Genomic DNA, 72089 nt, shown 5'->3' with positions numbered 1-72089 from the left:
TGATTGACACGATTGTGTTACATTAAACAAGCCTGGTACCCAGCAGGCCTAGCTCCCCTCTTCCTCCCCAGACTGCCACCACTCCTCGGCCTGTAGCCTCCTGAACCGCAGCCCATCTGCACAGGTCACACCTTCTCCTCCCACCACTTAAACTGTCTCTATTAAGCTCTGCATTCATCCGCTAAAGTGCAAACTCAATGCAATGTCTTGCAGACTCTGCAGCCCCCAGGAAGACGATAGGCAGGTTTCTCCCCAAAAGCTACTTAGAGCTGTTCACAAAAACCACGAGCGGCAGAATGCTAATAGGACGCTAGTCTGCCGTGTCTCGAAGATTAGATTAAATATCAGGGTCCTGATCCCGCTTCTGCAGCCTGCTCTCCTGCAGACAAAAGTTTTAACACGCAGACTTACACCCAAATCTCATGTCTGCGAATGTGATAAGTCTCTGATTGTCACATCCAAGTTGAATCCTCCCGAGCCCAAGTCCTCACTGCAGCAGAATCCACCAAAAAAAAGGCACAAAAAGTATATAAAAGTGTCACATAACCACTGTAGTGTAGAGGCTTCGATATTCACTCACCACTAAATCTACATAATAACATTAACTCCTGCCATTTAATGTAGGGTTTGACCGATATTTTCGACTGAAGTTGCTGATAGCTGATATTGCTTATCATGCCAATATTGAATATGTTTAAATTTGACCATTTTCATGCCAGAAAAATTTTGTAGAAGTATTCAGAGTTTCCTTTTATTCTTGGGTGAAAGGAGAAAGCTCCCGCAGACTGTCCACTTCGCTTGCAATAAAAAAAAAGGTTTTATTGGGAGTTTCTTCCTTTCAGCTGTCACCTTTCAGTCCGCACCTGTCTGTGGAACATTCAGGTGTGCAAAAGTTCTATTGTATCTGTTCTTGTCAGGGTGTTAAAGCCTCCGAAAGCAGCATTTAGACCATGATGTGACACTAAAACTCTCCACTGAAACCCAGACTAATGAATTCTTTTAAAATGGGCGGGCAGCTTGTTAAGTGCAAGGTGACCCACACACCTATTCAATGGCAAGGGGGAACTGTGGGATGTGTCCGACTTTTAGCTGTAGAATTAACTCACAAAAGGCATTATTGAAGAAATGAATGGAAAAAAAATAAAAATTTCATTGCAAGTTTTACAGACTTTTTATGTAGCTGTGGTAAGGAAGGAACCTCCATCATATTGACAATGAACGACATGACTGGCTGGTATCTGATATTTAATAAAAGCCCAATATATGCCCTGAACTGATATATATCGATCAAACCCTAATTCGATGTACACTTTAATCCAATGAACCCCAGTGAGAATCAAACCCCGAACCCCCGGCAGTGTTAACGCCATGCTGCTATATAAGAGCTACCAAATCTAAAGAGAATAGGAACAGGAACATACTGTATATCACCCTCTTTTTTATCCTGTGAGTTAATGTAAAGATATACTGTACATTGTAAAGAAGAACCATGGACACCAATTACAAACCTGCAAATATGGCAGAGCGAAGGCTATATCCTATATGTGTGATATGGAATAGAAATAATAAACCGACTGGGAAACGTCCCGCCGTCAGCTGTATACTAATGAGACGGATACTCGTTCAAACAATGTAAGGACAGGGAGGCGTATTATTCATGAACATCTGAATCATCATTTCTCATTAGTGTATTGCACATAACTCGCACACAATGTAGAACAGCAAATGTAACACCTGAGCACACGATGCCCTGTCATATACTTAGACAAAAAGAGAAACCGCAGAGTGGGGAAGCCTGAGAGCCTGAGGGTTTTTTCCATATTGGTTTTGAGGATGATGAGTCCTATACTTGGCTCCTCATATCCCTCCGAAAAATCATTTTCATTGTTACTTTGTTTTGTTTCCTATTAGAACTAGTACTGAATTTCTTAAAGGTCTAGTAAGAGCAATGAAATAAAGAGAGTCATTGTTTTGATTGAATCTCATGAGCTACAAAGGATCATTAAGAAGTTTGTGTGTCCTCTACATAATATCCGCACCATTTGAAACACGCACCGAATTATAGACACACGCAGGCCAGCTGGGTACAGCTAACTTGCTAGCAATGCTACCGGTCTCTCTTTACACTGTTAGCATTCATTCTTACCATTTTAGAGACTGTTGACAATGGAGATAGCCAAATATGTAAAAACCAACATGGCCAATATCACAAATAAGATGTTTAGATTTGGTTCACTGATAATCTAAATGCACTTTGTTTGGATGCCGATGTAAGCTACACGCAGGAAAAGTGTAAAATCGCACGTACAGTTTCTAACATTCAATGCTAAGTAGCTAGCTAACGCTGCCAAATATCACTGACGTAACATTAACTTTTTGCGTGGGGAACAGTATGTTGGGTGAAGAAAATTTTGTGGGTGTCCATGTTTCTCCCCTGGGATTTCCCAGTTGGACCCGAGCGCACAGAGGTTGTAATTACGACCTACCAGCTGGGAATATCCAACTTCCGACTATGAATGGAATGCAGCATGAGACCCTGGTGTTGTCACGATACATGAATTTGGACTTTGATACTAACACTAAGTTTAATATCTACACATTTGATACTATTACAAAACCATGGCAAACAACTGAAACCATTCGACAATGTGTTATCACATTTGACTTTAGCTTTTTAGTAAATACCGCACAGGGGTTTTGATTTATCAGTTGGGTGTCGGCTCTGTAAGCAAAACAGTTCCATATTTCACTCCTGGCACCAGTTTTGTCAACCAGTTTAGGTGGACTGGGATTCAGTTCAAGATGCGCTGGACACTTGCCATTTTTTCAGCTGTTTGACTCCATTGACTGCTGCAGTCCAAGTGCCAGTCCTGTGGCTCTATCTGTTTCACCTCTACTTCTTCTTCTAATTTTTACTTTTCCAATCCACTTGTCATCCGTATATATACTGTATGCCCTCTGGAAGTGATGATTAAATGGAACTTCAGCTTGCAGAACTCATTTGGCTAAAGTATTGAAATTTTCTGAAATTTAATATCGAATTCAATCTTTTGCAACGGCGTCGAAGTCGTATTGAAATTTCGGTTATCGTGACAACGCTGAGACCCACATTTCCAAGCGAATCTACAATAAATAAATCAACCTGCCTTCGCTCAGATAATTCTGTAAAATTATTCTGCTGCCCATATGCGACGCTCCGCTGCTCTGTCCACCAGCGGGCCAGTTAGGGTACCGAAGGCTGGCAGCGCTGCGTCGGGGTTGCGGTGTCTGTCAGGCGCCGTGATGAGTGTGCGCATCAAGGCCTTCCGCTGATTACTGCTGTCCTGGCTATGCACAACATATGAGAGAGCCACCTGCACGGCCGCCACGCTTGACTTGTCAGGAGAGATCTCGTTTTCCTAACTCCCTGACCTCGAAACCATCCATCCTCCGCAGACCGTGTCCTTGACTTTGACCGAGTGATTTACTAAGCGCTCCTCCTCGGTCCAGAGCTTTGGCCACTGTGATGGAATGGTTCTATTTGTGTTACCTAGGCTCTTTGAGTACATGTGCTCTTAAAAAAAAAGTACTTTTCAGGTCATTTGCAACATATTCATGTGCCTAGTTTTAAAACTGTTACTTTTCAACAGAACTTGAGTCTGAGTTTGAGTTTATTTGTATTCATGCTCACAGAAAACAACTGAATAGAAGCAGAATTTACATTAATAAAAATAGAAATATATCTATACATGATTGTACATCATAAAAATATAAAACTATACATATCTATATACACACATGCAGCCATACATTCATACTCATACATACGCATTTTCAAAAATACAACCATACACTTACATACAACCATACGGACATTTTAAAATGCCATAAAAAACAACAATATACAACACAAAACACAAAACAAACAAACAAAAACAGACCGCAAAGACTTCAGCTATCCATCTTTTGTTCCATTCAGTTCTGTATTGTACAGTCTGACTGCTGCAGGCAGGGTTGCTGCTTTCAGCCTGTTTGTTCTGTACTGGACATGTGTAAAATTGTTGCTGCTCCGTAGCAGTCTGTTTGTATTATCTGCTCTTGTCTGTGGGAGCAAGTCATGGAGCGGATGTTGTGTGTGTGTCATCTCTTTGACCAGCTGAATGGCTGCCTGTTCCCTCCTGCTCTGAAGAGATGGGAGTTGCGGTGGTGGGGTGCAGCCTCTGGAGATGATCCTGAGGGCCCTTTTATTGCACCCCACCAGAAGGACACTGCCATACTCCAGACACGGCCTGACCACAGCAGTGTAGATGGTAACCAGGTCCTCGCAGGGTAGGCCGTGTCTGGCTAGAACAGTCAGAAAGTGCAGCCGTTTAGAGGCTTTCCTCACTACCTGTTCAATGTGAGTGTCCCCGCTGAGGTCAGAGTCCAGGTGAAAGCCTAGGTACTTGGTGGTGGTCACGACCGGGACTTCCTGTCCCCCGAGAAACAGAGGAGCAGGTTGTGGTGGGTTTCATACATACAACATACTGTATGTTAATAACAGGATGATTCTCCACCTACAGAAACTCAAACTTCATCAACAGGAAATCCAAGGAAAAAGACGTCACAGTCCCGCCCACACTGTTTGATTGGCAGGTGATCTCTGGGAAGTGCAGTGCAGAAACACAACAGCAATGAGCGCTTAGCACCAATGTTGCCAAAATCAAAAAACAATCTCCATTTAAAAACAAAAAACGATTAAACCTCTATTTATCTAAACTTAACTTTCTATTCCTGAGGAATAATTGCCTGAGCATGGCTGTTAACATCACTTTTATGAATATTAATAACAGTTTTAAAAAGATGTTGAAGCAAAATGGCATTACCATCAGTTCATCAAATAGCATGAATTTGAGATGAAATTGCAAGATGGCATTTTTAAAATGTCTAATGCAAATTATGTAATCATTGTGAACGTATTTGTATGTATTACACTTTGACATTTTTAAATATATTCAACATATGTTATGTCAATATGTTGTTATGGACATATGCTTTGTTGGAAAGTAGCACAAATGCGAGAGCTGTATTCAAAATTACATCCTTTTTGAAGTTGCAGTATTATCCCTTCGGCTCAGTTGGAGGCCTAACCTTTTCCTTATCCCTCCCTACAGCTATTATATTGAACTATTCATCATGGCGATGATTAGCGCCTCCATCATATTGAGTACAAAAGCGCCTGCAGATGTTTTGTGTGGCAGAAGGTCTTTGTATTCAGTTCAAGTCGATAGAAATACAGAGATAGTTGAAGTCGATGCAAAAAGTGTGCTTCCTTAGAGACAATTCCAATTTATTTCGTAATCCGTTGTAGTGTGTGTACGTGTGTGTGTGTGTGTGTGTGTGTGTGTTTGTTTATTCATGTGTTGGTGGGTGTTTGCGCATGTGAGTGTGGGTGTGTGCGAGTGTGTATATGTGCGTTGTGCAGATGTCGACATGTGTGTGCATGCACATGCGTGGGTGTGTGACAGCGCAAGGAAAAAAGGGATCATCTTAGTTTATATTGGAAAGCATGCTGTTTTTATTCGGTTTATCTGCAGGTTTGTTGTTATCTGAATAATAACATTGTATAACAACACTGCGTGTGAAATGGTGTGCAAATACGCACCGTTGTGCACTGAATTTATGCAGGATGCTTTCTATTTTAGGCTGAGTGACTGTCCTTATCTGAGTAATTAATGTATGTCAAAAGGATTATCGCATGTGCAAATGTGCATAAATGTGTGAAATATAAATGCAGGTGTGTGTCTATAAAGTAATAGTGTTGAGTAACGAGGGAGGAGACTCCATATTACCCTGTAGTCTGGAATGAGCAGTCACGGTCGAGGTCTGGAGATCTGCTAATTTATGCCTATCCCATAAAGATAAAGCATATTCCCACTTATCACCACAATACCCCTGGTGGCCTGCAGTTATAGCTCATACCGTGTCTGAGCGCCCGCTGTCCACTGCTCTGCACTTGAGTTATTGCACTGCAGTCCCTGATCGCAGGACTACATTATGATTACAGCATTATCTACACCTGAGTGCCCTTTCCACCGGTGGAATTGACCTGGGTCACATGACTTCCCAGATAGAGACCATTACGTCGCCCTCTGGGGGCCTGTAAACGGCAGGCTCCATTACGGATCAAACCGTACAAGACAAATACAAGATGAAAGGCTTTAATAATGTACTATATGTTGTTTTGAATACATCGTTGATGACTAGATGCTTTGATATCCCACGAAAAGTGGAAACAAGGTCTTTGACGTACTCTTATTCTCTCTCTCTCTCTCTCTCTCTCTCTCTCTCTCTCTCTCTCTCTCTCTCTCTCTCTCATAAGCAAAATGTAAAAGTCAAGGATCAAACTTAGTTCTAATGCCTGCGGGTATGATGACAGCACTCGAGTTGGACCAAAGTCTTGTCAGATCAATACACCTCAAGATGGACCCTGGGGGAATTGTCAGCATAGGCATTGAAGACTCATTCCTCTGGGCCAAATCCAAGGGAGATTACTTAAAACAGCAGCATATTCCCCTGTGTGTGTGTGTGCCACATGAACTTATAAGATAAGATTAAACTTTAATGATCCCTTTGGGGAAATTGGGCATCAAATTCCAATTTTAAGATCATGCAGATGATGCATAAGATAAGGTTAAAGTGATCCTACTTAACAGATGGTTGTCTGTTTTGGAAAATGATTTTAAGATTTTACTGATTTCTGTTAAGGCCCCTGGCTACATCTCAGATCTTTTAACCCCTGTTGAACCAGAGTGCAGCCTGATGTCCTCAGGTAGGGCCCTCCTGAAGTGCTGCATAGATAGAATTTTCGAATTCTCATTTTCCTTTGTCTTTCTTTGTTTTTCTCTGTCTCATTCAGGTTCCTATGTATGACTCTACCATGGACCACATCATCTGTTGCCTGCTGGTCCTGGGAACCACAGTGATGTTCGCCCATGCATGCCCCAAGTACTGTGTATGCCAGAATCTGTCAGAGTCCCTGGGGACCTTGTGTCCCTCCAAAGGCCTTCTTTTCGTGCCTCTGGACATCGACCGCAGCACGGTGGAGCTCCGGCTGGGGGGCAACTACATCCTCCGCATCACCCAGCAGGACTTTGCCAACATGACCGACCTGGTGGACCTAACCCTCTCCAGGAACACCATCAGCTACATCCAGCCCTTCTCCTTCGGTGACCTGGAGACGCTGCGCTCGCTCCACCTGGACAACAACCGGCTGATAGAGCTGGGCCCGGACGACTTGCGAGGCCTGGTCAACCTGCAGCACCTCATCATCAACAACAACCAGCTGGGACGCATCCACGACAAAGCCTTCGAAGACCTGGCCCCCGCCTTGGAGGACCTGGACCTCTCCTACAACAATCTGATGTCTTTGCCCTGGGACTCAGTCCGCCAGATGATCAATCTGCACCAGCTCAGCCTGGACCATAATCTGCTGGACTTCATTCCAGAGGGCACCTTCGCTGACCTGGACAGGCTGGCGAGGCTGGACCTAACCTCCAATCGCCTGCAGAAGCTACCTCCGGACCCCATATTTGCCCGCGCCCAGGACTCAATGATCTTGACCACGCCCTACGCCCCCCAGCTGTCCCTAAGCCTAGGCGGGAACCCCCTGCACTGCAACTGTGAGATGCTGTGGCTGCGGAGGCTGGAGAGAGACGACGACCTGGAGACCTGCGCTTCCCCTCCCACCCTGAAGGGACGCTACTTTTGGTATGTTAAGGAGGAGGAGTTTGTGTGCCAGCCGCCTCTCATCACTCAGCACACCCACAGGATGCTGGTCTTGGAGGGGCAGACGGCCAGCCTGAGGTGCGAGGCCATCGGAGACCCTGTCCCCACCATCCACTGGATCTCCCCCGACGACCGGCTGCTAGGCAACTCCTCCCGTACCGCCGTGTACAGCAACGGAACCCTGAGCATCACGATCACCACCTCCAAGGACTACGGCACCTTCACCTGCATCGCTGCCAACGTGGCCGGGGAGTCCACCGCCTCCGTGGAAGTGTCCATCGTCCAGCTCCCCCACCTCAGCAATGGCACTGGGCAGCCAGCGCAGCCCAAGTCCCGCCTCTCTGACATCACAGGCACCTCCAGGGTCAGCAAGGGGGCTCCCAAGAGCCAACCAGAGAAGGCCGTGTCCGTCTCCGAGGTGACAGCCGTGTCGGCGCTGGTCAAGTGGACGGTGAGCAAGTCGGCGCCCAAGGTGAAGATGTACCAGCTCCAGTACAACTGCTCCGATGACGAGGTTCTGATCTACAGGTAAGCGCATGTGTCATTTTTTATGAATCCTGCAATTTCATTATGAATTGTGATACACGTGGGCGCAGTTTTCTCTATAGGACTTCTCCAAATGGCCAAAAAAATGAGTGTATGTGGGCTGGCGGATGATTGGGTTTATTTAACGCTTAGAATTTGTTCTGTTTAAGTAAATTGAAAGATATTCTCCAACGTGCAACTTGATTTGTCAGCCAGGGATTCTGCACAGCACAAAAATACATTGTGTAGGAAGCTGTCTGAAACAGCTTTCCCTCTCATTTAAAAAAAAACTGCTGCCTCTCGCAATTTGGAAAATGCAGCTGTCATTATTGCAATCTCAATATTTTTTCAGTATTTGCGTCGCACTAACTAGATCTTCATTGCTTGAAGATGAGGAGGGAGTGGTATAGAGTCATAGAATGATGGTATCTGAATGAGAGGCTCAGCACATAAATTGTTCCAAAACTAGAGATGACAGGATGGTGTGTCCTGGAGAAACAGCTGTCAGTGATCTTAAACAAAGACAGATGAATTTTATTTAAACATTGAATGATGCCTGTGTACAGCACACAATATTCACAGAATCCCGTAGCAAGGCTTCCCCGTGGAATTGGTGTTTTGCACACAGTTTTCCATAATATTTTACAGTGATGTTGGCGCGCCCCAGGGATCCATCCATCATCCAATGGCTCTATTGTCCGTCAAATTGTTTAACAGCAGCAAAAGCAACTCTCTCCCCTTCTCCACCGCCTTTTCATCATCTGACGTCTCCCTCACTAAGCACAATGTTTTGTTGGTCTCGATTATGTTCAGTAGCCCAGAACCGGGGGAATTTCTAAGCGCAGTGGGCGGGTGTTCTGTCAATCCAGCAGCATTTGATGGGGATGAAACTGCATTAGATGAGGCTCGTATTCTACCGGCACAGACTCTAAAACGAATGTGAAACCAGCCAGAAATGAAATCCAATTACTTAATGCCATTAAAATCAGTTACTCTTCTAAAAACCTGTGGAAAGCAAGATATTTACAGTTGTAGCCTTAGGGAAAGCAACCCTTTCGTCGCTATTTTCCCCTCATTATTAAAGGGTAACCGGTATTTTTCAACCTGGACCCTATTTTCCCAACTTTTTGTGTCTAAGTGACTAAAGGGGACAACAATTTTTGAAATTGGTCCAGTATTGAGCGAGAAACGAAAGGTTGAAAAATACCGAAGTTACCCTTTAAGTCTATTTCTTACTTGTTTCGTCCTGATAATAATGCAGTAAAAATGTTAGTGTACTTGTCAAGACACCTTGCTGTATTATAAACGTTTTATCTGATAGTCAAAATTTTGGCAGTAGAGATGTCTTGAGTGTGATTATATAACCCTCCAGAGCTAGTAATAGACACTATTATAAATCCACATGGCATATACAGTACATACTTTTACAAATGTTACAGAAGATAAATGCTGTACTCTATGTGTCCTGTTGATCATATTATTTTAATCCAATATATTTAATAACTTTATTTGTATAGCACTTTTCTAAAACAAAGATTACAAAGTACGCAATGAAGACGAACAAGAGAACAAAAAGAGGGCAGTGGCAAAAACAAAGACATAACCATAATGGTGGGGGTGGGATACAGACTCGGGAATATTGGGAGTAGAGTTGGCATGGCTGTAGTCAAGACCACCTTAGTCAAGTCCAAGTTCATTTCAAGACCAGGTTCAGTCGAGTTCAAGTCAAGACCAAGACCAGAGCAAATCGAGTCCAATTCAAACCAAAATAGGCAATAAACACTGTACATTCATCTGTCTTTTCAAATGTAAAACTAATGCTGGAGGAGTTTCTTAAGGATCAACTAAGATGTGGAATTTAATGAAGGTCTGTACTAAACCTCCAACTAATTAATGCAGGGGATTTCGACTAATCTGGTCATAGAAGTTTGAGAATCATTACATACTAAACACCGGTATAATCCTTTAAAATGTTTGTAGTGCTGGGGAGAAAATAAACAAGGTGGACCAGTTCGAGAAAAACATATCTTTGAACATTTTTAAGATAGGCAGGAAAAAGGCGAGTCAACATCCAATAGCGGCCAAATCAGAGTCAAAATAGAAATGAGACTGAAGCAAGTCCAAGATCGAGACCAGGACTCAGGTATTACAAGCCTGAGGTGGAGGGTTATACCTACAAACCAATATACTGTAGTGGAACAACAGCGGAAAGAAAACCATCATTACATAAGAAACATCTGTGGAAATAGGAACTTAAAAACTTAGCAATTCAAAAGAGTAGCTACCCTGACGGCGTAGACTGTCTCATTTAGTCTTAAAGCTAGATTTAGGAAGGACCTTGCCTGAGGATCTAAACACAGACATTTAAGGGTTAACCCATTTGATTTAGGCAGGAATACAGACAGTTGCAGTAGTCTAGGTGAGAGGAAATAAAAGTTTCTGGTAGCTGGCTTTATATTAGCTGATAAGAGTGCAAAGTTAAATAAAAGTCATGGCATTATGAGGGGCAAATACTGCTATTTCTGATTTGTATTCATTAAGATGTAAAAACAAATCTGAGGCATCTGGATCTTAGGGGTAGGTGTAGCTGCATGTCATCGGCATAAAAGCGGAATGAGATGTGTCTACAGATGAAAAAGGACGGGACTTAAAATTGAACCACACTGATCATGTCTACTTAGGATGTCTCCAATTTAAATGCGAGAAAGATATGAGCTGAACCAATTTAGCGCATAGTCCTTAATGCCAAGCCATGAATTCAGGCGATCAATTAAGATGCTATCAAAAGCCGCACTCAGATCTAGAGGGATTAAAACAGAACTTTCAGCCAAATCCACTGCCATAAGAATATAATTTGCTACCTTTAATGAGGGCAGTCTCCGCTCTGTGCATTTTTCTAAAAACAAGTTGAAATGTCTCAAAGGTGTAGTTTGATTCATGGAAACCGAGTTGGGTTCGTGGAAGTTGAGTGGAGACAACTTTCTCTCAAAAGTTTTGATAAGAATGGAAGTTTGGAAATAGGCCCGTAGCTGCTGGGATTTAAGGAATCGAGACAACTTAATAATTTTAGCTGTGTCCCACTGTTGTGTAGAAGAGGTAAGAACTGTCAGCTGTTTCCCGTTCAAACACTGGAGCTTGAAGACAAATCATATCATACCAGTTTCCATGATTTTCATATTTTCACCCGAACTAAAGGTTTTCGTGATGCTTTATGTAGGATCGGTGAATTTTATGGCCTAAGGGCCCAGAAAGCTGAGTCGAAATCCTATAACAGAATTTCAAGAAAGCACGGGTGTCAGTCTGAAAAGAAGGTGGGGTTTTTTTAATTCCTCAAAAGTTTACAATTCTGAGATGCTTGAATGTTTTTTATCCGACAGCAGCGATATGTCTTGTTGCGAGGCAGGCGGGGTAAAAATGTACAAACATCATGATCATGAATAGGTGACGCACATTGTCCATACCCATCATACTTGTATAAGAGACCATGAAGCAGGGTGAGGGGATTGTATGTAACTATAGTAATGGAAGTTATGTGTCAGGCGCAGACCTTCAGTAATATTTCAGTTAAATTGCAGTAAGGCTTCAGAGCAATACTTTAACCATGTAATGGCTCAAGTGTCGCATGCCATGTGATTTAAGGCCCATGCCTCTCTGTTACGGAGAAGCATTTCAGGAATGAAAGCAAGCTCCTGAGGCTACCATTATTGGCTATTAACCGAGCTGAAAAGGCTGCTGGATCCACGGCTTACATCTTGAAAAACATATTCTATTGATTGCAGCTCTGGGAAAAACAGCGCCATACCGGGTCATTTTGAAATGTCATGGCTATTTGGTAGATTTGTTCAGGTAGGTTACCAGGAGCAACGACCGAAGAGGTAAATGTTATCTTTGAACCTCAGAATCAGAATATCTTTTATCGACGAGTAGAACAAATCTATAGGAATCTGTCTTGGTGACATTTGCTGTGTTTACAAGCACAGAGAATTCCACTCTTTACCCAAGTTGCCTGTTTTTGGTTCAGTGCATGTAAACGTCATAACTCAGTTACAGTAATCTGATATTAAAACAGGTTTCTGTGGCATGTAAACATCTTACTGTTTTCACTTTTGGTTTTTGCCATCTGGTCACTTCAAATGCTGCAAACTTGTGTGATGGAAGGATTTAAACAATTGTTTAGTGAGGGGAGCCAATGAGGACAAAGACCAGCTGTGATTCGTTGACTCAAGTTTTGAAAATGCAATAATGTACATATAAATAGAGGAGATTTTTAATTCCTGTAAGAGGGCACCTTTAAAGAAATATGAGACTCGTTTTGTGGTTTGGATTTCAAGAAACTTCATTTCTCCTCTACAAAGCAAAAAGGCCATGACTTCAATTTCAGTTGAAAATGAGATTTTGTCATTTTTGTTCATCAGCGTCAGGTCAGAGGAGGATAAGAGGATCAAGAATAACCTCTTACTAAGTCAACAAATCACCACATTTTCAAAGTTTGTCTTACAAGTAATTTGGGGGCGCAGTTAAAACTTATTTTTTATCAGTATATGTCATATTTAACGCTGTGAGCAGTGATCATATCTGGCTTTGTACGGCAGATTTGAGATTCCACATTGCAGACATGATCGCTGCTTTGTTTTCTGCAGTGAACATTTTCATGCGTGTTCGCTATTATTGTAGAAACCTTGTATGCAATGACAACCACTGAAGTAATACAGTGCCAGTCATCTTGAGATGTCGTATGATTATGAATAGGGAAACGTCATGGAGCTGTTACAGCAGGTTACCAGGAGCAGCACAGTAAAACAGCATCTTTGAACCTATGCATTCATCTTAACAGGGTTAGAAATGATTCTATTAAACATGGGACTCATTTTGTTGTTACTACAGTTGAGGTTTCATCTTGTGCAAGCATTTCAGACAGTGAACACCCCGCATTTTAGCTGTTGGCTTGGAGACCAATCGTGTGACAGTTGTGCACTCTAACTCTGCGATGATACTCTTTAATGAGAGTGAACTGTCAAAGAGATAAAGGCTTCCTGCAGTGCTGGGCGCAGGTCTATATAAGCCATGTTATTACGGTTACATCAAGCGGACACTGTAACGCAAATCACGGGCCAAAGGTGGCGCCGCCATTTTCAGCGCTGAGCCAGTCCAACTTCAGCTTTCTCCTCCTAATGCATTCATCCATAACAGTTAGAGTAAGGAGATGTTTTATTGCAACCAGGATAGACTCAAGGGTAGAGACACAGACACAGAAAAACGTCACAGCCCATTTAATCCTCCCCTTGCTACAATACAGCTGCAGAGGCCAAGAACGCCTTAGTGAAGAGCAACCAATAAGAGGCCATTAGGGATTTTGCTTATATAAGCATAATCAAATTTCCCAGCAGCACCCTGATGTTTAGGCTGAATCAATGGGGCAGGAGACCATTTGGCATGACCTTGTCTGCATTTGTCCAGAGAAAAAGGCCTGAAGAAATCAATGGAGATAATGAATAATGTTTCGAAAACTCGAGTCTTTGCAGCTGGAAAAAAAAAAAATAGGAGCCATGAAATCGTTTAATGTTTGTCGACAGGAAAGATGCAGCCTGAAGTAGTGATTTATTTGTTTTGTCAGGTCTTTCTTTGAACTGAGAAAATATGTTGAATATTAAAACTGTAACTGACAAATCTCTTGCAAAGCTTAAAGAAGTCTAAGCCAATAGCCCATCTCCTTCTCTCTCTCTCTTCTCTCAGTCTTGCTCTCTCTCCCCCTCTTTCATTCTGATTAATGTTATGGCCTCATGCCATCACTGGGAACTAAGCAGGGCACTCTACAAATTGCCTTCTGCAGCCTGCAGGGGCGGGGAAAAACTTTTATCTCCTCATGATAAGCATAGGCATAGGTTTCCCTGGACTTCCACTTTATTCCTATGAGTTAAAATGAATTAGCCAGTCTATGCAGACAACCTGAAATCAATTAGACCCAGACACAGGAGGGAGCAGTGCCCAGCAAAACCATCACTAGGCTATAGAATTCGGCTCTCAATTCCAGGCAGCCAATTATAATTGTGTAATGGACTGCATCACTAGTTGTTTGAGAACTGGAACTTTTTTTTTCCTGCCAAAGAGCTTCTTCTGTTTGCATGCTGGTGACTCACTAGAATAGGGCAATGTTTTTCTAAATAAACTTGACTTGACTTGACATGCCATGTGTTTGTGACGTTACTGGTTCAAGTCCCGTCTATGACCTTTGCTGCATGTCAAGTTAAAATAAGATAAAATTAAACTTTACTGATCCCTGCGGGGAAATTAGGACGTTGCAGTGTTGCAACATTGGGACGTTCCCTCTCTCTCTCCTACTATCTGTCCTATCCTTCCTGTCACCCTTCACTGTATGCTGTGGAACAAAGCTTTTCTTTTTTTTAAGTATGTCCTTCTCCAATGTTGTGACAGAACTTGCCCAGTTACAACGAGCCAATCAGATCACACCAAGGATGTTTGAAGCAGTTCAGACTCAGGAATGTTTACTCCTTTAGTTCGGTTCGTTTGGGCAGGTGAGAACAATGCCATTCAAACTCAAGTGGCACCAAATAACTGTACCAAGACCAAGATTCAAAGCAAACTGTGGTGTGGTTCGTTGAGAACGTAATCTGAACCAACTACAGGAAACAATCCCAAAACGCAAGGTTTTATTATGGGTATAAGAGACGGATGTTGACATCTGATAGCCAGCAGTTACTCTTGCTTGGAAACCCTAGCATAACAAAATTAACCAAAGGCAAACCACAGTCTGGACTGATGCTCATATTCAGCTATTTGTTCATGTGTTCTTAATTGGTATGAACACCAGAGAAGGTCAATCACAGCAAAGAGCGCAGACAAATTCATCATGCATAGCTGAAGTTACAGGGACAGGAATCAGGTTTGTTTTGACTCCCACCATTGCCAAAATCTGTAACCTGGCAGGATGACAGGTTACCAAGACTCTGTCCAATAAACGAGCCACTTGTGAGTCCATACAAGCTTTGTTTACAAGCCCTGCTTTGCTTGGAACTGGGCAGTGTGAACCTCGATGAACCAAATACAAAAATGAAAAAAAGGAAAAGTTGGACCAAAGAAACTGAACTGTAGGTGTGATCGCACCCTCAGGGCTTTACTGAGCAGATCTGGGTCATTTTGCAGGGTAATATTTGGCCTTTGTTTTAATCTGCTTGGATCACTACATTGGGACACCTCAGAAAATGTCAAGTTGTCAGTCACAGAAAATATATTCACCCATCTGGCACATAAATAAGCTATAGACTACCTGCAAGTTTTACCCCAAGTCGGCCAAAAGGTTAGAGGATTAGGTTTATGACCGGAGGGTTACTGATTTTAATCCCTGCAGGGAAAATGTGGGTCGGGGAAATGAATGAGTAATTTCACTTAACTACCAGGTGTGAGTGTGTGTAACTGCAGCAGTACAACCACCAGACTTCCACTGTTGGCCGCTGAGCAGCTTGCCTGGGGCAGTTGGAGGTTTGCTCTCTTGCTCAGGGGAACCTCAACACCTTGATGGTAGAGGCAGAGGAGAGCATTTCTCGTTCAACAGACACACACACACACACACACAGCATCTCGGCTCTCCAGAGCTTAATACCCACCACCTGACACACTCCCTGGTGTTGTTGTTCGTACCGCAACGACGCCTGACACTTCCCAGAGGTCCAAAGGTATCTGGGATTTGCCCATACAAAATGGACCTCACTCTCCAGTCTTTCCTGTCTTTCCTGGGTTTTCTGGTTATTTATTTATCACTGCTCCACAGCTCCGATATCAAATGGACCCTCTGTTCACTGCAGCAAGACAGATGGCTCTGAGAGATAAAGCCAATTACTGCTGGCTGTCTGTTAAAGCAGCAACCGCAGAGACTTCGCAGTGGAGAGAAACTCCTAGGGAATGCAAATGGAAATCCTCCCTCTCCTTTAATGAAAAATTGCATCGTGAATAACTCTCACATTACCTCAGCAGTTAGTTAAGTCTCCGTGTGCTGAAATTACATGTGTAATGTGTTCAGATGTTGATGGCTCAATCATTCACTGGATTTACTATATCACTCCTCTAGGTTTTTACAGCTTCCTCTGTGTCATTAAAGGAGATACCACCCTCGGCCATTATTGAGAAATGCCTCGTTATCTTTACACAGTAATTAACCTGCAGCTCTTAATTCTTTTTCTTCTCTTTGTTAAGGATGATCCCGGCCTCCAGCAAAGCCTTCCTGGTGACGAACCTGGTGTCGGGGACCCGCTATGATTTGTGTGTGCTGGCAGCCTGGGACGACACGGCCACCACCCTGACCGCCACCAACGTAGTGGGCTGCACGCAGTTCTTCACCCAGGATGACTACCCTCAGTGCCAGTCTCTGCCCAGCCAGCTGCTGGGAGGAACCATGATCCTGGTGGTCGGGGGCATCATCGTGGCCACCCTGCTCGTCTTCATCGTCATCCTCATGGTGCGCTACAAGGCCGGGGATAACGAGCCGCCGGTGGGAAAGCTGACCAGCGTCAGTGACACGCACTCTCAGACCAACGGGGGTCGACTCGGGCAGAACGGAGTGCTCCTGCCCCAGCCTCAGCCCCAGCCGCAGCCTCAGCCTCAGCCTCAGCCTAAAGCCAAGGCCAAAGTGACACTGCAGGATGAGGTGGTGGAGTTCAAATGCGGCTCCCTCCAGAGCAGCCTCACCTCTTCCTCCTCCTCCTCAGGCTCAATGGCTGGGGACTCGTACAGCCCGAACAGTACACTCGCCAACATTTGGAGGTCGGCCCCCTCCAAGCCCCGGCCGAACCTTGACCACCTCCTCGGAGCCTTCACCTCACTGGAGCTGCGAGGGGCGCAGGGCCGAGACCCGTCACCTTCAAGTAGCACCGCGGTGATGGCAGCGAAGCCCCCGACAGACAAGGAGCCGCTCCTGGGCCGGACGCTGGACTCCCGGCTCAGCCGGCTCCTCATGCTACCTCTGGACTCCAAGCCAAAGAGGAGCCAGTCCTTCGACATGGGAGACGTAACGGGTGCCGGTGCCGGTGCCGGCGCCGGCGCCGCTCAGATGTGCACCTACCCAAGGAGAATCAGCAGTATCTGGACTAAGAGGAGCCTGTCTGTAAATGGCATGCTGCTGCAGTGCGACGAGGAGGGGGACACGGGAGGGAGCAAGGGGACGATAGACAGCGCTGACTGGGTGATGGAGAGTACTGTCTAGGAAAGATGAGGAACATCACACTCTGTCAAACACTGCCCAAACGGATGGCAAGCAGCCATGCCAAGACAGACCTGCTGGTCAAAGAGCCTTTCCTCCCTGTTCTGCATGAAACACATTCATGTTCATCCCTTGTTGTTGGTGAGAAAGCCACACGAGAGCGGTTACTGCTGTACAAAGCACAATCTGCGGAAGGAGCAGACGAGTTGAGTGAGACAGGACACGGGGGAATTCACAGTAATAGCCAAATATAAACTATAGGAATAAAACCTTTGGACCTTTGTTTTGCCTCACAATTTGTACAGAAACGGATACAGTCTTGTTATAAGACAAACTACGGCTGGTCAGCCACCAAGAACATAAAGGAAATGACAAAGTAACACACTCTGTTGCAGAGACTTGCGGCCATGCCCTTGGACTGCTATTATACTGTGTAAATTTAAAATATGTAATGAAATGAAAGTTTTATATTTTTTATTTTGCTGGTCACATATTGCCCATACTGGTCTCCCCCTCTGCACAAGAGCAGGGTACGGCCAATACTTGCAGTGTAAAATCTTAATATGAATCCATCCTCATTTCAGATACTTACAGATCCAGTTAAACCTTATCTGGCTGAATGGTGCAGTATACATAGATGTGATGCTATCATTCATAAAGATGTAAGAAAAGATTTATTGACAAAAGTGTATGTGAATATATTTACTTTCTATACAGAGTATATATTTGAGGATTCACTGAATAATTCTGTATGCTGTCCATATCAAATCTTATGTGATTGCATAGATTATTAAACCTATCATCCCCTAAACCATGGATGTATGTGAAGACTCAATAAAATGTTAATTGTTTAAAAAATGCCAAATTTTTGAGGAAGAAACTGGCGCGATGGGGAAGATGTTCCAAAAAAATTAGGCCTGTTTTTTCTTGTACATTAGATTTCTTAAGCCCAGTAGCAAAATATTTTTATTTCATGGTTATCAAATTGAAAAGGTCTTTTCCTTTAACACTATATATCCATTTTGGGGGGAAAATAGCTGACGTTCATTGTTCAATATCTCTAAAATATACAGGATTCAGTGAGTAAAAGTTTTCTCATGTTGTCAACCAAGGACCTAACTTACCTACCATCCTTTAAAAAGTACCAGAATTTGTTTTGAGATTGTGCTATCGATAATTTTGTAAGAATAGGTGTCACTTTTTTCAAATGGTGGATATCACATTTTGGAAAGAAGATTTCTCCCATTTCCTCCTCATACCATGAGCAATGTATATTGAATTCCTACTGACTGTGTCAAACCAATTGGGGGAGATATGGGTTTAGTAAATACAACTAATCCTATAGATGGTGTTTAAACCCAGGACACAGTGCAGAAGGTTTATGTTCGACAACGTTCAAGTTGTTTGCTTTTATTGTCAGGTGTTCAAGTTGCATGTTTCTGGCGAACTGACCCATGAGACAGTTAAGAATTACAATGTATACACTTCTCTGTCATTTCACACGTTGTGTTGTCTGAATGACTTTTTTTGTGATATCTCCGATTGACTGCGTGTGTACAGTGTCTCTGTATATTGGCTTTTTTGTACCATACTCCAACAGGAATGTGTGTTGTGGGGAAAGCTGTGCACTAGGAGCAGAGGTTGAGGAGGAGCTGCTTCACTGTGTTGCTGCGGCGTAACTGTACACATTTCTTACCTGGAGTTGTAGAAGATGTTTGTGTGGTCAATTCTATTGTTTTTGCTACTAAGAGATAAATCTAAAAATATCCTGAAACAGCCGTGTTATGTCAGAGTATTCTTTCTTTGACAGCGATGTTGAGTTATACATGAAGACTGTTCTGCATTTCTGTGTGTTTTGCAGGAGAGGAGGGGGGGTTAACCTATATTTTTCCAAGGAAGATTTGCTGAACACATACAGTATGCTCTTTTCAGCAATGCCCTGTTTTACATTTATGCACACATTGACACCTGGGAGCTGCTGAGTAGCCTACAACTAACTAACTCCACAGTTTGCTCCACTTTGTAGCTCCACTGGAACCGGTGGGGTCAAAGCTACAATATGCAGCTTTTCACCTGGAGGCAGGATTTTTTTTATTTACAATATAATGTAATGCACCTGGTTAAAAAACAATCAAGGATAAAACACAAGAAAGTCCAAGAATTATTTCCATTGTGGTCCTCTAGTCCAAGGAGGCTATGGGCATGACAGACAGTTGAAGCATTGTCAATGAGTCAATATAAAAACAACAACAGACCAGTAACACAAATACAAAATGTCTTATACAATATAAACAATTCATAAATTCTACATAAAACCAAAATTGTCACCAATAATCAAATAAGATGCCACTAAAATGGCTTTCAGTGAAGAAGTGTATTCTTAGTCCCGCCCTCCTCCCCCTCAGTTGGTCAAGTTCCCGCACCCAGCACTTGTCACTCATCTTGATAATCTGTCTTCCTTGAAACAGCATCTACCCTGAGGCTGAGGTAACCGACATCCATAAAGGCTCCACAGGCGCTGGAGAAGAGACGACAAACGCAGCCAATCTGAACACAAAAAACACAAAACATAATGTTCACTGTGTTTTTGAACGGGTCTTGTCTGCCACATTTATAGCTTCACTGTTCTTTCATTTCCTACTGCTTTCCTCTGTTGTTGTTGTGACTACAGCTTCCCTGCACTGTAGCCGCTAGCCTCACCTTGATAGCCACAACCCAGCTCACCTCTGGCCACGCCCACAGCATATTTATACGCCCCAAAACGTTGAAAAGCCAATTTCAGGCAAACGGGGGTATTTAGGCATGTACACAAAGAGACACAGAATGGACATTTATAATATATCCTATTTATTTATTGGTTTAATGTGGAAAAAGTTGCATATTGCAGCTTTAAGTGCCTCGCTCAAGACCATGGCAAATTCGATGTGCTTCGCATAAAACACAAAAATATTGTATGTAAAATGACATTAGAAAGAAAGAAAGCAGATGATTTAGTTAAAGGCCACAGAGAAAAGGAAAGTTTTGAGCTACTTTTAAGACAGGTGCCAGTGGGAGCAGCACATCTCAAGGCATCTGGAAATTTATTCCAGCAACTGGGAGCATAATAACCAAAAGCAGCTGCTTCACCAGATTTTGTTTTCACCCTGGGAACAACTAACACACCAGTCCCAGATGACCTAAGAGGCCAGGTGAGGGAGCGAGAAGGCATCATGTATTCACTTTCCCTGCCCAGATTTTCCCAGTTGGTCCAGGGGATTTGAACCGGGAACCTGCGGGTCACAAGCCTGCTTCTACTCTACCTCTGAGCTGCGTTATGGAAGCTGTGCGGAGCAGCTCGTGGGTTTCTCTGAGCTCACTGGGATGCCTGCTCCGCACGTCACATCGCTGCATACAGTAGAAACACCGCCGTGATGACATCCACTTCCTGGAAAAGATAAGGGAAATCCCAGCGTTGGCCTGCTCTGAACTTCTAAGGCAATATCACATTTCAAACTAAGATGTGTGACCTGTCTAGAGACCTCTGATGACCCCTAATCCGGGTTTTGTTGCACATGCAGTGTGTGAGTAAGGATGGCTTAGCGAGCTTCACCTTAGGAAGCCGGATGACATCAGGAAAGTGATGTGACATCCAAAATGTCATCCATCCAACTTGACCATAGGTGTTGATTTGTGGTTACACAGGGATACACAGGGGAAAAAAATGGTCTGCTTCAAACACATATGCTGCATTTTCACTCGCTCTGTGTTTTTAGAAGCACATTTTAGTTTTACTGAAGCACATTTTGCGAGTGGCTTTAGTCACAAGCGCAAACAACCCCTTCCCCTAAAAAAAAAAATGTACAATGGAGCTCTTCCCCTTTAAGAATGTTTGGCTTGAGCTCACATGTTGTAAATATTTGGAAATGTAATTAGACAAAGAAAAAGCTCACCAGTTCAGTTTAGCAAAATCTTACTGTATTTTTATTTATTTTTGACCAATAATTCTCCTCACTTTCTCTCTCATACCTGCATATTCTTCTCATGTAAATTTGTGTATTTCGTTTCAATCTTGCTGATGAAGCGAGGGAAAACGGAGCTATGCCTACAGTTTGATCCAGAGTGCCCCCCCCCTTACACACACACACACACACACACACACAGACACATACACACACAAAGTTGAAGCAAAATCTACGCTTTTGAACTTGCCAGTGAACAATTTTGCTATCTAAAATTCACCAGGCAGTATTTCAAAAACACAGACGATTCAGTCCCCGAAATCAATTTTGTGAGCAAAGGTCTTAAGATGCCTGATAACTTTAAACCATAATGTATATAATGTACTTTCATGCCGGCAACCTTTCGTAAAAGGAGGCATGAAAAAGCAGAGATGCTATCCCCATTTTAGAATGAAACTTTTCAATTTCCCTTGTTTTGGTTCTGATAAGGAGACACTGGTTAGGATAATTCTCCCCAGCTACCTCCATCTGAATGTGTTGAGTTCTTACAGTCTGTGCGATAACATTTTTATTAGATAGAAACCATATTTCAGCGCCCCTCCTTATGTGGTAAAGGTGACGGGTATGGAACTAGATTCTCTGCCTTTTCAGCTGTCTTTAATGCTCTCCATCCACTAACAATGAGATACAGAGAATGCCAGACAATACAGACAATGTAATACAAAGTCTATTCACACCTGGCAGGTATCCAAAGGGACACGCGCAACACGGGCGGCATTCAAGCTAAACTCCCTGAAAGCTGGGCAGAAAACCAAGACAAAACCTCTTCCTTTTGTCAGGCATCAAGAGAACATAAAGCACAGTGTATGTTAGCTATTGTCCAGATTCCTCTGTCTGTTAACCACCTTACTGGGTTTATCAATATCCAGCAAATCCCACAGAGGGATTGCTGAGGGCAATAAGTGGTCAGAGTGGGAGTGTGTTGGGAGTGCTGAGAGGGGGATGGGCCATAGACTTAAAGCTCATTTAATGGAAAAATCCACCCTAAAGCACTTGAACACTATTGGTGATGTACTTTGTCCATTCTGTCGTTTGGTGCTGTATTTTTCTTAATCCTGCAGATAACTGGCCAGATGTCGATGGCGTGACGTCCAGTGCAGCTACAACGGAGTTTGATAGCAGAAAATGTTTCAGCAATCTAAAACATCATCGGTAAACGTCAGGTTTTGGTGTCATTCTAGTCTATTGAGGCTCCTGTTGGTCTCTCTCTCCTCTTCTTCTTCGATGGATTTCTCCCTGTATGAGTGTTGAACGTCTCTTGGTGCAAAATGGCGGCTCTAGAAAGAAGCCCTCGCTCTTTGATTCTGAGGGACCGACACCAAAACCTGATGTTTACCGCTGATGATTTAGATCACTGACTATCACATCGTCTACAGTTGTCCAGTTATCCATGGGAATAACAAAAGTACACCATCAAACAACAAACTGGACACAGGAATGCAAGGCATATTGCCAATAGCTGTTGCGTTAACAGTGTTAAAGTGTTTTTAAGATGGATTTTTCCCATTTAAAGGCCAATATCGGCTCAACGCATTGGCAAACCAATATATCGGTCTAACCATAGAAAACACATTCAGACGCTGCTTCTGTCGAACCCAGAGACGCTGCTCATGGCTTTCCGGTATCCGCAGAAGGAGCGTCATCGGCTTCACACACAGCCGTGAACTCTGGGCATCTGTAAGCAGCAGGAGTCACCAGCCCCAGCATCAATTAGCGGGAGAATTAAACAAAAGCTTTGCATAGAAATGAGGACCCCATACAGATACGCAGTGCTCACATTATATTTCAAAGCATGCCAAACTGCTCGTCGAGCCAGCTCATTCTGACATTTAATTCAATTGGTTAGAATAGAAGATTGCAATTACCACGGATAAAAGGGACGTGATCGCGGCTGAAGTGCATTGCTGACCACCAACCAAATACAAATTAAATCAAAGGCTTAGCCAGACACGAGCACTGGGTGATCAGAGACTGTGCTCACACACACCAGTTGTAATCAAAGGAATCTTAATAGTCGCAGCAATTGATCTGTCACAGCCAAATATGAAATATTCACAACATAGTTCTGCTTCAGTGTGAAAACGAATGAAGTAAAATAAAAATGAAGCACTGAAAGCTGAGTAGACCATGTGGTAAAGATGTAGAGACTGTATGTGGAGTACTGTGACTAGGCAGGGTTTGGCGTGTAATGGATTACATGTGATCAGATTACAGTAATTGGATTACCAAAAAATTGGTAGCTAATCCTTGGAAAAAAAGAAAAAATGCCGTAATAAGATTACAGTTGCTTTTGCAAATATATGTGATTACTTGTCACTCAAATTAGTTTGAAGGGAAAAGGACATTTAGATTGGCAAATTATAGACACTAATACAATTTTACACATCTCAAAATAATGGTTGATGCTGGTTGTTGTGATCAGGTGATAACACTATTCGAATTGCAGACGGTAAACTAATAAATTGAATAATAAACTGCATAGCTGTTGTCATGTAAAAACCTCATAACTCCAATTTTGGTGATGGTTTTAATGTTTAAACTGCAATTGAAGGATTAGAAAGGTCTATGGGTTGAGAAAATCTGACTATCCTCAGGCTTACAAAACTCAAACCCCGCTGGATAAACTGAAAAATGCATCACTGTCAAGATACACAAAAAAAAAAAGGCTGTTCTTCTCAGTTCCTGAAAAGTCAATGCTTTATTTATCCAGGGAAAGCTGACTGAACACTTGTGCTCTTTTTCAGCAACATCTGCTTTCATGCTCGTCTAGTTTCATCACTCCTTCGCACCTGGGAGCTGCTCAGTACGACCACAGTCTCATGGCGGATCAGTGCCTTGCTCAATGGCACCTCGACTTTCTCAGTCACTTCAACCACCCGGATTTTCCCAGCAAGTCTGAGATTTGTACCGACAGCCTTCCAGTCACAAGTCCTGTGCTCTAATCTCTTTATTTAGGCAAGTAGTATCTTTGCCACATCAGATTATGTTACTGAGAGTCTTCCTGTGCTTTATGTTACTGATTACAATAAGCAAGTAATCTGTAATGAATTATATTGTGAAAGTTGCCTCCCCAAAAGGATAAGTTTTGTTGGCTAACAGGGACCTTTGGGTAACACAGCAAATCTACTTTGATAATCAAATACAAAGTGCTTGTGTAAGGCCAGGCGATATGAAACCATAACTCTTAAAACTCCTGTCAGTTTTACGACTATAGGTATGGGACTAGATGGAGTGCCAGGCAGGCAATTTCGTCATGTTCTCACACCAACAGTTTTGTACTAGCAATGCGCATAAATGTAAGAGGCCAATTCCTTCCAGTTTCTCCGGAACAAAAAACTCTGGCGTGAAAATTGCTGAATGTCCTGAGAGAGGGCTCAATCAGGGATCAATAAGATAAGGCTTTTAAAAATCCTGAACCTCCCCTGAACCAGAACATGCCACACCAGCTCCTGCTGGAGACAAATTGCAGACTGCGATCCTCTGAAAACACACACAGAATTTTAAGTTGCAAGAGAGACCGAGTCTGAAATTCCACTCTGAATTAATACCGTGATAGCTCCCAAAAATATGTGCATAAGTTACGGGATCAGTGTGTGTGGCGGGGGCCCCACTTCAAGAGCTATTAGGGAATTGCCCGGGATGCTGGTGTGATGCATGTTGCCATGATGACTAAAACATGAAAGCCTGAGGGGAGCTATGAGTGCTCCAGAGCCGGGGGGAGAGCCTGGGGCGATGCCAGCCATGCAGTGAGGCCCGCCGCCCGGCCGCACTGGGCGGTGCTGCGTTTGTGTGCGGTGGGAGAGGAGGGCCTTCTGTCACGGCAAAACTGTCCGCTCTCTCTCTTACAGTTTCACATAGTCTGTTTTATTTTCTCTGCGAATTATATACTGTAGTCACCATCCTGCATATTCGCAGTTAAAAACCAAAAGCGCACAGTAATCCACAGTCGTGTCTAGAGCCCTGACCTGAAAGAGCTGCAGACGTCAGATGTTGTGATATGTGTGCAGGAGAAATGCAGTGGAGGATTGAAACAGTGATAATATTAGAAAATGTTCATACTGTGGGCATTTGCCACTGTGTTTCCCAGTGCTCAGAGGGAGTGTGCAGAGCAGCCACAATAATAGTTGCAGATACAGTAGATCACTAATGCCCCCATGTGATCGAGGACGGTTACTACACAATGAACACACGCCGCATACCAGGGTTTGGTGCCATTCATGAACTGAATTGCATGGTAAATTTCAATTCAGTTCCTGGAGTTGGAATTGGAATCGGAGTGTCACACAGCTGTAAGGAAACAGAATGTGAATTAAATTGGAATGACAGGAAAACAGAATTGAATCCCATTAAACTCCATGAAATTCCACTTCTAAGAGAGTTTGTCTCGACTCGCTAAACGTTATAAATCAAAACATTATGAATCAAATAAAAGACAGTTCAACAAATCAAATACATTCAATGATAATGTATGGATTACCATTACATGTTCTGCATCAAATACCACCTGAAAGGAACCTTTAACATTTTATGATATTCAGTATTCAGGATTGATCTCAGATATGTGGTAAGAAAAAAACAAAACAAAAAAACATGCCATTTCACACTTTCATAACATTAAATTCAAGTTCCCAAAATTCCAGTTCTGTGTAGGTTTTTTCAAATTTCAATTCCAATTGATGAGTTCATTCACGAATTGACCCGAACCATGCTGCATACAGAGAACATAGCACACTCATTTTCCTCACTTTTTTAAGAATTTATGTAGAACATGACAACTTTAATATGGGTTAACTAGATGTGGTAGTGACACAGGAAATAGGTAAACGTGCATCTCACACAGACGTATGAGTCATTTTCACAGATTTGCCTCCTGGAGAGAATCATGGCTCTTTATCGAGGTTCTCCTGGCAAATACTAATTTATATGGAGGCGAGTATAATGTCCCAGGTATTTAAAGCCGCATATTTGGGGGTTTGGGGGGTTTCTTTTTTATTTTGCATTGACAGTAATTTCGAAAAACATCTGTATATTTGAGTAGGAGTATAGGAGCATATGGTCACAGGAAGAAAGAACCTCTGAGGTTGCTATATAGACAAACTTAATGAATAACGCTTCATGTTTAATCTTGAAGCATTGTGTCCTCTATAGGAAAATGCTACAACCCTTTGGCTTATGAAACTCTCTCAAAACCCATTGAATATCATCAAAATCACACGGTGCTCAAGCTAAGAACAAGGCTGCTCCAGTGCTTTTCTTCGTTCCTGAAAAGTTGACAATTTTGAGGTGCAACGTTTTCACCTGACAGTGGCGATATGCAGAATATCTGTCAGTTACAAAGCTAATCCCCAGGTCCAGACCATGTCTCTTGTCCATAATTATCTAATTCTTATCCATACAACATCTTTATAGCCTAATAGCTTATCATAAAATATTTGCACTTGCATTTTGTTTTCTCTACCATTATAATAATAATAACCTTTATTTGTATAGCACCATTCATACACAACATGCAGCTCAAAGTGCTTTACATCAATAAAAGGCAGATAAGAGACAGATAAAAAGATAAAATTCATATAAAAGAACAAGCAAGATGCATTGCATTAAAAGAATCAAATCAAGTAAAATAGAAAGATAAAACAACACAACAAATACTCCCACTTTTAGATGCACATTGTGAGTAAACCCATATGTTTTTCTTTAATTTTCTTTTCCCCTGTCCTTCCTGATTCTACTCTTGATCCGATATTTTTGTCAGATCTCACTGCCCAAGGCAGACGAGAATCATAGATTCTCCTCTTGGTCAAAAACCTCACCATCCACAGATGGATGAGAAGCCATCTGTCTAGTTTTACGTTTTTTTGACAAAAGCTTAACTACTGAAGATACTAGAAATTGGGGCAGGAGACCAGATTGTTAGATAATTGCAGCATGTATTTAAATTATTTACAGATGGCCTTATCAAGTGACCTACTTTAAGTGTCATTCATTATGTTGCTTTTTGTGTCTTGAAAATGTGTCATGTCTGACAGCTGATATCCCCATGGATATTACCTAGTCCCAAATATTAAAGTTAAGGGATCTGTGTATTGTATTGCATCGAGATCATTTCTGACATGATTAGTGGCTATTGGTACTTTGCCATTTGGGGATTAGTTATATGACAGCAATATTCAGTCTAGGGTTAGACCAAAATACCGGGCAGATATTGGCCTTTTATTAAATATTGGATATCATGTCATCCACTGCCGTTATGATGGAGGCTCCTCCCTGACCACACTTACATAAAAAGTCTGTAAAACCTGCAAAGAAATGTTATTTTTTGAACATTTAATTTATTCAATTGTTCAGTTATCTTTTACGTAAATTAATTCTTCATTTAAAAGCCTAATGGATCCCAAAGTTTCCCCTACCATAGAATAGATGGGGTGGGTCAGCCTGCCTTAAAGAGCTGCTAACCTTATATAAATTTCATTAGTTTAGGGTTTCAGTGGAGAGTTTTAGTGTCCCATGATGATCTAAATGTTGTTTCAGAGGCTTTTCCACCCAGACAAGAATACAATTCTGGGGGAAACACTGAATCCTTGTAATTTTTGGCATGAAAATGATCCAAATGAAAGATATTGAATACCAGCACCAGTTATCGGCAACTTCAGTCTAAAAATATCGGTATCAGCCTTCAAAAACCCATATCAGTCGAACCCTACTTCAGTCTATTTATAGAAAATAGTGCTTGTAGACAGTGCTGCTGCAGGGGAGCATGCATGGAGGCTTCTAAAGACATGAAAAAATGTATATGAAGAAGAAAAACAAGATTCACCCCAGGCTAGTCGCCACAGTTACCAGCTGTCTATACTGACTATGCCATTGGCTGTCTGATGAGGAGGCTATGTAAAATAACAGTTGTTCTTCTTTAGCTGTTCATGCAGTGCGACTGGTAATACATTCAAATTGAAGCTGTACTTTAACCTCAGCAAAGAGTCTGGATCAAAACAGCGATCTGTGTGCTCTTGTCAAAAAAGACATACAATGCCATAAATGCATAAAGGTTTTTAAGCATAATGTCTACTTTGTGAAACATGTCTACTTTTTATTTGTGATTTGGGAGAAATTGAGAATGAGATGGTCTGGTATATGTTTATCTAAAATGTGTTGTGTAGCAAAATTACTTCTGTCTTTATGAACTTCTTTTGGCTAGATGATAACTATTTTTTAGAAAGGGCAGTTTCCATATTTGTAAAGCATGGGGAAAAAAGACAGGACATTTTGTTTGTGTCATAACTGAGTTTGCTGAATCTTTTTCTTTTTTATGATGTTGTACACCCATGTAACTACTTGGTAGTGTCATGTAAGTCCATGTGGGCTGGGCAAACTGTGTGTATGACACTTAAATAAACTAATCAATCAGTCAATCAATCAATCATAGTGACATATACCTCCCACTGACCTATGGAGCCACTCAGGACCTTTGTTTGTCTCGCTCTCCCCGATCTTTCCTGTCTCTCTTCACTTTAATCTATCTAACAAAGGCACAAAATACCAATAAATAAATAAATAAGTCTTAATTTAAATGTAGTGATGTATCCCAGATTGTTGAAAATGTGGAATTGGAAAATATAATGTATGGATATGAAATTTTCCCATTAGGATGAAAAGATTTTTTATTGAGGACCATTTATAATAATTAGGCTACAATTTAAACAAATTATATTTTAGTTTCCATGGTAATAGCATGTAATGCACAAAATACGCAAATCTAGTGCTGCCTTCAAGTGCTGTTAGAAATATGGGAATTACGAGAGTTCTTTCTAGACTTGCCATTTTGCACTGACATTCAAAAATCATTCAGGGAGAAATAAATCATAGAAGAGGCAGAGAGAACCAATTTCTCTACCAACAGTAGCTTTAATAGACCAGAATGCAATGCAGCCACAAGGCATCGAAAGGCATTTTGGGAAACGTAGGAAATCACTAACTGGGGTGACTTAAGTAGAGGAGCTAGGTTGAGGGAAAGCGGGTCCAACAAAAAAGTAAATCGTAACATTTTATCACGAAACAACGCATTGAACATCACAGATTGACAATAAATTAACAGTGTACGATTACCCGAGGGTGGAATTTACCTTTAATCGACTCGACAATCCTCTAATTTGCCCGGAGGCGTTTTTCTTTGGATTCCGGAGTTTACGAGGAGCACTTGAATGCAGCATACGAGCTCTGCTGCGGGGTCACGTTTGAAGCGTTTGACAGGTTTGACGTTGTTATTTTTGGCGCATGCGCGGTAGAGGAATACTGCAGTGAGGAATCCTGCAGCTGCTCGACTGCCGTACAATACTGGAGTGGAGAGGGCAGAGGAATGTGACCCTGTACACAAACTGTAGGCTAGTTTTCGATCGTTATTTTATAATCTTATACACTATAACTATACTATGTGTCGATTTAAATGCATTTAAAAAGCCTTTAAAGTAATGGCTCCGGAGCGGTGACAAGCGCCGTTTAACGCGTTTAAAGGCTCCGGGTCGCCATGGCCTCGTCGATCAACTCCACTCCTCCAAGCAACGAGAACCAACGGAAATCCTTCTCGCTGCTCTTCTACAAGGCCGTGCGGGACCTGAAGCCCGTCTGGATGCTGGAGGACATGCGGACGATGGAGACGTTTTACCCGGAGGAGGACGCCGGCCAGAGGACGTACACCCCGTCCGAGGCGCTGCTGTACGCCATAGTTCACGACCACCAGGCGTACGCCCAGTACCTGCTGAGCCGGTACGCCGACGAAGCGCTAGCGAAGCCCGGGGAGCGGTTCTGCTGCTGCCCGTCCTCCGCGCCGCATCTGGCCATGGCTGTCCGGTACGACAGGCGCTACATACTGGGGCTAATCTTGCAAGAGGCGCACCGAATGCACGCCTTCCTGCACGAACAGAGGAGCAGGGGAGGGTGTTTTCACATGGAGGACGGTAAAACCCCTCTACATTTGGCGTGCGAGCTCCTGCGTCCCGAAGCGGTTATCATGTTGCTGGGAAACGGAGCGTCGCCGCACGCCGAAGACCACAACGGCTCGACCCCGTTAGATGTGATTCTGGAGAAACTTAGAGACTCCAAGGTGAACGGCGGCGAGAAGAGACAGTGTTTGGACAACTTGTTAATGTTCATGCCCGAGGTGAACTTCAAAATGAAAGGGGCGATGGACAGGGAGCCGGAGTGCTGGAGCAAGGTGCTCGGCGAGGAGACGTTCCAGTACCTGGTGGGGAAAAGCCCGGCCCCCCTGGTGCTCACCGCTATGCAAACTATCCTGAAGCAGCTGAGCCCGGCAACGTTTCCGGACAGCCTGCACGAACTGCCGATACCTTCCTCTCTGAAACCACTGAGCCTAAACTACAGTCAGCGTGATAAGCTGAGAGTTGTATAGCATGGTTATGACACTGCTTAGTCCCACTGTATGAATCTATTAATGGTAATAGTTTTAGCATGATGTGTGTGTTTGTGTGTGAAGAGCCTGTATGATTATAATGCGGTGACACTTTATAATAAGGGTACACAAATAAACGATTAAGAATATGAACTATCAGGAATTCCCGTTGCTCTGCTTACCCTGGTCACCATTAGTTAGAGGTGGTGACTTAGTATCAGGGTCATGAATGAACTCATCAATTCCATTTCAACTGAGGAATTGGAATTTGAAAAAACCTACAGGAAACAGAATTGGAATTGAATTGGAATTTCTTGAAGTTGAATTTAATTCAATGAAATTCTGTAAAATTCCATGTTTTGTTTTTCTTACCACAAAGCTGAGATTACGCTTAGTGTTGTATTTTATCAATACTGCATATCATAAATGTTAAAGGTACATTTCTTGAATCATAACATGTAATCCTAATACATACATTATGATTGAATGTATTTGATTTGTTTAACTGTCTTATTTGATTCATAATGTTTGATTTATAATGTCAAGACAACCTCTCTTAGAAGTGGAATTTCATGGAATTCAATGGAATTCAGTTCTGTTTCCCGTCATTCCAATTCAATTCACATTCTGTTTCCTTAGAACTGGGTGACATTCACATTCCAAAACCCTGCGTAATACCTTTCTGCATAATGATTTGAATGGTGCTAACTAACATATTTAATTAATTAACTAAGAATCGAATGGGCTATAAACCCAGTTTACAAGGCACAGAAAGGCAGCCAATCAGCCAACACTGTTACATGAATTTGCAGGCCTGAAGACAAGGGAATACAGAACCAGTTGTCTCGTCTCTGTAAAGTAATGGAACGTATGATTACAGATAGGCTTACATATTATATAGAGGTGGGAAAACTTATGTCTGAAGTGGATTTAGAAAAGGTTGTATGTTAAGAATCTAAGATTAGAAAAGGTCAAATTAATAAAAAGGTGGTGGTGGCTGTACTTTTCGATGTGGAGAAGGTTTATGATTTAATGTGGAAAGATGGCTTGTTGGTCAAATTAAAGTGATTTGGAGTTTCGGACAATATGTTTCACTGGATTAAAGCTTTCCTTTATCTTTCTTTAAGTTTTGAAATCCAGAAATCTCACCTGGTGAAGTAATCATTCAGTCGTTGGTATTGATCAACAACCGTATCAATCCCCTGCACATATGAAGGTATGAGGCAGTAAAAGTCTTACTTACTGCCCCTTTAAAGCTGACGAAGAATGCATTCCTTTTTCAGTGTAGGGGAAAGCATTTCTAACTCCTCTACTGCATTTCAATTTTTCCAACCAGTCTGGGGAACTTTCTGGTTACAAATCCATTTCCCTAACTTCCCTAACTAGGTTCAGTTGTCTGGATCCAGCTCCCTTGAAATGCTCCAGGCTTCTGAAGTGAACTGAAGATCTGGTCTGACAGGATCCAGGCAACAAGTTGTGTCTGATCCTGTCGGACTGCCTGATGCACTTCAAGCATCGAGCTGTTCAGATATGAACCACCAGAGGGCAGTCTCTTATCATAATTCACTGCTTCCAGTTGAGCATCACAGAGATATTCAATGCATACAAATATGGATCAGTCTGTGGCTTCATCATATTGAAAACTGGTCAAAATTTCTGTCTGCATAAGGCCTGTGCCGATATGAAAATTACATAGTAAGATTATCTTGGCCAAAATTATCCCTATATATGATATTATCTTAATAATTATTATTATTTAAGGTTAAAAATAAACCTTAAAAACAGTACTGTAATATGCTCCAATTACATAAAAAACGAATTTATCATATCAATCAAATGACATTTCTCTATTTTTAAACACATTTTAATGTAAGACTGTAGAACATACAGTATGTAAAATTTGTAAAATATTTGATGTACAAAATTATAAAATTATGTTTAGCTTATAAAAACCGTAAGGATAGTCATAAATAATGCAAATAAAAATCCAAATAAATAAAGTCATGAGTCTCAAATAAAGTGCTACTGGTGTGCATCCACTTTAATTCAGTCAGCAACATGAATAGCAATTTATTAAAGGGCTCTAAAGTAAAACAAGGATGACAGAGGAGAGACACGGTTATTGCAGTGGTGACGGTAATATAAATTAGGGGCGGGATCTTAACTGTTATCGTTTTTTTACCGCGATATATACCGGTTATTGCATAGAGATGAAACTGTTTAATCTCTATGGGTTATGGTCCCATCCCTATTTGGTTCACATCAAGACAGTTCTGGTTTGTTGAAAGCAGAGGGCAGCACTGACAAACATTTATCTTCACAGCTTGGTAAATGTTTTGTAGGCTCATGATCCTCCTGAAATTTAAAGCTGCGCTGTGTAGCTTTACTTTTAGGAAATCTGTAAAGTCAAAAAAGTTTATGATATGGCTTTGACACTCAATAAATAAAGTATTTTAAGTGTAAACCTAGATTGCCATTTTGACAGAGGTCATATAGATACTGTGAGTGTCCACGAGTGTAGAGTTGAGTATAGCACAAATGTGCATGTAAAAAAATTCAGTAGCATAGTCAACACTACAACCAGCAGCAGTTTTACTATTTTATGTATATATAATTTTTAACCTTTTTTGTTTTTTCAAATGTTTATCACTTTATTCAAATGAGTCTCACTGGCCCTCCAGTCCATGACATTTCCTAATAAGCTGTCATTCAGTATTTCTAATGCTGACATTCAGTATTTCTAAAGGGAACCCCCAAACAAATAATTTAACCATGTAACATAAATTAAAAACAATTAGAATTGTGAAATCTTTTAAAAATTGCCTTTCATTCTTACATATCAAGACAGGAATGAGAAACAAAATGTGTGTGTTTTGGCTTATACTGTGCAATTGACATGAAGGTGATTATTTTGTTGTTATTTGATAACATTACATAAGATTACTTATGCTTCTTTTAGATATGTCACTGCTGATATTGATCAGATTGAGGTATTATATACTGCTTTGTATAAAATCATGACAGTAATGAAAGAGTTAAATGACATCTATTGCTAGTTCAAGTACTTTGTTAGCAAACCTGTTATCCCTTGCATGTGTCTTAATGTGTTTAAAAAAACAGTCAACAAACCATTTGCTCTCACACTAGGGATCTTCCTGCTGAAATTCCGAGTTTACATCATGCACTAGGAATGCACTAGGAATTTTGTGCCTTAGCTTGATATTATTTAATATTGTTAAGTACATTTCTAGCCCTTTTCTAATTAAATTGTGTTATTATCGAGTTAATGCAATGCTTGAAGAGGAAATCTCCTCTCGATGCCTAGTTATAGCATACAATTTTTACCAGATACTGATTAAATTGGAGGGAAGTTTCAGTGTTTGTCCTTCCAGTTCCACATTGAAACCAAAGACCATGGCTAGATGCAATCAGACACATAACAATACCACGTGACAGTACCATGTATTACCAATGGAGCTATACAGGACCATATAACCCACAAATACTGTATATGTAGATAAAATGTTACCTGGGAAGGGTGGCCCTTGAGGGTGACACCCTCAAGGGCCCCTCAGGGTCCCCGGAGCCACTAAAAAACATCATTGTCATCATTCTCATGATTCAAAGCCAACAATGACACATCCTTGACAAAAAAAAAAAAACTACGCTGCAATAACAACCCTCTTCGACCGCAATCTGAAACACTTAGTTCCATCCCTTATTATTTATGTTATCTTGTTATCTTGTTATCTTGTTATTACCACTTCTGCAATACCTGTCAGAATAGTCAGACTAGAATGGGAAGTGAGGTCGGAGACAGGTCGCTGCTGGGGATGCCCAGAGGATGACGTGCTCTGACAGGCTGAAGATGCTTGATCATTTCTTTCAGTTCTGCTGTAAAACAGGTTTTTCACATAAAAGGGAGTGTGTCTGGGAGGTGCCCAACACGGTGTTGGACACCTCCCAAACACACTCCCTTTTAGACTTTATAAGTGGCCTTCACGCTTTCAAAACTGCACTTTCACTTGCAGCGTTCAAAATGCAGATCTCTCCTTTCCACCTCGCCTTGATGATGAGCAGCATCCTGGGTCTTGTGAGAAGCTGCGACTTCACTCAGTCCATCTGTGGCGCCCAGACCACCGGGGACGTTGTAATAGGTTTGTATGGAAGTTTTTATTGGACTTAAATAACCATCCACAAACATGTATTTTTCACTTGTGTTCAGTAAAATCTTATCCACAAAAATATTGAATGATTTGCAAACATGCAGAACTTATTATCAATAAATGTATTTTAATTTCAAATAAAAATAGTATAGGTTTTACAAATGTGTAGAAATTGGCACATTTTCAGAGCAAAAAAATGCATGTAAAATGATCTCTATGCATTTGTGGATCAAAAATGTGCATGTGAAATGGTCTTTACGCATTTGTGGATCGCTTCAAGTTTGTTTGTGGACCACATGACAAAAATCTGCAAATAAATAGAGGGAAGTCACAAATGTCACGTGGCCCACAAACAAACTTGAAGCGATCCACAAATGCGTAAAGACCATTTCACATGCACGTTTTTGATCCACAAATGCGTAGAGATCATTTCTACACATTTGTAAAAGCTATACTATTTCTATTTGAAATTAAAATACATTTATTGATAATAAGTTATGCATGTTTGTGGATGGTGAAATATTTGTGGAACATGGTACACACATGCAGATTGTCTTCTGTGGGTTACAGTTATTAAAGTCGAATAAAAACTTCCATAGGTTTGATGTTGCCAAGCCATCGTAAAGTGGAGGATCTTCATCAAAGGACAACACCTGAAAGCTTCAAATGTACAGAGTAAGCATAAAGAAGTAATAAATTTACTGCATGAGAGATTATTTATGCACGTGTCAGGTTGTTATTGTATTGTAACTTTGCATAATTATGCATAGAGAATTTAATTATATTGATTATCATTGCTGTCATGCAAAAACATGTATGTAAAAAGTACACTTTTCAGGATTGAAGGATTGAATATTTTTTATTGGTTTATTGAAATTATACAATTGGGTTTTAGCAGGTATCAAATACCCAAGGGTCGGGAAAATCAACACATAAATGACAATGTACCAAAGTTGCAGCTATTTGTTGTTTCCACAGCAGCAGTGTTATATTGATTGGTCCTCCCTGGAAGACATTTAGTTACTGATATGATTGTCTATTTCCAGTTTTGATTTGGTGCCATTTATGAGATCCTTGGCTGCCATTCACACAATCGAGGAAATAAATGCAGCTGGTGTCCTCCCAGGAGTGCGTCTTGCATATCAGATGTGTGATACATGCTCTGATGCGACCAAAGCATTGCAGAATGTGGTTCACATGCTTGCAGTCAATGGCTCTCTAAATGTGCAGTGCAACTACACTGACTTCAGGCCACCAGTCAAGGTTGTGTTGGGAGCACGCTACTCTGAGGTGTCCATCGCTGTGGCCAAGCTGCTAAGTGTGTATATGGTCCCTCAAGTAAGTCACAAATTGATTGATACTTTCTGATCAAGAAATACATTTTAGTGTAAAATGATAAAGGGATTTTCGATCTCAATAATGCACTGAAAGAGACTCAAATGTGTTTCTTCAAGTAGCCATGGTGCTTTATAGTTTTCTGAGGATGTTTCTGGTTCTGGTTACTTGAGTTCAGTGTGGACATTACATGATTGTTTTTGTGAGCCTGTATGATTAAACTCCATTTGTTACATTTAATTAACCAGCCAATCCCACCGAAATTAAAAATCTGATGCTTCATATCTTATATGTTTACATTTAATTTCTTAACATTTCATTTGTTTGTATAATAATGTATTTTATTCTTATTCCTTGTGTTATTTTATTTTATTATCAGGTGAGCTGCACATCATCTTCACCCATACTGAGTGATAAGTTGCGGTACCCAAATTTCCTGCGCACTATCCCCAGTGATGTGCATCAGACCAAAGCATTGGCCAAACTTATGGTGCACTTTGACTTTAACTGGGTGGGGGTTGTGTATGGGGATGATGACTATGGAAAAGCAGCTTTTCAGAGCTTCCTCCTGGACGCTGAGGAAATCAGTGTGTGCTTGGCCTACCAGGAGGTGGTGCCCCACTACTTGGATCATGAGTACAGCATGCAACGCATCAAGCAGGTCGCCCAGCAGATCCGCTCCTCCAACGCCCAGGTGGTGCTGCTCATCCTCAAGCCGGAGCTGGTGGAGGACCTTTTCAAGGAGATGATGCTGACCAACACATCTAGAACCTGGATCGCCAGTGACGCCTGGGCCATGAACCGGCCTTTGGCCCATCTGCCTGGCATCAACAAGGTGGGGGACATCTTCGGCTTCACTTTCGCTGGACGCAAGAGTGAATCATTTGATGCTTACTTGAAGAATCTGAGACCAACCCCTGGAGGACACAACCGCTTCATTGAAGAGTACAAAAACCTGAGATTCAACTGCACCCCAGAGTGTTTTTTGAAGGACCCTCCATCCTATTGTCCACCACCTGATCTGCTGAAAATGAAATCCGTCAATGCATGCAATTACACGGATCCCCAAAAGGCCAACGACGACTACCTTGTGACGGCTCTGGACCCAAGTGAAGCCTACAGCAACAGAGTGGCGGTGTGGGCCATAGCTAATGCTCTCAAAAAACTACTTCAGTGTAATAGGTCCTCTTGTTCTGGAGAAATTAACTTCCCGCCATGGAGGGTAAGAATTTACATAATCTAAGCATATGAGCAGAAATAAATAGGTTCAACTTTTTGAAAGCATAGTTTCCATGTTCATTTGCATTGTAGGCATCAGACACTGTTATCCAGAACGGATTATGATGAATGCAAAAGTAGAATAACCTTAAATTCATAGATTTCCAACATTACAAGCAACCAAAGGAGGACCCAGACAATAGATATAATGTGTTTCTTTCTTCAGATTATTCATGAATAATAGTTCAGTAAATTCAGTAAATTAGGCCGTTTTTAAGTCAAATTTTGTCCTTTGTCTTACAGCTTCTTGAAGAACTGAAGAAAGTTTATTTTGAGCTGGACAACCAGACATTTTTTTTTGACAAATCTGGTGATTTTGTCAATGGTTATGATCTGATAATGTGGGAAAAGGACGGACAGCACAGACGCTTTAAAAAAATGGGGAGATACCATGTCTTGGATGGACGAATCGAGCTTCATGTAGATGTGAGCGAATTGAACTGGCTTTCAACAGCCAACAACTCGGTAAGGCAACAAAGAGTGCATAAAGATATCCTTGTGTGACGTCATTGCTTTTTTGTAACCATCCCACAGTATTAAATGTCCACAGCATACAATCACATCACTGGCATACTGTGGCATACGGCATAGTCTATTGTGAACAAGGCATTACACCATGGTAATAGTGCAGAGTAATAATCTTGATGACCTCAACATAGCCAAACATGTCAGATCAAGAAAAATGCCAAAATATCCACATTTGGAAAAGTAACACGTACAACTCTCTTTACGTACAACTCTCTCTACCTGAACTACACAATGACCTAACATTAGCTAACGTGCTTGATTGCACACAATTAAGACAAATTAGGCTGCTTTTTTAAAATAGTAGAAAACTTACATTCTTGACTGACAAAATTGTAACACTTTGAAAGACTGGATGCTCTATACTTGAATGATCAACTTCTGGTTCTGTTTTCATGTTCTGCTCTCTCAGATTCCTCAGTCTAGATGCTCAGAGTCCTGCGCTCCTGGCTCTGTGAAGAAGATCGCCAACGTGTCCTGCTGTTACACCTGCACCCATTGTGTGGAGGGGACCTTTTCAGATGCCTGGGGTATGCCTCACTGAAATACTCTTTTCATATATATTTATGGAATGTCAAAGTGTGTGTGCTGGAAAATGATAATCTGAAACCAAAGACAAAAATGACTTTGTTGAAAAGTAGATTAAATGAATCAACACACCTGTAATTACACTTAACGTCAACCCCATGTGTTCAAAGGTCTTCTCTTCTAAGAGATTGAAAATTGAAAATTAAGAAATACATTTGTGCAACAGGCCCACAGACCTCTCAGATGAAACAAATAATGAGGGGTAATGTTAAAATTTTAATTTTAACATTTCAACATCCCTGGCCTATACTGGCTTCTACTTGACAATGCATGATTACATAATTCTTTGCGTTTACTGTTACATATATTTGATCTGCAGTTGCACTGTGACAAAACAAACAAAATAAAAAATTAAATCCATTGACGTTTTTTTTTCATCTGCTAATTTGGTGGTCTGGTGCAGGACAAAATAAACCGGAATGGCGGAATCATATGAAAATATCTTCTTGTTTTTCTATAGATCTTAATGACTGTCGAAAGTGTCCCAATGGAACTTGGTCCCTCAAGGGTTGGACTCACTGCAAGCCAAGACAGGAGTCGTACCTGCGGTGGAGTGATCCTCATCCCATCTCTCTGGTGGCATCTGCAGCCTTTGGCATTTTGCTGTTGCTAGTTATCCTCATTATCTTTTTGGTGTACAGAGATTCCCTGCCCATGAGAAGAGCCGAAGTGAGATTGTCCTGTGTGATGATGGTTGGTCTAGCGGTGAGCTTTGCAAGTGTGATATGCTTCATGGGCAAGCCCAATGTACACCTCTGCCGGGCCCGGCAGGTCATGTACGCCATGGGCTTCACCCTGTGTGTTTCCTGCATCCTAGTCAAGGCCTACCGTACATTCCTGGCTTTCCTTCCCTTTGGCCAGCTAAGACACAGGCAGCTAAACAAACTATACAAGCCACCTGTAATTGTCATTGTCTTAACTGTTCTCCAGGGGATCACCTGTATTCTCTGGCTGATCTTTGATTCTCCCGATATCGATGGTACCCCTCCATCCCCACAAAGCATGGAGAGAATAATCCAGTGTAACGAGGGTACTACATTCATAGGTTTCGGCATCATGTTGAGCTACATAGCTCTGCTGGCTTTGGTCGGCTTCCTCTTGGCCTTCAAAGGCAGGAAGGTTCCTCAGGAGTTCAGTGAAACAGGTTACATCATTTTTAGCATGCTAATGTACCTGTTTGTGTGGGTGTGTTTTATCCCAATCTATATCATCAAGACAGGAGAGGGCTCCTCTGTGCAGGCTTCAGCCATTCTAGTGTCCAGCTATGGCATCGTCTTCTGCCATTTCTTACCCAAGTGCTATGAAGCACTTTGGGGGTCAAACACCGATACACTGGAGCGGATCCTGAAGAGGTGGCGCGTCCTCACCAGTCCAACTCCTGATCCAGAGCCAGAGTTAAACAGCGAAATCTCCACAATAAGCACAATCCCACAAGAGATTGCAAGGCTTTCCCGATCAAAAACGATAGCTACTTCGGGGTGCACTGGGCCACGCTAACTGCTATTTTTTCAGATGTAGTCATAATACCTTGAGGGTATCCTTCAGAATGCTAATGAATGAAAATTTGGTGTGCAATGTAATGTAATGATTTATTACTGTAGGAAACAATTTGACAATTGTATCCATTGGTATTTTCTTATGTAGGCTATGCTTCTTTTTTTTACATTATGAGGAAATCATTTTACGATCAATATGTACTGGGAGAGTATGTAATGTTAAAATATATTTTCTGATGAAAAAGGTTATATTCTTTAATATACAGAAGACAACAGATAACTTTTATTTGTATTGTGTACAACTACCAGAGTGCAATTACAATAAAAATGCTTTTAAAATAAACTCATGTTTGTATTTTGCATCATAGTTACAGAATTTTTCAAAGGTGACAAGTCAAAAAAGTCAAAATGGCAAAAGGCAAAAGTCAAAATTAGCCAACACCTGCTATGTCTATCCTATAATGAGAATCATTTTAATTATAGTATAAGTATAATAACTTGTCTTGGTGACACTGGTGCAGAGACATTCACAATTTACCTAGTATCACAGCTAGGCTATGATACATATCACTCTACACATGTACATGTACATTTGAGCAATGTGTATACAGTACAATTGGTGGAAGGATGGTGAGTGACTAGTAGTGCACTGATCATATCTACCATGAGGACATTATATTGAATCAAATGATAACAAAATAAATTTACAGATTTAAGTTTTAGGTATACAAATATTCCTGGAGGTTCAGCTTCAGAGCATTTACCAGGCCTGTGTTGTGCAAGCTTAAGAGAAAAAGCTAGAGGAAAAACAGCTGAGAATAGCACGACATGCGGTCAGCTACCAGAGACTATTACACAAGTGCCAGCCAATCAGCGGTGATCCACCCCAAGCAGAGGTAAAGGTGTTAAGGTCACTTCTCTCCTGCCAACACACAGTAACACTCGCTGTGCACAAACATCCAGCTCTTGTCTGTTGAATGAGACCAAGATACAACACTCAGTTTACTAGCATTAGTAAAATTGTCCCATCATATTCAGATAAGTCAGGGTGTAAAATCAAAAGATACCAATCACTGCTGCCAGAGCAAAATCAGGTATCAGGAGAAAGAAGAAAATTAAGGCTTATTTTCTCACTGACCACAATTTATTTTTTGAATTACATTTTTTTAACAGGTTTCAAGGGCCCAACAGTCATGAAAGTCCCCCAACACATAAATGAAATCAGTAAAAAAAAACTGAAAAACACCCAAATTGCAGTTACGTGGTTTTCCCATAACAGAAGCAACATGCTATATTACACTGCAAAGTTAACATAATTGGAAATTGATCTGAGGGGCAATGGTGAATGACACACAATCACACTATTTATATACACAATTTATTTCCCATACTTACCATTATCTATAATTTTTGTACCATTATCTTTCCTGCCTAGTTTTAATGTCATTCCTGTCATGAGCTGTCATTTTTTTCTCCTCTTTTGAGGTGACACATTTTTATAAGCGCCTTCTATGTTTTTTTTTGTTGTTTTTTTTTTGGGGGGGGTTCCCATTCATAGTGTTCTGTTACATTAACACAAGGCATCTTGGTAGGGAAATTACAGGTGATTGTAATAAATTAACTGGTTATTATAATCAAATGACTGTGTATATGGTAAAGCGTCATATTGGTAGGAAATGCATGTGACATACTATGAATACAGTGGACATTTCTTTCCTTCTCCCTTTTTTCCAATGCTTTTATCATAGGTGAAACTAAACTAAACAAGACATCATATCAAGAAGACAACAGACCTCCACCTGGTTAAGCTCCTTCTGCTCTGTTGGTCAGCAGCATGCCCAGTTCCTGTTACAACCGTCTGTGATACACCTGGCCGTGGGTGGCAGGGATTAAAGAGCTATACGTAATGCTTTGAGACAGATAGTTAGGCTCAGGCTTTCTGATATTCCCTGTACCACCTATCTGAGAGTCAGGGTTACAGAGTAAAGGATTACCGTTTATTTTTATAACATTTATTTATCCAGGGAAGACTGACTGACTCTACATGCTCTTTTTCAGCAATGCCCTGCCTCACATTCACACAGTTACATACAGTGTCCGAAATTAGCTTTTTGTCTCACCTGCCATGGGTTGGTAAACTGAAAAAAATTGCCTACCAAAAATAATGAATGAATGAATGAATCTAGATTTTAAACTTGCTCACTCACTTATACAATGGGTGAAGATTGTAAAGAATTCAAAATACAAGAGAACATTTTGAAGCGTAGTTCAAAGTTTGAGAACAAAGACCAAAAAATATATATATATATAACCAAGCCATTCAAATGTTATCGTCTCAAAAGTTATGTGTGGCTGTGACTCTTATTGATATATTCACCAAAGACAAATTTTAATGGCATTTGGCCATGAGTGTTAATTTCGCACCCTGGTTGCATGTACAGTATTCACACCTGCGAGCTGCCCAACCACAATTGCAGTCTACTACGGCATTTCACATTTACTTTCCCTGTCCAGATTCTACCCAGCCTGGCCAGAATACAAGCTGTCAAGTTTCCAGTCACAGATTAGGCCATACTGTACATGATATTTTATAGATGCACATGGAGAGGTGGGTGCTACACCATCACACCCAACTTGTAGCTATTGACCCAAACCACCTATTTTTAAATCAGCGGTAAACCAAACATCTATTTTGTATTTTGGTTTAGCCTGTCATGATGTTAATCATGTTGACTACTGACTAGTGAGTTAGCTATGCTTGTATTTTTCCAGTATAGTCAACTCAGAGTCACCTCACCAATCTAGGCTCCTGTGTGTAATTTCCCTGTAAATCTATGATCAGGGCATGTGGTTTTCAGAAAGCAGAAGTCCAAGATCCAAGAGATACAAGGCAAGGAATGAAGTCTGTCAGTCATGAAGTGAAACCTGTCAAGCTTCCAACAAGACAGGAATTTAGTGACAGGAATTCAGTAAAGTCTGATAGACAGGAATAGATAGCCTATCTCAATTCCCAGCTTCATTCATGCAGGTACTGGTGACGTCATTACTTACTAAAAGTGTGTGTGTGTGTGTGTGTGTGTGTGTGTGTGTGTGTGTGCGCACGTGCAAGTGTATGAGAGACGGGTGAATGTGTGGTGTGCACTTTAGTTATACTTTACGTTGTAGTGAAAAAACTTCTGAGAGGGCCGTAACACTGTAATCTAATAAAACAATACTAATAAAAACTTGAATATCAACCAACCAAGCCAAATGAAGGTGTCTATTTCTGAACAACTTGTAAGTCTTCAAAAATTAGAGGTGACAAGTTAGCCCAATAGTTGCCTGTAAACTTTCATAACAACAGCACGGTAGATGAGGCTAAAAACGCCACCTGACAAACTGGGCTCTGATTACCCAGATGCATACCTGTCAAAGTTGGGCTTTGAAAATAAGGGAGATTTTCCGGGACCCCCACCCGACCATAATTTTTACATTATGAAAGGGGTTTCATCTCTCGGTTCCAGAGATCTAATGACCAGGTGCCTTTACTGCCTGCCCTGCTGTAATCTCAGAGCAAAAAGGATTGGGTTAACTAGTTCAACAGATGGCTGTTTCCCAAGATACTTCTGGTCAGGAATGGGAAAATAGTCTCCCAAGTTAAATAGTCTATGGATCTAACCGAAACAACTTGATTGGGCCAATTAGGATTCTGTATAACTGTAAAAATAAAAAAGGGAAATATGGGAGATTTACGGGGAAAATTACCAAACGGGAGCACAGCGGGAGAGGGGGTGAAAATACGGGAGAAACCCGGGAAAAACGGGAGAGTTGACAGGTCTGCTCTGATGAACTTAAAGTCTTACTTGTATATGCGTGTGTGTGTGTGTGCAAGTGTGTGTGTGTGTTGATGCACTTAACGTGGCCATCTGTGTGTGCTGAAGGAGAGAGGGAAGAAACCCCCAATCCGTCTTATCCTCTCAGCTCCTCACAAGCTCTGTTAGGTAGTCAGGACACTCGCCAGTTTGCAGAAAACCACAAAACTCAGAAGAGAGCAACAGAAAAAATACAAATGTAAACTAACATTCAGAGGCTGGACTGGTATTCAAGGAGGCCAAAATGCTAGTGAAAGCCATTCATGGAGGATTTTAGGAGAGCTCAACCCATCTAACCGATCAGGTAATCAAAGAGATCCTTGAGAAGGGTGCAGGTAGCACGACCTATGGATTCACACTTCTCACTTTCTTTTATAAGATTTTCGGTTTGTCTCCACACTCATATTTCTTCAGAGACAGAGAATTTTTTACTTTTCTTGTATTACATTTGAATGCGAAAATGGGCTGTTCCCCATCCAAGGGAAAGTTGTTTGCAAGATTAGAAGGCCCCGGGGCGCAAAAGGCTCTGTTGGCTGGAGCAGCATGGCCTGGCCGTCTGGGATGACGGGCCATCTGTTATGTCAGCCAAACCTAGCTCCGACAAAACAAACCCACTTGATCCACCTCCAGACCTGTTACAGCAACTGCTCCAGCATTCCACAGAGAAAATGAGGCTAGTGGGGAGCTCGGTCCAAGGTTTGGGTGACAGCACCCTGGAGGAGGCGGTGGTGTATTTTGCATCCCTCTCCAAGCTGCTGGCCAGGAGGCTGCAGGCCAAGCAGGCGGCAGAGCAACGGCTGGTTCAGGTGCTGGCACGGGTGGAGGAGGCCGCCATGAAGAAATCCAACCCTGAGGACTCGGCGCTTCACAGTGAGGACAGTGGTATAGGGGGAGAGAATGAGTCCCTGACTGGCTCTGAGAGGCACCGGCGCCATCGAGGGAGCGCTGAATCGGGAAGTTGTGGGTCTGGGGGCAATATCCGTGCTGCATTTGACTTCCTCCCCAATAATTTACCCAACCAGGTAGGCCTTAATGAAGGTGAGGAGGAAGATGAGGAGGAGGAGGATGATGATGATGATGAAGAGGACGGAGAGGATGAAGGTGAAAGGCCTGGGAGGAAGAGGTCAAATTCTTCCCCACCAGGTCGACCTCTTTCCCACATGGGGGCAAAATACACGCAGGAACTGCAGTCCAAACGACCCCTGATTGCTGCCACCTCAGCCAAACCAGACCACTCACCATCCACTGGATGTGTAAACATACTGCTGGAGCTGCAAAGGAGCCAGAGGGACCTGGATAAGCAAATGAAAAAGATGGGTGAACGCTGGCGAAACAGAGAATTAGCAGGGCCTCATTATAATCTGTATAGGGCTGGACTAAGACGACATTCTTTAAATGGTTCAGGAGTTGGAAGATGTGCACAGAAAGGGCCCTTGAAGACAAATCAACCCCCTTGTTCCTTACCAGTGCTAGCACCCCAGCCGCCCGGACACAACTCTGTCAGAAGGCTGATAAACACCTTTAGTCAAGGTGTCGATGGCAGACCAGGCCAGAGCCTTGCTAATATACCACCTCATATTAGAAGGCCCAGAAAAAGCGGAACCCTTATATTACCTGACATCGGAAATGGTGGTGAGGGGGCTTTGGTCATCAATGGCAATAATAACAACAACAGCTGGTCCGACGGCAGGGAAGACCTGGATGTAGACAACCTACCACCTCCTCCTCCAGAGGTTCTGATGGACAATTCCTTCCAGAGTACCGAGGACACGGCAGGAGATGAGGAAGAGGTCCAGGAGGCCTCGGATCGGGGTCGCCCTGTAATAAACCAAAGGACTGCAGTCTCCCAACGCCTGAGGGCGTCCGTACAGAATGTGACAGTGCTGCCAAACCGAGCCAGTGTTACACAAAAAGCAATCGGCATCTCGCCTGCCCGTCTCGTCAGGCAGGATGCTGTGATGGGGATGCAGCCTGGACAGGATGCAGAACCGCAACCAGACACACCACTCTCTACCAACAGGCACGGAAGATCATCCACCTGCGCAATGCAGCAGAATCCCCACTGAAGAGAAATCAAGCCAAGCAGGAAGTCAGAGGGCCTTCACCCCTTCAACCTGGAATGAGCCAGAGGCACGGAAGCACTGACCTTTATGAGGCTGAGATGTCCCCCTGCAGCCTGCCTGTGACGGCACCGCCCGTCTCTAGAGTCCGCCTACCGCCGTCTTGTCCCTCCGTGCACCACAGATTTCCAAGCCCTCCTGCTTTCAGACCTCAGCCCCCCTCTAGGCCCCCGTCTCGGCCAGGCTCTCCAAGGGCCATGACACGGGCCAGGGGGAACAGCGCACAAGAGATCATTCCTTCTGTGTCCTTTTGCGATGCCTCTTCAGTCTTCTGTCAAAATGAGCCACAAAACACAGGGTACCCACGAGAGGGACAGATACCTCTACCCGACGCACCCAGTCAGAGCAGAGGCCTTGTTTGATCTCCCATCCAGAAGTTTCCAAAGATGGCGGTACACCATCCACCCAGGCCAAGGGGAGTGAGCCTGTTGGCATTACCACAACAGAAAGGTAACAATACTACAAAGTTTTGGGTAGGGTAAAGCTTACTGGTCTTTGCAGCTACTTTTTGCTACTGCAAAAAGTTTACCACTCACCCAGTCAAATTTTGCCAAAGTGGACAGCAAATTTCCCAGTGTTAATAAGTGTTAGTTTTTCAGTGACAATTATTTGGAATTGACAAGTGTTAACTGGAGAGTTTGTCCACTCATAGAGCTGATACATGATGGGTGTGGACTTATACACTGGCACGGTGTTGATTTTTGCATATTTTTTTAGTTAACACTGACAATTTTGCTGTGTGCTGTAGGTACAATAAAGACAAAACTTCCACATATTTAAATACATTTTATATATGCATACATATATATATATATATATATATTGTTTTATTGTTGTGCTTTCTGACTGTGTGCCAAAGGTATTACCTTAATAGCAGAGAGAATCTAAAAGTTACAGTCAAATTTCAGAACTTGAAATAAAAGGATGGTTAGAGCTTCATAATTAGATTATTAGAGCAGTAGCACTCAAATAATGCTTGTTTGATCTTTGCAAGGTCATTTGCTTTGAATCCAAACAGATGGCTTCTGATTCAATCAGCTTCTGATTCAATCAGCCAATGTGAATGAATGACATCAGCACGTCTGGCCATCTGCATGTCCAGCAGAAACACAACAGATTTAATTTCACATACCTAGTTTATCTACCTGGAGGAGATGCCCTCCTTTATTTGTAAAATACCATACGTCATATCCCCAAACTGTACTGAGATAAATCACACAAATCTTTGAGATGACTTTCATTATTATGCTTTTTATACTCTTATACTCTTCTTTTCACAATTACATTTGTAATCACATTTTATGAAATTCTGAATAACCAATAGTAATCAATGTGCTAAGTACTTTAATAAGAGGAAGAGACAACATGCATATGACTCAACCCAGTGGCTTACAATAACAAATATATCTGAAAAGCATACCTTAGGGTTGGTTTAAGTGAGATGAACCAGATTGTTTGGCAGAATGATTGATGGGTTTTATGGTTACTTTCTGGAAGCTGTGCAAGGTGGTTTTTGTTGATCAACTTTTGTTTATGTGGGCTCAATGGGGTTGAAATAAACATGTCACGCAATGCTAAAGAGAAAACGTGAGCTAAGCAAGTTGGTTGACATTCCTTGCCGAACCACTGAGAAAAGCAGGTCAGAAGAAAGTCTTAAATTAGTATTAAAGTTAGCGTAGAAGGAGCAAATTAATTCCAGATGACTACATATACATTTAAATATATATTACCAGATATCCATAAATCCATATTTAAAAAACACGTGAAAGAAAGTGATTCAGTCTTAGTAAATGTTATGAATTTGCAAGTAGAAATCTTAAAATATCATTCAATTTAATTGCTTATAGTTTAATTTACTGTCTTGACTGCAAAATGTCTTTTTTTATTAGGAGTGATGTTGCAACAAAGATTTTCAAGTGTTAAAGGAATATGAACTCAAAAAGTTTGTGGTATAAAATGAAAACGTTTCAATACATGTAAATAGGGTTAGGGTTAGGGTTATGTTTAGGGTTAGAGTTAGGGTTGGACCAATATAGGTTTTTGAAGGCTGATACCAGTCCTGATATTTTACAGTGAGTCAACATCTTTAAATTTTTCCATTTTCGTGCCAAAAAAATTAACACTACTCTGTGTTTCCCCCAGAATTGTAATCTTGTCAGGGTGGAAAAGCCTCTGAAACAGCCTTTAGACCATCATTGGACACTGAAACTCTCCACTGAAACCCAGACTCTTTAAGGCAGGATGACCAACTGCACCTATTTCAATGGCAGGGAAACTCTGGCATATGTTAGGCCTTTAAATGAAGAAGCAATTTACAAAACACATAACTGAACAATTAAACAAATAAATACAATCTGCAAAGAAAATACATTTTCATTACAGGCTCCATCAATTGATGGGTTAGATGGTTGATGGAGATGAATCCACTAAAACCTCCTCTCCTGCTCTCCTATAGGCCGGACAGCCCTCTGATGACGGAAGACGACATCCAATCAGATCCAAGTGCCGTAGCAACGACAGCCTAGAGCCCCGGCCACGTCAGGCCAGGGTTTCTAAAGTGAATTATAGGTTGGGAAGGAAGCATAGAAAGGGATTATGGATTAGCAGGACTCTGAGGCTAAGCCCCTTTCTCTTTTCTTTCCCTTCCTACGATAGGAGAGGGGTTTATTCCAAGACTGTGTGTTAGATACATTTATAATATTAACTCAAGCTGTTGAGGGCCTGAACATTATTCTCAACTTTTTTGTATCATTCAAAATATTGTCAGAATTTGGCTGCATTAATTATTAGAAGGAAATACCGAATCTATACTCAATGACTAATCTATATTCTATCTTAAATTCTGTATTTGTTGAAAGTTAATTTGCATAATCATTGGATGTACTCTCCTCTCTTGTTTTTGTATGTATTCTACTTTGTGTTTGGACGGTTTGTATTAGCTTTGCATCTGTGTTTGTTAAATGTCTTTTCTACCTCAACGGGGTCTCATTAAAAAAAAAAAAAAAAACGTGTTCAAAGCCTTCTCTTATTGTGTGTTTTGTCAACATTTTTAAGTTTAAACAATATTGTGCAAACACTGTCTAGCGCCACATAAGAAATTTCAAGAAGCACAATTACCCAGTTAGACAGATAGGTTTCCCAAATAGCATAAAATAACATTAATCTTCACAATAGGATACACAATTTTTGCTGAGTTTTGAAGAGGAATGTGTCACTGCTACACATCCCAGGAATGTGGCCCAGTACAGCAAGGCACTGACACTGCCAGGGTTTAGGGTTCAATTCCCCCTGGGGCCACCCGTTCTGAAAGTGTATACGCTCATAATGCTGTAGGCTGTCACTTTGCAAAACAGGGAGGACGAGGTCAGGCCAGGCCTCAGGTTTTTTTAGGAATTAACCCCTTGCACCCTGAGTTTACCTTTAATGTTCAAAGTTAGAGAGAACATTGTTTCCATACTGAGTCCATATTCTGTATCTGCGCATTCCAACGCTTCATTGAAACTACAGCTGCTTATATTGAGTTAAATATTCAAACCCAAGATGCCTTTTTTTATGGCTGCTCCATTATATCAAACAGCAAAAATCTAGATGTCTTGTGCATCATTTTATACAATATTCCCTGTAATTCAGCCTGACATGTTTAGTATCTTTAGAAACCATGGGATCTTGACTAGAATTTAAAATAAAGTTCTGTGGGTTTGAACAAAGCTTGGCCATGAATCATGTGTTTGTAATAATCATCCCACATGCAGGACAGGTAGGGTAGAAGTGATTCCTAAGGAACCAAGGAATTAAAAAGATGTTTCAGTTAGGTTCCCACTGATCAATTTTACATTGATCATTCTAATTAGTCTAAATGATTATAGATGTCGAGGCTAAAATGAGGCTACAAAGGGTTTAAAGTTGGTGCATACTCTGGTACATATTTCCCACATTTACAGATGTTTATACGTTGTTTAAATATGTACTAATGTATTTACTGCGTGGTCTAAAACTGAGCTAAAGCATAAACGTGATGTTGAAATGACGTCTAGTGCTCAGTGGGTTCAGTAGAAAACTTTATTTTCCCATAAGGGAAATTTGGTTTGGGGGCACAGTTGACAATAAAAACACACAATAAAAACAGATGATAAAAATTAGCATTAAAACACATAACCAATCACCACAGCATATACCATATGGACAAACATCAGTTGATAAAACCAACTGGGAAGCAATGGCTTGATTTAGTGCAATAAAAAGTCACTCATGAGTGCAAAATCCAAGTTCTCAGTTTTTATTTGACAGTCAGGAAAAGCCTTGTGTGAATAAAATAAAGGAGCATCCTGAGCTTTTAACTGCAGGTACAGAGTTACCTCCAACACATCTTAAGAATAACAACCCTATGAATATATAATAGTTCATATTGTCAGCTTGATCCTATTTAAAAGCTTGCATGGTTTAAACTAGTGCCCTCTTTAAATTTTAAATCAATACTATTTTGTCTGATTCTTCCACTAGGTCTTTGTGTAGCAATGCTGCCATCTAGCGGCTGACTGCTGCTGCTGCAGTGCATTTCCATTGAAGGAGCTGACAATTAGCAAACAGGGTACACAGGAAGAAACACTGAGAGGGATTATGATGTTTGTAGTCTGTAGTTTAATCCCAATGGTGCTTTTGGAAGATGCTGATTTAGAGCATCCTGATGGCTCACTCTACTGATGTGTGAATTCTGGTATTTGCCATATTGGATGTTTCCTGAATTCCATCCTCTGTGTGTTCTGCTGTCTCAAAAATTAATAATAATAAAATTAATACAAAATAAAAAGATTTTTCACCCATCTCAAAAATGGGGGTTTCCAGAAAGTTTTCTTCCTAAATTTGAGCGTATAGCTAATTTTCAGCTTGGCCAGCAGTGCACAGGATACTTGCTGTCATATAATTTTCTGGTTCAGTGACCATGATAAGTAAATTATTTGTGTGTGTTTGTGTTGTTTGACTAATTTAATGTTTTTTCTACTTACTTTGGTGGTTCCTTATTTTGTTTTTAATTATTTATTTACTTCATTTTATGATGTGTTTGCTCTCATGCACAGGCTACTTTTTGATACACTGTCATGATATTCTGATGGGTGCTAATTGCATCAGTTATTATCAATAGTTTAATATATTTGGTTTTTATTCCAGGGGAGGTCCTTCTTATAAGCCTATATGGCTTCTGACCTCTCCTGCACAATATACAAGTAAAAAAACAACAACCTGTTGTTCATCATACAGTAAAGTACAGGAAATTCAGGAAATTTGTCACTTTTCGTGCCCTGCCATTTTTATCCACTAGATGGCGAACTTCCACCATACTTTAGCTGAGAACACTGGGAGTGTGCAGTGTATGGATTCACATGCTGTAGATTCAAATCTTTTACCATAATTATTAGTCATTTTTCAGAAAAAGAACCTTCCACAACACAGCATGATTCATTCAGTATACAGCCAAGGATGTGGTGGTAAATAAAAAGACCTCCAGTTATCATCATAAGGCAAATATCTACAGATATAGATACAATTAATTCATTTTATTTTAAGAAGAGCATTGGCCTATGCTTACTTTTTCCTTAGAAGATTTTCTTAATTATTTTCCTATCCTAACTAAATAGCCTATAGGCTATAACATATTGAGTTTAGCTTACATTGTGGACATGGGTGGAAGAAAACTTACATTTAGCCTATTCAGTACGGCCTAATTGAGTAGCTTTATGTGCACTTCACTAATTTCCCTTCAGTATGTTTTATTTGGCTACATTTTAAATAGCATCTATTACACAAAATATAGGCATAAACATTGCATCAGACCAACTACACAAGAATGTGGAGGAAATGTTAAAGTCGAGATGAAACGGCATTTCGAGAGTATCTAACTTCCGTATCGTGACGTATTTCCAAGTGAACATAATGGATGCAGACAGACAGACGGACGGACAGAGTGTTCCTCATTCTATAGTAGGATAGTAGGATAGAATGAGGAACACTCTGTCCGTCCGTCCGTCCGTCCGTCTGTCCGCATCCATTTTGCTCCTCAACGGGTTGGCCAATCAATCTCAAACTGCACATGGGCATTGAGCATTGGCATAGGCAGGGACTGACGGAGCTGCTTTTTCCATTTTCCCAAATTTATGCTGTTTATGCGCCTTTTGCAATGACATCATCACATGCAATGACATCATTTTAACCCTCACTTACTGTAAGGGGGCTTTAAGTAATCCATGAGTTTTATCGACCTCTATCTGTGACCAGTAGGAACTGCAGCATCAATTGAACCCTTCAGCCCTTCTGTCCCCCTGTGTCATATAACTGACACAAACAATAAAGTCACACATTTAAAGATGAGTAAACTAGAGCAGAGATCCAGCAGATACATCTAGTGAAGAGGTAATAAATCACATTGCAAAATACTGGAATAATAATGCTGCTTTGTCGCTTGATTTTTTGGCTTGAGAACGAGGCTTTTAACCTCAGTCACTGAAATGAGTGTTTTGAAATGACAATTGGCTGGGAGTTGTTCCAAACCATGAGGCCAGAAAGGAAGTTTTGAAAGCCAGAAATCTCAGCACCTGGTGAAGTAATCAATGAGTCATTAGTATTGTTCTACAACCGTATCAATCCCCTGCACATATGAAGGTATAAGGCAGTAAAAATCTTACTTATTGCCCCTGTAAAGCTGACGAAGAACATATTCCTTTTTCAGTGTAGGGGAAAGCATTTCTAACTCCTCTACTGCATTTCAATTTTTCCAGCCAGTCTGGGGAACTTTCTGGTTACAAATCCATTTCCCTAACTTCCCTAACTAGGTTCAGTTGTCTGGATCCAGCTCCCTTGAATTGCTCCAGGCTTCTGAAGTGAACTGGTCTGACAGGATCCAGACAACAGGTTGTGTCCGATCCTGTTGGACTGCCTGATGAACTTCAAGCATCGAGCTGTTCAGATATGAACCACCAGAGGGCAGTCTCTTACCATAATTCACTGCTTCCAGTTGAGCATCACAGAGATATTCAATGCATACAAATATGGATCAGTCTGTGGCTTCATCATATTGAAAACTGGTCAAAATTTCTGTCTGCATAAGGCCTGTGCCGATATGAAAATTACATAGTACGATTATCTTGGCCAAAATTATCCCCATATATGATATTATCTTAATAATTATTATTATTTAAGGTTAAAAATTAACCTTAAAAACAGTACTGTAATATGCTCCAATTACATAAAAAACGAATTTATCATATCAATCAAATGACATTTCTCTATTTTTAAACACATTTTAATTTGTAAAATATTTGACTTACAAAATTATAAAATGATGGTTTAGCTTATAAAAACCATAAGGATAGTCATAAATAATACAAATAACAATCCAAATAAATAAAGTCATGAGTCTCAAATAAAGTGCTACTGGTGTGCATCCACTTTAATTCAGTCAGCAACATGAATAGCAATTTATTAAAGGGCTCTAAAGTAAAACAAGGATGACAGAGGAGAGACACGGTTATTGCAGTGGTGACGGTAATATAAATTAGGGGCGGGGTCATAACTGTTATCGTTTTTTACCGTGATATATACCGGTTATTGCATAGAGATGAAACTGTTTAATCTCTATGGGTTATGGTCCCATCCCTATTTGGTTCACAGACAGTTCTTGTTTGTTGAAATCAGAGGGCAGCACTGACAAACATTTATCTTCACAGCTTGGTAAATGTTTTGTAGGCTCATGATCCTCCTGAAGTTTAAAGCTGCGCTGTGTAGCTTTACTTTTAGGAAATCTGGAAAGTCAAAAAAGTTTATGACATGGCTTTGACACTGAATAAATTAAAGCCCCGATGTGTAGGATTTGAAAATTGTTGATTTTGCAGACTCCGAGGTAGTGCCAAAAAAAGACACTGTCGCAAACATCTTTGCAACCTCTTAGCGGCGTATGTGATACCCCGCTTCATACAGCCACAATATGTAAACAAAATACTACTGCAGATAACTGTAGCTCAAGCATTAGTTCCTATAGTATTCCTAATCGCAGCATTGTACTATGAAGTAGTTTGCAATTGTGAGAATTCGGGTTAACAGATGTTTGGGGGATCGCTATCGTTGTGAACATAGCCTATCCAACATTTACTATTCTGATGCTACAAGCTGCAGCTAATGGAAAATGCTACCGCTAACAAACTAGACTAAACACAAATCAAGTAACGTAAACGTAAGTATGGAGCTGTATTAAATGTGGCGATTACGTCCGATCAAGCTGGCAGAAGGCAGGACACATGAACCGACACAGGATGTCGGAACCAGACAGGAAATGCGGACTAACGACGCGATTACAACCTGCACACACACACACACACACACTGGAACGCCATGGTCTGCTGACAAATGTAAGTGGCTATGATAGTTTCTTTCTCTTCTGTTGCTCCACTCTCTGTCAGTAGCTGGCTTTAGGTTACATAGCTTAGTAGCTGTACAAGTAGCTGACTACACAAATAAACTAATGTTATGCCATTACACATAACCGCAGATATAAACTACACGGGTCCTAAAAAATAGTTAAAAGCTTCGGTAACACAATTTGAGACCCTTATTGGTATTTTCAATTATGTGTATGAGAAAGAAAGCCAGCTGTGTGTCAGTCTTAAACCCGACTGCGGTTAACTCTGGTCGGTCTGACACTGTGCTTTGTCACGCTCCTTCGTAGCTCTTTTAGCCTCTTATAGAGCTAGTGCTGGGCGCCGATGGGTCCATCGGACTCCGTCGGGCTCCTGTGTTGCAGGGGGCCGGGGAACGGGAACTTCAAGCCGATCGATCGGCGGGGCTACCGGGAGCTCCGGGTCTCGCATTGCCCTCCCTCTCCCTCTTAGCCGTTTTAGCCTCTTCTGTTATAGGCTTCTTGTTTTGTTTTGTTGCAGAGGGTCCAGCAGTTACAGTCCTGTCTTCCATGTTACCACTATCTGCCATATTGATTAGCTTCACGCTGTTCAATCTAAGCAACTAGTCTGCAAACTGCCTCTGTTTTCTTCCTGGTTTGGTTTGACTTTCTGCCGTAAGTCAGTACGCCACTTCGCGCCAATTCGTACCCCTGGACACAGAGAATGAACAGACTGAAAGCAACACATAGACTAAACCAATTTTCTCATTTTTCTACTGACAAACCTTCTACACATAGGGGGCTTTAAGTATTTCAAGAGTAAATCTAGATTGCAAGGAAGGAATTCTGCAGTGGAATCAGTTTAATTGTGAGATAGCCTACTTGAAATTTGCTTTCATGAGTTTGTGCACAATAGCAAAGTAAACATTTATAGTCAGAGTGTACACAGTAAAAACAAAAAAAAAGCCTTTAGTTGTTTCCGAGTAGGTTGACTGACATCACATGATCTTTTACCCAGATTTTACCTGCCTGTTTCGGATATCAACTGGTGACTTTCAGTAACAAGCCCATTTCTCTGCCACCTCATAGCAAATAACAGATATTTTACACAATAATACACAGAATAAATAATAAATATACATGGTTGCCATGCCAGAGTTGAGCTATAGCACAAATGTGCAAGTTAAAGAAACCTAAATATTCATAGTCAACACTACAACCAGAAGCAGTTTTACTATTTTTTTTGGTATTTTTTTGTTTTTTTTTTGTTTATAACTGTATTCAGATGAGTCCAGTCCAAGACATTTCCTAAAAAGCAGTCATTCAGGGTTAGGGTTTCTAATGCTGACATTAAGTATTTCTAAAGGTAACCCCCAAAATATTAATAGAACCATTTAACATCAATTTAAAGACAATTATAAACATAAAATCTTTAAATCTTTTTTTTTTTTTTTTGCTTATATATAATGAAGGGTGACTACTGTATGGATTTTTAGGCGTTAAAAATATTCAGATTCTAGGTCCTATCTATGGTTCCATGCAATTGACATGAAGGTGATTAATTTGTTTTTATTTGATCCATTAGATTGATTCTTTTCGAGATACCCAGCAGAAACAAATATGCCACTGCTGTGATTGATCAGATTGAGGCATAACATAGTGCTTGAGATGATGAAAGAGTTAAATGAAATATGTTTTGTTAGTTCAAGTACTTTGTTAGCAAACCTGTTATCCCTTGCATGTGTCTTAAAATAACTGCTTAAAATAACAGTTACAGTAAAATAACTTAGTTACAGTCAAGCCATTTGTTCTCACACTAGTGATCTTCCTGCTGAAATTCCTGAGTTTACATCATGCATTATAGGCCTTTCTTGATCCGTGAAATTTTGTGCCTTAGCTTGATATTATGTAATATTATTAAGTACATTTACATTTGGTCAATCTTTAATGCAATGATTGAAGAGTAAATCTCCTCTCAATACCTATAACATATTCTACCATTTGTCAAAGGTACTGATTAAATTGGAGGGAAGTTTCGGCGTTTGTCCTTCCAGTTCCCCATTGAAACCAAAGACCATGGCTAGATGCAATCATCATATAACCCCTCTAATCTTATACATAGATAAAGTGTTACCTGGGAAGCAAAACATTTCTTTCATCATCATTCAAAGCCAATAATGACACATTTATTTCTTATATTTCTAATTGAACTTGAATGCACTGGGGACATGATGCAATCACCCTACCAACACTGCAAGCAACGTGCTCAAACTGCATAAAATTCCGGCCCACAGAATTTTTGTTTTGTTTTGTTTTCATGGTAAATATGCACTAGTGTATCAATGTCTATTTGGAATTTGTATTTGTTTTTAATAATTCCAACCCTTAAAGGATTTGTCATGAATGAAACTGGCATCCCAATCTAGGAATGATCCAACAGTGAATTTGAACTAATCCGTTTGTTACTGGGGACACCCTCAAGGGCCCCTCAGGGTCCTTTAGTCCTTAAAAAAAACACCATTCTCATCATTCAAAGCCAACAATGACACATCCTTGACAAAATAATCAAACTAAGCTGCAATAACAACCCTCTCCGACAGCAATCTGTAACACTTAGTTCCATTCCTTGTTATTTAGTTATCTTGTTATTTTGTTATCTTTTTATCTTATTATCTTATTATTATCACTTCTGCCAATACCTGTTAGAATAGTAGGAAAAGAATGGGGAAGTGGAAGTGAAGTTGGAGACAGGTAGCTGCAGGCGGATGCCTAGAGGATGACGTGCTCTGATGTTTCAGTTCTGCTATACAACAGGTTTCTCATCATGTTTGACACCTCCCAAACACACTCCCTTTTAGACTTTAAAAGCAAAACTGCACTTTTGCCTGCTGCGCTCAAAATGCAGATCTCTCCTTTCCACCTGGCCTTGATGATGAGCAGCATCTTGGGTCTTGTGAGAAGCTGCGACTTCGCTCAGTCCATCTGTGGTGCCCAGACGCCCGGGGACGTTGTAATAGGTTTGATGTTGCCAAGCCATCGCAAAGTGGAGGATCTTCATCAAAGGACAACACCTGAAAGCTTCAAATGTACAGAGTAAGCGTAAAGGAGTGATGAATTTACTGCATGAGAGATTGTGTCAGGTTGTTATTGTATTGCATTTTATTACTGCTTGTGTAATTATGCATAGAGAATTTAATTATATTGATTATCGCTGCTGTCATGCAAAAAACATGTATGCAAAAGTATACTTTTTAGGATTGAAGCAGAGAATGCTTTTTTATTGGTTTATTGAAATTATACAATTGGGTTTTAGCAGGTGTCAAATACCCAAGGGTCAGGAAACACAAAACATAAATGACAATATACCAAAGTTGTAGCTATTTCTTTTTTCCACAGCAGCAGTGTTATATTGATTGGTCCTCCCTGGAAGACAGTTACATTTCAACAAGTTACTAAGATGATGATTGTCTGTTTCCAGTTTTGATTTGGTGCCATTTATGAAATCTTTGGCTGCCATTCACACAATCGAGGAAATAAATGCAGCTGGTGTCCTCCCAGGAGTGCGTCTTGCATATCAGATGTGTGATACATGCTCTGATGCGACCAAAGCATTGCAGAATGTGGTTCACATGCTTGCAGTCAATGGCTCTCTAAATGTGCAGTGCAACTACACTGACTTCAGGCCACCAGTCAAGGTTGTGTTGGGAGCACGCTACTCTGAGGTGTCCATCGCTGTGGCCAAGCTGCTCAGTGTGTATATGGTCCCTCAAGTAAGTCACAAATTGATTGATACTTTCTGATCAAGAAATACATTTTACTGTAAACTGTTCAGTGAAATTATGTTCTGAATTATGCTTTGAAAGAGAGTCAAATGTGTTTGGTCAGGTATCCATGGTGCTTTATAGTTTTCTGAGGTTGTTTTGTGGTTCTGGTTACTGGAGTTCAGTGTGGACATGAGCTGATAAAATAGTTTTTGTAATGGTTAAACTGCATTTGTTAAAATGTATTTAACCAGCTAGTCCCACTGAGATTAAAAATCTCTATCTGAAAAAGTTCAAACTATGCTTCCTATCTTATATATTTACAATTAATTTGTACATTTCATTTCTTATGTCATTCCTTGTGTTATTTTATTTTATTATCAGGTGAGCTGCACATCATCTTCACCCACACTGAGTGATAAGTTGCGGTACCCAATTTTCCTGCGCACTATCCCCAGTGATGTGCATCAGACCAAAGCACTGGCCAAACTTATGGTGCACTTTGACTGGAACTGGGTGGGGGTTGTGTATGGGGATGATGACTATGGAAAAGCGGCTTTCCAGAGCTTCCTCCTGGCTGCAGAGGAAATGAGTGTGTGCTTGGCCTACCAGGAGGTGGTGCCCCACTACTTGGATCATGAGCACAGCATGCAACGCATCAAGCAGGTCGCCCAGCAGATCCGCTCCTCCAACGCCCAGGTGGTGCTGCTCATCCTCAAGCCGGAGCTGGTGGAGGACCTTTTCAAGGAGATGATGCTGACCAACACATCTAGAACCTGGATTTCCAGTGACCTCTGGGCCATGAACCAGCCTTTGGCCCATCTGCCTGGCATCAACAAGGTGGGGGACATCTTCGGCTTCACTTTCGTTGGACGCAAGAGTGAATCATTTGATGCTTACTTGAAGAATCTGAGACCAACCCCTGGAGGACACAACCGCTTCATTGAAGAGTACAAAAACCTGAGATTCAACTGCACCCCAGAGTGTTTTTTGAAGGACCCTCCATCCTATTGTCCACCATCTTATCTGCTGAAAATGAAATCCGTCAATGCATGCAATTACACGGATCCCCAAAAGGCCAATGATGACTACCTTGTGACGGCTCTGGACACAAGTGAAGCCTACAGTGAGAGAGTGGCTGTGTGGGCCATAGCTAATGCTCTCAAAAAACTACTTCAGTGTAATAGGTCCTCTTGTTCTGGAGAGATTAACTTCCCGCCATGGAGGGTAGGAATTTACATAATCTAAGCATAGCAGAAATAAATAGGTTCAACTTTTTGAAAGCATAGTTTCCATGTTCATTTGCATTGTAGGCATTAGACGCTGTTATCCAGAACGGATTATGATGAATGCAAAAGTAGAATAACCTTAAATTCATAGATTTCCAACATTACAAGCAACCAATATAAAGGAGGACCCAGACAATAGATGTAATGGGTGTTTCTTTCATCAGATTATTCATGAATAATAGTTCAGTAAATTCAGTAAATTAGGCCGTTTTTAAGTCAAATTTTGTCCTTTGTCTTGCAGCTTCTTGAAGAACTGAAGAAGGTTTATTTTGAGCTGGACAACCAGACATTTTTTTTTGACAAATCTGGTGATTTTGTCGATGGTTATGATCTGATAATGTGGGAAAAGGACGGACAGCACAGAACCTTTAAAAAAGAGGGGAGGTACCATGTCCTGGATGGACGAATCGAGCTTCATGTAGATGTGAGCGAATTGAACTGGCTTTCAACAGCCAATAACTCGGTAAGGCAACAAAGAGTGCATAAAGATATCCTTGTGTGACGTCATTGCTTTTTTGTAACCATCCCACAGTATGAAATGTTCACAGCATATACAGTCACATCACTGGCATACTGTAATATAACAAAATAGTCTATTGTGAACGAGGCATTACACCATGTTGATAGGCAGAGTAATGATCTTGATGACCTCAACATAGCCAAACATGTCAGATCAAAAAAAATGAAAAGTTTTGTGCCAAATTGGGATATCCACATTTGGAAAAGTAATTGATTGCACACAATTAAAACAAATTAGGATGCTTTTTAAAATAGTAGAAAACTTACATTCTTGATTGACAAAAATGTAACTTTGAAAGACTGGATGCTCTATAACTGAATGATCAACTTCTGGTTCTGTTTTCATGTTCTGCTCTCTCAGATTCCTCAGTCTAGATGCTCAGAGTCCTGCGCTCCTGGCTCTGTGAAGAAGATCGCCAACGCGTCCTGCTGTTACACCTGCACCCCATGTGTGGAGGGGACCTTTGCAGATGCCTGGGGTATGCCTCACAGAAATACTGTTTTCATATATATACATATATATATATATATATATATATATATATATATATATATATATATATTCATATACACTTAGCTTCAATCCCATGTGTTTCAATGTCTTCTCTTCTAAGAGGTTGACAATTGAAAATTAAGAAATACATTTTTGCAACAGGCCCACAGACCTCTCAGATGAAACAAATATGTATTTTTATTCTGTTTTTAAATTTTAACATTTCCCCTGGCCTATACTGGCTTCTACTTGGCAATGGGTGATTACATAATTCTTTGCATTTACTGTTACATATTTGATGACAAAGCAAGCAAAATTAAAAATTAAATCCATTGACATTTCTTCATCTGCTAATTTGGTGGCCTGGTCCAGAACAAAATAAACCGGAATGGCCAAACCGTGCCTAATATGAAAATATCTTGTTGTATTTCTATAGATCTTAATGACTGTCAAAAGTGTCCCAATGGAACTTGGTCCCTCAAGGGTTGGACTCACTGCAAGCCAAGACAGGAGTCGTACCTGCGGTGGAGTGATCCTCATCCCATCTCTCTGGTGGCATCTGCAGCCTTTGGCATTTTGCTGTTGCTAGTTATCCTCATTATCTTTTTGGTGTACAGAGATTCCCCGGCCATGAAAAAAGCCGAAGTGAGATTGTCCTGTGTGATGATGGCTGGTCTAGCGGTGAGCTTTGCAAGTGTGATATGCTTCATGGGCAAGCCCAATGTACACCTCTGCCGGGCCCGGCAGGTCATGTACGCCATGGGCTTCACCCTGTGTGTTTCCTGCATCCTAGTCAAGGCCTACCGTACATTCCTGGCTTTCCTTCCCTTTGGCCAGCTAAGACACAGGCAGCTAAACAAACTTTACAAGCCACCTGTAATTGTCATTGTCTTAACTGTTCTCCAGGGGATCACCTGTATTCTCTGGTTGATCTTTGATTCTCCCGATATCGATGGCACCCCTCCATCCCCACAAAGCATGGAGAGAATAATCCAGTGTAACGAGGGTACTACATTCATAGGTTTCGGCATCATGTTGAGCTACATAGCTCTGCTGGCTTTGGTCGGCTTCCTCTTGGCCTTCAAAGGCAGGAAGGTTCCTCAGGAGTTCAGTGAAACAGGCTACATCATTTTTAGCATGCTAATGTACCTGTTTGTGTGGGTGTGTTTTATCCCAATCTATATCATCAAGACAGGAGAGGGCTCCTCTGTGCAGGCTTCAGCCATTCTAGTGTCCAGCTATGGCGTTGTCTTCTGCCATTTCTTACCCAAGTGCTATGAGGCACTTTGGGGGTCAAACACCGATACACTGGAGCGGATCCTGAGGAGGTGTCACGGCTTCTCCAGTCCTGATCCAGAGCCAGAGTTAGACAGAGAAATCCCCAGAATAAGCGCAGCCTCAAAAGCGATTGCAAGGCTTTCCCGATCAAAAACGATAGCTACACCGGGGAGCTCAGGAAAACTGGGCCATGCTAACCCTATTTTTTCAGATGTAGTCATAATACCTATGTCCAATGAGAAGATGAATGCCTCTTCACTGTCTGTGACCTTAGGCACACAAGTGAGAAAGAGACATAGGAGTCTATCCTTCTAAAATTTGAAAATTTGGTGTGCAATGTAATGTAGTGATTTATTATTGTAGGGAAGACACTGTAATTTGACAATTGTATCCATTGGTATTTTATCATGTACGCTTAATTTTTTTTTATAAGGAAATCATTTTAAGATCAATATGTACTGGGAGAGGGACTGCTCCTGTACAAAAGTAACGCGCCATGAAAGTAACACAGACCTTTTCTCAAACCACACAGAAGCAGAAGTGACGTGATGAAGTCAGTGTGTGTGTGTTTCTATGACCGCTATCCTTATAGCAAAAATAATGGGAATCGGTGCTGCCTTTCCAAAGTTATTGAAAGATAACTGATTTGTCATCATCAACTTTATGTGGATTTCTTAACACATTTACTGTCTCAATGTCAGAACAGTTTTCAAATGACAGGCTACCACATTTAGCATGCATTCAGGCTGAATGGAGAGCAGACAGTGGAGGGACTAAAGTAACAATGATATATTTTCATAGCTAAGCTCAGCCTGATTAGTTAATTAAAATAGAATTGTCAGCCTCAGCCACTAAATACTTTGGGAGAAAATTAGAAAATAGGATGCTTGTTGCCATTCATTCATATCATGCATCAAAATATTGTGTTACGCAACATTGGTAACTTGAAGCAAAGAATATTTAGGCTATGTAGCCCAATATGTTGACATGGCGAATTGGCACAAATGTAAAACTGGGCCTGCAAGATTGGTTGTTAAAAGTAAATAGTATCAGATCACAAAACCATAATCATAAGATGCATCTTACATGCTTTCTGACAGCTGTTACTTCCACACCACAGTTGTGTTACTTTTGTCCCACACGGGAAGTACGAAAGTAACATAGCGCAAGTTGTGTTCTCCATCTGTTTAAGTCCAGCTCATTTAACTAAGAAACATATATGTTGTTTCTTAATATGGCATTAGGCTCTCACTGTACCAGAGTAGACTGGGAAAAAGTAAAAAGTGTTACTTTCGCTCCCCCTATGTAAAGGTAAAATATATTTTCTGATGAAAAAAGTTATATTCTTCGATATACAGAAGACAACAGATGAGCTTTATTGGTATTGTATACAACTACCAGAGTTCAATTACAATAAAAATGCTTTTAAAATAAACTCATGTTTGCATTTTGTATCAGAATTATTCAAAGGTGACACAGTAAACTACACAAATTCATCTATTTAACATAGGATGACATGTTTTACGTAATGAAGTAAAAAATAAAAATAAAAAAAAAGCCAAAGAACCACAGTATTTTGAAGTGTTAGCTAACTGGAAAACCTGAATGGCAAAGAAGGAACACTTTTTTATTCATGACCATGGCATTCATGATTTGGAAAGTCAGCAACTAGCTAACTAGCTTTCTTTAGGCTAGTATGGCTAGTTTGAACTTGAAAGGTCAGCTAGGCTAACTAGCTTACCTAGAAAGCTTAGTAGTTAACATGGTCATCTTTGGAGTTAAGTCCTTGTTACCCTTGTAAACTGCTTGACTGTCCTGCTATGTGAACACTGGGTTCCTGAGTGGATGGGCCAAAGCACACAAAACACTCACTAGGTGATTTTTCAGTTAGTAGCAAGAGCTTTAGGCTTCATAGCACTAGCTCCACCCTTAACCTTTGACTTTTTCACAGGGCTTACTGATCCTGAAAAACAATGGTTCTTTGGCTCCGCTCGTTAATGTTTAAAGTCATACCGAAATGACAAATTACTTTTTTGCCCATTTAGCTCATTCTAACTATCATACCACAAAATCTTTAGTTGTGACTTCATTGTGTACCAGGAGGAGGCATACATAAAACTTCCAATCAATAAAACAGATTTTGAATAATCCCATCCCTCCACCCTTCACATCAAATAAAACTGCCTTTTTCTTCCTAACTCATATCCCATTGGTTTACACTTTTGAATGATCCCTCCCTGCATTATGTCCTGGCCCCCTATTGAGGGAATTCTGGCTCTATTATTCATTCACTTATTTCCATTTTAATTCATTTCCACCATATCTTTCTCAATTTTTAACCAGAATTCTCTCTATACGGGTGGCTCCACATAACAACAAATCATGGTGGGAGGTTCAGTTCAGAGCATTTACCAGGCCTGTGTTGTGCAAGCTTAAGAGAAAAAGCTAGAGGAAAAACAGCTGAGAATAGCACGACATGCGGTCACTTACTTGAGACTATTACACAAGTGCCAGCCAATCAGTGATGATCCACTCCTAGCAGAGGCAAGGTGTTAAGGACACTTCTCTCCTGCCAACACACAGTAACACTCGCTGTGCACAAACATCCAGCTCTTGTCTGCTGAATGAGACCAAGATACAACACTCAGTTTACTAGCATTAGTAAAAATGAAAAGTCCCATCAGATAAGTCAGGGTGTAAAATTCCAACAATTATCACTGCAAAACCAGGTATCAGGAGAAAGAAGAAAAAGAATGCTTATTTTCTCATTGACCACAATTTAGCCTATTATTTTAATTTAAAAAAATGTAACGGGTTTCAAGGGCCCAACAGGTCATGAAAGTCCCCCAACACATAAATGAAATAAGTAAGAAAAAGAAAAACACCAAAATTGCAGCATGGTTTTCCCATAACAGAAGCAACATGCTACATTACACTGTAAAGTTAACATAATCTATTTATATACACTCATTTATCAATACACAGGATATGATGTTAATATCCTTGTGCCATAATCCAAGGTGAGCATTCATATAGAGGCCCAATTCAGAGTAGAATGATATACCAACGAGTACCACAGAAAACATCAGGCTAGACCGTCATAAATCTACAGCACCATAAGACAGGCAGCAACATAGGCAAATCATTGGGGTTATCAAGTGGGCACCCTCCTTCACCGATGTTTCGTTGAATTAGGCCCACAACACCTCAAGAAGGCTTGACAGTGTATTACAGCGTCCCAGAAACACCCCCCTCTTTGCCCAGACTCAGCAGACCCAAGTCCACTATAGTATTTTACATCACACACTACCATCAATATCCGTTTCTATTCAGAACATTAAGTTACACACTACATCTAAACACTACCAAGTCACACATACTATAAAGTTTACATTCTACACCCAAGCAGAGAGCAGATACCCAACCAACTCAGCAGTCCGCATATCCACATTGTATCTGCTTAGGAAGTCTGACTGGCCCTGCTGGCTTGTCTGGCAGCTTCTTATTGAATGCCAGGCCTGCTCAGCTGTCCTACCACGTATATTTATATATGTCACACGATTAATCAGAGGCACCATTTGTGCGGGCTTTAGGTATGGTTGCTACCAACTTAATCTGCAAAGAAAGTCTAGCACAAGGCAATATTCTACTAGACACTTAGGCCCTGTTTATGCAGGTTCTAAGTCATATTACCAAACAAGTTCTGACTCACTATGTTCACTCATGCTGCCAAGCTAATGCTAACACAAGGCTGACCCAAACATGCTAGTAATCTGATGCTAGTACCTGGCTAACCCCAGGAATGATACCAAGCTAGTTCTAACACAAGACTGACACAAACATTCTACCAAACTATTGCTAACACAAGACTCAAGCATGCTACCAAGCTAATGCTAGCAGGGGCTAGCTCAGGTACTCATCTACCTAGGCTACTTTGTGCCTCAGTTAGCGTGTTTCCTCCTTATCCACAGTCACTTGCATGGCTGCTTCTGACATCGTCTTAACTGCCTGTTATCCCCTAATTCACCAAGAAGTGCTAACATTGATCTGCCTATAAATCTCAACAAAACCTCAACAGGCTTCAATCGTACTTTCCAACCTCGCTGCTCCACCTCAACTGCCAAATCAGAATACTTGAGCATCTTCCTTTCATAAGCTTCATCTAGGCTACTGCATCCTCCAATGGCACTGTGAGTTCCACAAAGTACACAAATTCCACAACACCAAGTCAGGTCTTCAATTTGAGCTGACTATCTCTCTGGGGATCACAAGCTGTTTCCCTAAATCCAGTGCCATTTGCCAATCTCACCCTGCCCCTAGCCTGCCTGCCTAAAATGGCTTCCCTACTGATCTTTTCTCCCTCTCCCACCCCCTTTCCTATCAAGCAATTAATTTATCTCTAGTCGCTTACTCTCAATTGCTGCTGCTAGGCACCTAAGCACTTGATTATGTTTCCAGGTGTATCTTCCCTGAGACAAACCTTACAACCTGATAGTATACGTGTGGCTATGCCTGAACACAATGGGCAGGCAGGATCCTCACCTACCCACTGGCTAAGATTTTGAGGAGAGGGTAACACATCATAAGTAGCATGCGGTTTGCCTCCATCCTCCATAGCTCTCCAGTTTCTTCCTCTCTACACTCTCCAACTTCATCCACTGGCCCTGCTTTGCCTGAGACACTGCCTGCACACCTTGCTGACTCCTCCTGTTAATGTATTTGATCTACAACCATCTTTCTCCCCTAATGGGTGGGAGGCGCAGCCCTCCCTGCTGCCTCCCCCCCCCCACTTTGATGCCCTAATAATTAGGCTACCTCCATTGCCATAGTGAAAGCTAAGGGGGAAATGGTGCGCCCTGCCATAATTCCTGTCTCAAGATGCTGCCAGGCTGTAGTAAACTCTGTTGTTGTGAAGCATGTCTGAATATCTTGAAAGTATGGTCTTACTAGATTCTTAATGCTATCTGGGACCCTAAAGAAATCAAACGCATCCCACAATAGATTATGTGGTACAGATCCAAATGCATTAGCAAGATCCAAAAATACCACATGCTTAGCTGACTGAATTTGGTGCCAAATCATGCTTGTGTGCTCTAAGCACCTGGGAAAACCTAGTATTCCAGGTTTATGCACACTTGTGTCAATTAACCTATTCCTTTCCAAGTAAATTGCCAGCCTCTGTGCCACTACACTAAAGAAAATTTCTCTTCTACATTAAGGAGGCAAATAGGCCAAAACTGATTTATATCTGTAGAGTTTTTCTCTTTGGGAATTAGGATCCCTCCTGCTCTACGCCATGATCTAGGAATAAACTGCTTTTTCCATGCTAGCTTCATTAATTTCCGAACATATATCAATACATCTGGTGCACTTTTGTATACTCTGTAAGGGACACCATTAGGCCCTGAGGCTGATGAAGCCTTTGCGTGCCTTACCACCTTTTCCACCTCGCTCCACCTTGGGGGGCTGTCATCTATTTGATAGTCTATTACCCCAATGGGTGGGATATCTGGGGGCGACCCTAGCTCTCTACCCCTCTCCCTATCTGTATGCACCTTTTCTAAGTGGTCTTCTAGCTCCTGTCATGCTGCTTTCAAGCTGCCACTCTTGCCTTTACTAAATAGCGTCTTAACACATTTGTATAGATCTTTATAAAATGCAATCCTAGCTCGTTCTTTCTTTCTCCTATTTTTCCTAAGATTTTCTGCTCTCCTTAGTGCTGCCAACCGATTCTGTCTGAAGGACATTGATGCCCTCTTTCTCGCTATCGCTAGCCTTCCTCCATTGTCTCCTAAGCTGCCTGCTTTCTTGGATAATTTTATAAATTTCCTGTTGTCGCCCAGACTTAACTGGTTCTGCAACTACTTCCTTCCTTTTCTTATAAATACCAAACCTCGCTACCCCGTAATCATAAATAATATCTCCCAGTTTCTAGCTTCTTCTCTGCTGTTCCTCTAAGTTTAAGAATCCCTATCAAATCTGTGTTAACAACTTCCCATTCCCTCTTCTCTGCAGCCCGAGGCCATCTTACTCTAGGTTTTAGCCCACTATCCTTCTCTTTCTTTGGCTGGGTGACCTCACTGCTCTCCTCACTTGGAATTTCAGTGCTATCCTCAGTGACAGGGATACTGATATCCTGCGAACTTCGGTTTGTTACCTGCCGCTGGACTTCACCCGACTGACTTCTTAAGAAATACTGGTCAATGCGGGGTCCCTGCCCACCCTCTCTCAAGCACTTCTTCCTCCTTTGGTGTATTCTGAGGCCCTTACTAGTAGTTATCTTTTCCCAGCCACAACAACATACCTGTCGCTTCTTTCTCTCTGCATCTGAACTGGTTTCCATTGTAGTGCTCTCCCTACTCATAGTCCATTCCAGGGTCTGTAGCCATATTTCCTGCCTGTGAGTCTTCTTCCACCCCTGCTCTCGCAGGCTCTCGGGGTATTCTTCTTATGTTCCTGTTCATAGCTGATAAGGGTGTAACCATGAGCTAAGCTAGCCCTGGGTACTGCTGCCATGGGTTGCTAAACCATGACAGCCCCAGTGGGGTCCATTTCCTCCTTTCAGCTGTCTTTCCAGGCTGTCACTTGGTCTTTCCCTAGTTGTCAATTTATGACAATTTATTTCCCATACTTGCTATGCATTTTCCTGTTCTTGTACCATTATCTTTCCTGCCTAGTTTTAATGTCATCCCTGCCATGATTTGTGTTTTTTTCTCTTCTTCTGAGGTGAGGTTTTTTCCTATTCATAGTGTTCTGTTATATTACCACAAGGCCATATTGGAAGGAAAATTACAGGTGATTGTAATCAAATGACAGCTATAGCCAATGAGCTGTGTATATGGTAAAGCTTCATATTGGTAATCGCATGTGACATACTGTGAATACAGTTGACATTTCTTTTCTTCTCCTTTTTTTCCAATGCTTTTATCATAGTTGAAACTAAACTAAACTAAACTAAACTAAACAAGACATCATATCAAGAAGACAACAGACCTCCACCTGGTTAAGCTCCTTCTGCTCTGTTGGTCAGCAGCATGCCCAGTTCCTGTTAAAACCATCTGTGATACACCTGGCCGTGGGTGGCAGGGATTAAAGAGCTATACGTAATGCTTTGAGACAGATAGTTAGGCTCAGGCTTTCTGATATTCTCTGTACCACCTATCTGAGAGTCAGGGTTACAGAGTAAAGGATTACAGTTTATTTTTATAACATTTATTTATCCAGGGAAGATTGACTGACCCTACATGCTCTTTTTCAGTAACACCCTGCTTCACATTCACACAGTTACATACAGTGTCCGAAATTAGCTTTTTGTCTCACCTGCCATGGGTTGGTAAACTGAAAAAAATTGCCTACCAAAAATAATGAATGAATGAATCTGAATTTAAAACTTGCTCACTCACACAATGGGTGAAGATTGTAAAGAATTCAAAGTACAGGAGAACATTTTGAAGCATAGTTCAAAGTTTGAGAACAAAGACCAAAAAAAAATGTATATAACCAAGGCATTCAAATGTTATTATCTCAAAAGTTATGTGTGGGTGTGACTCATACTGATATATTCACCAAAGATTAATTTTAATGGCATTTGGCGCTTGGCGAGCCTGATTGCATGTACAGCATTCACACCTGCGAGCTGTCCAACCACAATACAAGCCGTCAAATTTCTGGTTGCAGATTAGGCCATACTGTTTATGACATTTTATAGATGCGCAAGAAGAGGTGGGGGTAAGCAGAAAATGCTCAATGGGTGCTACACCCTCTCACCCAACTTGTAGGTATTCACCCAAACCACCTATTTTTAGATCAGCAGTAAACCAAACACCTATTTTGTATTTTGGTTTAGCCTGTCATGATGTTAGTCATGTTGACTATGCTGACTAGTGAGTTAGCTATGCTTGTACTTCTCCAGTATAGTCACCTCAACAATCTAGGCTCCTGGGCATATACTGTACTTTTTCTTTAAAGCTAAAATTAGGGCATGTGGTTCCCAGAAAGCTGAAGTCCAAGATACAAGAGCTACACTGCCAAGGAATGTCTGTCTGAAAGTCTGTCAATCATGAAGGTATGTCAGTGAAACCTGTCTTCCAAAATTCCCAGCTTCAGCTTACAAGAAAGACTATTAGTGTGTGTGTGTGTGTGTGTGTGTGTGTGTGTGTGTGTGTGTGTGTGCGTACGTGCGTGTGTGCGTGTGTATGAGCGAGAAGTGAGGGTGTGGTGTGCACTTTATTGTTAGTGAAAAAAATTGAAAGAGGGCTATAACACAGTAATCTACTAAAACAATATACTAATATAAACTCAAAAATCAACCATGTCAAATAAAGGTGGGTACTGAACTCTGAAATAGAGCTGTTTATCCCTCAAGTTACCCCAATAGTTGCCTGTAAACTTTCATAACAACAGCACGGTAGATGAGGCTAAAAACACCACCTGACAAACTGGGCTCTGATTACCCTGATGAGCTTAAAGTCTTACTTGTATATGCGTGTGTGTGTATGTGCATGCAAGTGTGTGTGCGTGTTGATGCACTTAACGTGGCCATCTGTGTGTGCTGAAGGAGAGAGGGAAGAAACCCCCAATCCGTCTTATCCTCTCAGCTCCTCACAAGCTCTGTTAGGTAGTCAGGACACTCGCCAGTTTGCAGAAGACCACAAAACTCCGAAGAGAGCAACAGAAAAAATACAAATGTAAACTAACATTCAGAGGCTGGACTGGTATTCAAGGAGGCCGAAATGCTAGTGAAAGCCATTCGTGGAGGATTTTAAGAGAGCTAAACCCATCTAACCGATCAGGTAATCAAAGAGATCCTTGAGAAGGGTGCAGGTAGCACGACCTATGGATTCACACTTCTCACTTTCTTTTATAAGATTTTCGGTTTGTCTCAGTCATATTTCTTCAGAGACAGAGAATTTTTTACTTTTCTTGTATTACATTTGAATGCGAAAATGGGTTGTTCCCCATCCAAGGGAAAGTTGTTTGCAAGATTAGAAGGCCCCGGGGCTCAAAAGGCTCTGTTGGCTGGAGCAGCAGAGGACACCGTTGATTTTAAACCTGTAGAGGAGGAGAACAAATGCTTGAAGACTGATGAGAGAGAAAAGGAGCTTCCATTACCCACCAAAGAAGAAGTTCCAAGAGTGGATGAATGGTCTCAGATGGCCCCTGACATAGCCACTGCCCAAAGCCCAGAGGACATTAAAGAAACCGAGGTGAATGTGATGACACAAGAAATAGGCAGTGAAGTCATGCAAGTGGATACGATGAAAAAGTTGGAGAAAAGAAAGAAGAATAAAGGCCTAGAAAAGAGAAGGCGAACAGAAAAGCAGAGAAAGTCCTCCATCATCCAGACAAAGGTGGACCTCCCGCCACACATGGTGAGAGCTCACCAGGCAGCTTATGCCTATCTGAACCCAAACATTTCCAAATATGAGACGCTGCTGGGCCTGCTGGACCAGGCCGCTCAGACTCAGTTGTCCCTCCAGCCCATGATGTCAGCTGTGGTGCTGCGCTTTGAGGAGATCAACCAGGCCTTGGAGGAGATGGCTGAGGAGGGGGAGCTGATGTTGAAGGAGCATGGGGAATACATGGCCTGGCCGTCTGGAATGACGGGCCCATCTGTTATGTCAGCCAAACCTCGCTCTGACAAAACAAACCCCCTTGATCCACCTCCGGACCTGTTACAGCAACTGCTCCAGCATTCCACAGAGAAAATGAGGCTAGTGGGGGGCTCGGTCCAAGGTTTGGGTGACAGCACCCTGGAGGAGGCGGTGGAATATTTTGCATCCCTCTCCAAGCTGCTGGCCAGGAGGCTGCAGGCCAAGCAGGCGGCAGAGCAACGGCTGGTTCAGGTGCTGGCACGGGTGGAGGAGGCCGCCATGAAGAAATCCAACCCTGAGGACTCGGCGCTTCACAGTGAGGACAGTGGTATAGGGGGAGAGAATGAGTCCCTGACTGGCTCTGAGAGGCACCGGCGCCATCGAGGGAGCGCTGGATCGGGAAGTTGTGGGTCTGGGGGCAATATCCGTGCTGCATTTGACTTCCTCCCCAATAACCAGGTAGGCCTTAACGAAGGTGAGGAGGAAGATGAGGAGGAGGAGGAGGATGATGATGATGAAGAAGATGGAGAG

General features: G+C 41.5%; 5 protein-coding genes across 7 annotated transcripts in view; all 5 read left to right on the top strand.

The window, feature by feature from the left end:
• Positions 1–6883: 6883 nt before the first annotated feature.
• lrfn2b (leucine rich repeat and fibronectin type III domain containing 2b) lies at positions 6884–17485 on the top strand. 2 transcript variants are annotated; one of them, XM_078289906.1, is made up of 3 exons: positions 6899–8274; positions 16480–16843; positions 16883–17485. In XM_078289906.1, the coding sequence occupies exons 1-3, from the start codon at positions 6899–6901 to the stop codon at positions 17483–17485; spliced, it is 2343 nt and encodes a 780-aa protein (XP_078146032.1). The 2 variants fall into 2 exon arrangements, with proteins under 2 accessions (XP_078146031.1, XP_078146032.1); XM_078289905.1 differs by having other exon boundaries at positions 6884–8274; positions 16480–17485.
• Positions 17486–29786: 12301 nt separating this feature from the next.
• Positions 29787–31036, top strand: LOC139923870 (ankyrin repeat domain-containing protein 9). The gene has a single exon (XM_071914753.2). The coding sequence runs from the start codon at positions 30002–30004 to the stop codon at positions 30881–30883; it is 882 nt and encodes a 293-aa protein (XP_071770854.1). The 5' UTR covers positions 29787–30001; the 3' UTR covers positions 30884–31036.
• A 3861-nt stretch (positions 31037–34897) lies between these two features.
• LOC139923869 (G-protein coupled receptor family C group 6 member A-like) lies at positions 34898–63382 on the top strand. Of its 2 annotated transcripts, XM_078289874.1 has the most exons (8): positions 34898–35040; positions 35649–35724; positions 36096–36387; positions 36764–37606; positions 37906–38127; positions 38600–38717; positions 39236–40253; positions 62144–63382. In XM_078289874.1, exons 1-8 carry the CDS (start codon positions 34923–34925, stop codon positions 62160–62162), a joined length of 2706 nt encoding a protein of 901 aa, XP_078146000.1. In that variant the 5' UTR covers positions 34898–34922; the 3' UTR covers positions 62163–63382. The 2 variants fall into 2 exon arrangements, with proteins under 2 accessions (XP_078146000.1, XP_071770853.2); XM_071914752.2 differs by lacking the exon at positions 62144–63382 and having other exon boundaries at positions 39236–40594.
• Positions 57533–62139, top strand: LOC139923868 (G-protein coupled receptor family C group 6 member A-like; the record flags this gene model as incomplete). Its single annotated transcript, XM_071914750.2, has 6 exons — positions 57533–57718; positions 58104–58395; positions 58771–59613; positions 59917–60138; positions 60556–60673; positions 61124–62139. Coding segments are annotated over exons 1-6 (2655 nt in total), but the record flags the coding sequence as incomplete, so codon positions are not given.
• A 7528-nt stretch (positions 63383–70910) lies between the features above and the next one.
• pcare2 (photoreceptor cilium actin regulator 2) overlaps positions 70911–72089 on the top strand; it is a 2542-nt gene continuing 1363 nt past the window's right edge. Inside the window, exon 1 of the mRNA XM_078289772.1 lies at positions 70911–72033. Coding sequence (XP_078145898.1) covers positions 70911–72033 — 1123 coding nt within the window. The remainder of the gene's footprint in view (positions 72034–72089) is intronic.

Source organism: Centroberyx gerrardi, chromosome 18 (assembly GCF_048128805.1).
Source record: "Centroberyx gerrardi isolate f3 chromosome 18, fCenGer3.hap1.cur.20231027, whole genome shotgun sequence".
Lineage (NCBI taxonomy): Eukaryota > Metazoa > Chordata > Actinopteri > Beryciformes > Berycidae > Centroberyx > Centroberyx gerrardi.
This window is presented reverse-complemented; position numbering and strand designations above follow the sequence as displayed.

Excerpts from the sequence above, each read along its gene's own strand:
- lrfn2b (XM_078289905.1), top strand. The coding sequence starts at position 6,884 with ATGTATGACTCTACCATGGACCACATCATCTGTTGCCTGCTGGTCCTG. Across the intron at positions 8,275-16,479 it reads GACGAGGTTCTGATCTACAG|GATGATCCCGGCCTCCAGCA; the intron begins GTAAGCGCATGT and ends CTCTTTGTTAAG.
- LOC139923870 (XM_071914753.2), top strand. The coding sequence starts at position 30,002 with ATGGCCTCGTCGATCAACTCCACTCCTCCAAGCAACGAGAACCAACGG.
- LOC139923869 (XM_078289874.1), top strand. The coding sequence starts at position 34,923 with ATGCAGATCTCTCCTTTCCACCTCGCCTTGATGATGAGCAGCATCCTG. Across the intron at positions 35,041-35,648 it reads CACCGGGGACGTTGTAATAG|GTTTGATGTTGCCAAGCCAT; the intron begins GTTTGTATGGAA and ends AAACTTCCATAG. Across the intron at positions 38,128-38,599 it reads TTTCAACAGCCAACAACTCG|ATTCCTCAGTCTAGATGCTC; the intron begins GTAAGGCAACAA and ends CTGCTCTCTCAG.